The 72,089-nt window shown below is 45.6% G+C and overlaps 1 long non-coding RNA gene across 1 annotated transcript; it reads left to right on the forward strand.

Annotated features, from left to right (window-relative positions):
- The first annotated feature begins 6,314 nt into the window (after nt 1-6,314).
- On the forward strand, nt 6,315-10,955 carry LOC142557971 (uncharacterized). Its single transcript, XR_012822907.1, has 3 exons — nt 6,315-7,926; nt 9,682-9,737; nt 10,945-10,955. It is a non-coding gene; the product is annotated as an uncharacterized LOC142557971 (long non-coding RNA).
- The last annotated feature ends 61,134 nt before the right edge of the window (nt 10,956-72,089 follow it).

The following is a 72,089-nucleotide window of genomic DNA, read 5'->3' on the forward strand; positions in this document are numbered from 1 at the left end:
CTGAAGCTGAACTACTAGAGGGTTGGAACGATCAGAACGTGATCAATGTTAAGAGAATTAAAATAAGACGTGACGGAAAAGAAATCAATACCATGCATCTAATACTTACATTTGGCTCAAGCAACCTACCCGACGCTATCGAGACAGGGTATGTGAAAATCCGAGTGAGACCGTACATTCCAAATCCCCTACGATGCTTTAAGTGCCAGCGATTCGGCCACAGCTCACAGAACTGCCGAGGCCGCCAGACATGTGCAAAATGTAGTTCCCGTGACCATGCCTCTGAAACGTGCGAAAACGCTCCACACTGCGTGAACTGTGATGGCGAGCATGCCGCATACTCGCGGTCATGCCCGTCTTGGAAGAAAGAAAAAGAAATAATCACTATCAAAGTAAAAGAAAACATATCATTCAAAGAGGCACGCACGCGGGTTGCATACCTTCCTAAGGCTAGTTTTGCCGAAGTGGCGCGTCAGGGAGCAGCGCCACAACGGTCTCCGGCGGCTGTCCGACCCACACCGAGTGAGGCGGCAGTGACGCCATCCGCCCCCCCGGCGGCCGCAGCTGACGCTGCTACGCCAACACAGCAGTCGGGGCCATCGACCTCGAAGGTGGGCGCAGCCGAGGCTGTCCCAACCTCCCCGGCCCCTTCCAGCGCTGGCAACAGCCGGCGCAGCCAAATCCCTCAGGGAGCCCCATCGACCTCCGGGCTGGTGGGCGCAGGGGTCTTGCCCTCCAAGGTGGGACCCTCGCTGGTAACTTCTCGCTCGCAAGAGCACGTGTCCGGCGCCTCACTAGAGGCAATAGACACTACACCTACCCTCAAGGCGCAACAAGCGCCTAAGGAGCGGCGAGGCTCCCTCGAGCGCTTCAGAAAAAGCAAAACCCCGGTTACAGGGCCTCGAAAGAGCTCTGTAATCTAAGGCATAACTTCTATTTCCGTACACACAGCACCAAATTAACTTCATTATGGACACGCTAATTATGCAGTGGAACGTCAGAGGTCTCCTCAGAAACCTTGATGATGTTCAAGAACTTCTCTACGAACTCAGTCCAAAAGTGCTGTGTGTACAGGAAACCCATCTTAAATCTAAACACACTAACTTTCTTCGTCATTATGTTATTTTTCGTAAAGATCGTGATGATGTCATCGCATCATCTGGCGGTGTAGCCATTATAATCGACAAAGGTATAGCGTGCCAACATCTACAACTACAAACGCCCCTAGAGGCAGTGGCCGTTCGAGCCATACTTCTAAACAAACTTATTACCGTCTGCTCTCTGTATATACCTCCGCATTATCAGCTCCATAAACATGAATTCCATAAATTAATAGAGCAATTACCCCAACCCTATTTGATTCTAGGAGATTTAAATGCACACAGCAACCTATGGGGCGACTCTCATTGCGATGTGCGAGGTCGACTGATTGAACAGTTTCTCTTTTCATCTGGTGCATGCCTTTTGAATAGTAAGGCACCTACATATTATAATACTGCATATAAAACCTATTCCTCTATAGACCTCAGTATTGCATCTCCCACCCTTTTGCCTGATCTTAAATGGAATGTTATTGGAAATCCATACGGTAGCGACCATTTCCCGATAATTCTGTCTACACCGAAGATGAATGAATGTCCCCCACAGTTTCCTCGGTGGAAAACTGATTCAGCCGACTGGGAACAGCTCTCAAAAATTACTCTCATATCGTGGACTGACATCTGTGCTCTAAGCCTAGAAGCTGCGGTTCGATACTTCACCTTTTTTCTGATTGATGCCGCAACCAAATGTATCCCAGAAACAAAGGGATCATCTAACAAGCGCCGTGTTCCGTGGTGGAACGAGGAGTGTCGTAACGCGCGTAAAAAGCAGAACAAAGCATGGGGGTTGCTCCGCGATTCTCCAACTGCAGAAAACCTTGTTAATTTCAAGCATGTCAAATCTCAGGGAAGGAGAACGCGCCGACAAGCTAGAAGAGAGAGTTGGCAAAAATATATATCAGGAATTAACTCTTACACGGATGAGACAAAAGTCTGGAATAGAGTGCACAGAATCAAAGGCCGACAACCTTACTCGCTACCCTTAGTAAATACACTGGGAGATAGTATGGAAGACCAGGCGAACTATCTAGGCGCACATTTTGAACGCATATCCAGTTCGTCACACTATTCTGACACATTTCAAAGACATAAAACACGAATAGAACGGCAGCCATTAGTACGAAAAACTGCAAAATGTGAGGTATATAATAGACCATTTGGCATAGCAGAACTTCAAGCAGCACTAAACGGCTGCAACAAATCTGCCCCAGGCTCTGAACGCATAATATATAAAATGTTGAAACACTTGCCATCTGAAACACTAAAAACTCTTCTTTTTCTTTACAATGGTATATGGTCTTCTGGCCAGATTCCCTCTGTCTGGAAAGAGGCCATTGTAATTCCCATTTTGAAACAGGGTAAGGACCCTTCCTTGGCAAACAGTTATAGACCGATAGCGTTGACAAGCTGCCTATGCAAACTCTTTGAAAAGATGGTGAATAAACGCTTGCTCCACTATCTTGAAACCAACAAAATATTAGACCCATACCAATGCGGTTTCAGGGAAGGCAGGTCGACGACAGACCAGCTTGTCCGCATGGAAATGTACATCCGTGAAGCCTTTATCCACAAACAGCTTGCCGTTTCTGTGTTCCTTGATATGGAAAAGGCGTATGACACCACGTGGCGCTTTGGGATCCTTCGGGATCTTTCTGGAATGGGTATACGTGGCAACCTGCTGACCATTATTGAAAGCTACCTGTCTGACAGAACGTTTCGTGTTAGAGTTGGCAATGTGGAGTCACGATCATTCGTACAGGAGACAGGTGTACCGCAGGGTGGATTGCTGAGCTGTACACTCTTTATTGTGAAAATGAACTCCTTACACACCGTCATACCTCGCACACTCTTTTACTCGGTTTATGTAGACGATGTACAGATAGCTTTTAGATCGTGCAATCTTAGCATCTGCGAGAGACAGCTACAGCTCGGCCTAAACAAACTCTTAAAGTGTTCAGAAGAAAATGGTTTTAAATTTAACCCTCAAAAAAGCACATGTGTTCTCTCCTCAAACAAGAGAGGCATATCACCAGGACCCACTATTCACCTTAATGGACAACGACTGTCGGTCAGCCTTGAACACAAATTTTTAGGTATTATCTTGGACTCAAAACTTAATTTTATTCCACATTTGAAATATCTCAAAGCGAAGTGCCTGAAGACAATGAACCTGCTGAAGCTACTTTCTCGAACAAACTGGGGCAGTGACAGGAGGTGTTTGCTTAGCCTATATAGGAGCCTTGTACGATCACGCCTCGACTATGGAGCCGTGGTGTACCAATCCGCATCGGATAGTGCTCTCAGAATCCTCGACCCAGTCCACAATCTAGGCGTACGGCTGGCAACAGGCGCATTTAGGACAAGCCCTGTGGAAAGTCTGTATGTGGAGGCGAACGAATGCTCGTTACATCTGCGCAGAACGTATCTAAGCTTCTCCTACTTTTTAAAATGTAAATCGAATAACGAACATCCGTGTTACTCAACTGTCCTTGACTTGTCTTCTGCAAGACTTCACCATAACCGCCCATCTGTTCGAGCTCCTCTGGCTGTGCGCTTGGAACAACTAGCTCATGAAACTGGTATTCAACATCGAAAAACAGTCCTAATGACTCCCACTAACATTGCACCACCTTGGGAATGGCAGAATATCCAGTGTGATATGTCTTTCGTCGCATTAAGAAAACATGCGCCTGAGGTACACATACATTCACACTTCCTCGAACTCCAGGCTAAGTACTCCTGCGCGGAGTTTTATACAGACGCTTCAAAGTCAACTTATGGTGTAGCTTATGCAGCTCTCGGACCGTCATTCTCAACGTCCGGTGCATTAAATCCAAACACCAGCATTTTCACAGCGGAGGCATACGCGATCCTCTCTGCTGTGAAACATATAAAACAAACAGGTATAATAAAGGCTGTCATATTCACAGATTCATTAAGCGTTGTTAATGGCATATCAAGTCTGCGAAAACACAAAAACCCTATCCTTAATGAAGTCTACAACCTTCCATGCTCAGCATACATGTGGAACCAAATAATTGTTCTTTGTTGGGTGCCTGGCCATAGAGGCATAGAGGGCAACGCAGCTGCTGACGAAAGGGCTACATCTGTAGCTTTTTGTAACGCAAACTTCAATATACCTGTACCCTACACAGACCTTAAGCCTTTTTTACAATATAAACTACGGAAATATTGGCAAAGGCAATGGGACACTCAGGTATCCAACAAACTGCATTTAATCAAACCAAAGATAGGGAACTGGATTTCTGAGAAAACAACAAGATATCAGGAAGTACTGCTCTGTAGATTAAGAATTGGGCATACCTATAGCACTCACTCGTACATTCTAACTGGAACTAACCCACCAACATGCGCTAGGTGTGGCAGTAGACTTGCAGTCCTTCATGTTCTCGTTCAGTGCCCATTATTAGAAAGGGAGAGAAAAAAGTTCTTCCCATTCTTATACCGTCATAATGTGCCTTTACACCCAGTCTTCTTTTTAGGCAATGACCCTCTATTTAATTTTAAATTAGTACTGAACTTCTTAGAAGAAACAAATACAATAGACATTATTTGGCCAGGCTATTTGTAGCACAGCCTCTGCCTAGAGGCTGTAGCTGCAATGGAATCACTCACAAAGCACATGCCTCGCAGCCCTTGCGCTGAAGGGCTCCGCAGAGGCACTGGTGCTGCTATAAATTAACACGTTTTAGTATCTACTCATTCACAACGTACTTTTACAACCATAGAGCTCACTTTTCATTGGCATTATTTTAATAGATACAGATTTTACTCCATCTATAGCGAATATTTTAGGCCAATATACAGCCACTCGTTTCACGCCACATTCAACGATACTCATTGCCATTTATAATCAAATGTCATGGCGCTCTTTGGCCATTTCTGGCCCTTGCGCCAAGAAACAATATCCATCAATCAATCCCCAATTCTTCCCAATCCAGATCTCTGAATACCTCCTGTAAGCACGCTGTGAATAGCATCGGAGAGATCGTATCTCCCTGCCTGACGCCTTTCTTTATTGGCCCCGCAGGGGCGTCTGCGTCAGCAGGCGTTTGGTGTGTTGCGACACCACGTACCAGAGCACATGGGGTTTGGACCCTCCCGCGTGTAGCCGTGCGCGGCTTAGCCGTGTCCGGGGAAAAGGGGATCCTGAGGGTTGAGCCAATGCCGGGTATTTGGACCTTTACGGCCCCTCGGCGGCGGCAACACACCCCTTTGGCCTCGGCTTCACGTAGACGGCACCCCCGGACTGACCCACCCGGGGGAAATCCGCAGTCGCCTTTTCCTGTCTCTCTCTACTCAAATCTTTGTCTTTCTCTTTCACTTTTGACCTTTCCTGTCTCCTATTTACTTCATTTCATTTCCAAGTTTCCGGGCGGCTAGGGTTAACCATGTGGGCGTGGCCTTCCTTGGTCATGGTTATATGGTTATAGCAGTTATTATGGCTAGTGGTTTTAAAGCACTCCCGTGTTGGGCTCCATGGTTTGCGGCCAGCTTAGCTGCGGAACTTATATGTAATTTCATGGACAGGACCCCATCTTCAACAAAACCTGATTTGAGGCCGAAAAGGCACCGGACCGAGGTAATGAATTTCAATAAACCTAGTGATTGCTTCACAAAATTTTTTGTCATCACGTCTGAAACTGAACAAAAAATTCAAGACATGTCCCCCTTCCTCATCGCCAAAGCAATTAACGAGTGTATTGGTGAGACCTACAAAGCCAAAAAAATGAATTCTGGAGACCTCTTGCTCGAAGTTATGACGGCTGAGCATAGCAGGCAGATTAAGAAACTTGAGAAGATCGGTGAGAACAGTGTGTCTGTCTCACCACATCGGACACTGAACTACGCGAAGGGTGTGATTTCAGATACAGAACTCCTTAAGTGCACAGACGAGGAAATCGAAGAAGCCTTGAGAGATCAGGGTGTTCTATGTGCAAGACGAATTAAATTTAGAAAAAATAACATTGAAACTCCGACCAAACACATTGTGCTGACCTTCAACTCCTTAACACTTCCAAGTGCCGTTAAGGCTGCTTACCTGTACCTTAGAGTAAGGGCATATTTGCCCAATCCCCGCCGTTGCTTTCGGTGTCAGAAATATGGGCGCGGCTCCCAGTCATGTCGCGGAAGAGCAACCTGTGCTAAATGCGGTCAACCAGACCACGGTGATGAAACGTGCACAAACGAGCTGTGCTGCGCAAATTGCGCGGGTCAGCACGCGGCATTTTCCAGATCTTGTCCTCAGTGGAAAAAAGAAAAAGAAGTGATTGCATTGAAGGTACGGGAGAACGTATCATACATTGAAGCCAAAAAGAGAGTCGCGTTTGCCGATAGAGGTACTTACGCACAGGCTGTGCACAGAGGGCGTGCGCCGCCGATGGTGTCAATTGGAACCCAGGTGGAGCTGCTGGACAAGGTTTCAGCTCTCCGGCCCTCCTCACCCAGTGAAATAACAGACGCTCGTCGCAACCCTCTCCCAAGAGGCCCAGAGGCTTCTGCTGAGGCTGACGGCAGTCAGCACGTGGTAGAGGCCACGAAGGTCTCAACGCCGGTGCTGAAGGACCGCTTTCTTTCCAAGAAGACGGCACCTTCTCCAAGCACCATCAACGATGAACGCCCAAAGGGCGATGATATGATGGAAGTGTGTCCGCCGGACACGAATCAAACAAAAGAGCCTACATCCGGTAGGCAAACCAAAAAGACGGGTATTCCCCCTGGAAAACACAAAGGGGGTAGACTTCCGGTCATTCCTCCTGCCAAGGAGAAGTGACCTACAAAGCATTTTAGCAAGTTTCTTGCTCATTCACATAAGTCATCTTTGTGACCTCTTACATAGAATCTCTTCGTGAAGTACTTGATAATCCACAACATCAAATATGGCTACTATTGTGCAGTGGAACTGCCGTGGTTTAAGAACCAATATTGATGACATTTACGATCTTTTCGAGGATGCTGAGGCTTCTGTTATGTGTTTGCAAGAAACTCATTTGAAAGGTTGCCATAAACAACCTCTGCGTCGATATAGCATCTTTCGCAAAGATAGGGAACAGGCGTCAGTCGCATCTGGAGGAGTCGCTATAGTGGTCGCTCAAGGAGTCCCAGTACGCGAAGTCAAGCTTCACACCAACTTAGAAGGTGTTGCAGTAAAGGTTCAGATAGGGAAAACAATAACAGTATGCTCCCTGTACTTACCACCAGGTAAGAATATCACAATAAATGAATTAGAAAATCTCGTGAAATAACTTCCAGAACCTTTCCTTTTATTGGGTGATTTTAATGCTCATAATAACATCTGGGGCAGTAACCACACTGACGCAAGGGGGAAAATGGTAGAAGAATTTTTAGACAACTGCAATCTGTACCTTTTTAATGATGGAAAGCCAACATATTTTATTGCTAAATCACAATCTACTTCAAGCATTGACCTCTCCTGTGGCACGCCGTCACTTGCTGGATTTTTTATTTGGGACGTGAGGGAAAACCCACGTGGCAGCGACCACTACCCTATAATACTCAAGCCGATCGACGCGCCTCCAACAATGCCAGTACGAAGACAGAGATGGTAGCTGGGTAAAGCAGACTGGTCAGTTTTTTTGGAAAGCTCCGAAATAAGGATTGATGATGTCATCGCACTCAATATTGACGACTTATGTGATGCGATAACGAAACAAATTTTAGATGCAGCTGAAAACTCCATACCACTTTCACAAGGGAAACTGCCACGTACACCAAAACCGTGGTGGAATGAAGCATGTGATAAAGCTCGTAGGAAACAAAACTGTGCATGGTCTCGACTTAACAGGTACCCAAATTTCGAAAATTTATTGTTTTTTAAACAAAAGCGCAGTGAGGCTAGAAGAGAAAGACGGATAGCAAAACGAACATCATGGGTGAAATATGTGAGCTCTATAAACAGTCAAACAACAAGTAAATTAGTCTGGGAGAAAGTGAGAAAAATAGACGGTGTTCATACAGAATACACACTCCCTATATTCGACGAGGAAACGGATCCTAAAGGGCAAGCAAATATACTTGGCGAGCACTTTGCTGGAATTTCGAGTTACGCTCACTACACGCCCGAGTTTCTTAAGATAAAGGCCACGGCAGAAAAGAAAGATCTTCGGATATCACTGAATAGTACTGAGCCATATAACTGTCCTTTTACAAAAACTGAACTCTTCGATGCAATATATTTAGGGAAGAGCCATTCAGCAGGCCCGGACAACGTACACTACGAAATGCTGCGACACTTACACATGAACACGTACGACACAATCCTTCACCTCTTCAACAGGTTGTGGGCAGAAGGCTATTTTCCAAAAGCATGGAAGAAAGCGATAGTTCTACCACTTCTAAAACCTGGAAAGGCACGCTCTGATCCTAACAGTTATCGCTCCATTGCCTTAACCAGTTGTTTAGGAAAAACATTCGAAAGAATGGTTAACAAACGGCTTGTACACCTTTTGGAAAGTAACGGGTTACTTGATCAGTACCAGTGTGGCTTTAGAGCCAATCGCAGCACAATCGACCAATTAGTCCGGTTATAAACAAAAATCCGTGAATCTTTCGTCCAAAGGCAGCATTGCGTCTCCGTTTTCTTTGACCTATCAAAAGCGTATGATACGACGTGGAGACATGGCATTTTAATGGACTTGCACAGGCACGGAATAAAAGGGCACATGCTTTGTATAATCAAAAGCTATCTGGAGGACCGAACTTTTCAGGTGATGTTTGGACCAACTTTCTCCAACTGTTTTATACAGAAGAATGGAGTGCCGCAAGGTGGAGTATTGAGCGTTACACTATTTCTAGTGAAGCTCAATTCGATAACTACAGTTATTCCTTCTTCCTTAATGTATTCTTTATATGTCGATGACATTCAACTTTGTTTCTCCTCTTGTAATATGGCTACTTGCGAACGCCAACTCCAGTTGGGTGTAAACTCTATAGTGCGATGGGCAAACGAAAATGGTTTTAAATTTTGCGCAGAAAAAACAATATGCGTACCTTTCAGTCAATACCGAAGGCTCACACCGGACCCAACATTACATATTAAAGGACAGCAAATCACAGTAAAGAACGAACACAAATTTCTTGGTATGATCGTTGACAAAAAACTCAACTTCAAAGCGCACATCGCTTATGCAAAACAGAAATCTCTGAAATCCATAAATTTAATAAAGCTCCTATCACGCCGATCATGGGGTTCAGATAGAATATGTCTGCTTCGCATATACAATGCAGTTGTCCGATCACAATTAGACTACGGATGTTTTGTGTACGGCTCAGCTCGAAAGTCAGCATTAGAGGTTCTTGATCCGGTGCATCACCTCGGACTACGTCTGTGCTCCGGCGCGTTTCGTACGTCTCCCGTACAAAGCTTGTATGCAGAAACCAACCAGCTGTCTTTGGAACACAGAAGACTATTTCTTGGAAACATGTACATAATGAGAGTACTGTCCTGTTCAACGCATCCTTGTAGACGACTATTTACAAGGCCGCGCTTTGAAATACATTTTAGCAACAAACCGGCAATCATTCCTTCCTTTTTCATCAGGTACCAAAAGCTGAATGCGGACCTATGTTTCGACGTAAGAAATAAATTCTTGCAAGGTGAACCTTCTTTTGCTCCTTGGGAGATGAAACATGCGCAATGCGACTTTAGGTTAACAAAAAACAGAAAACAATTTTCACCAAGAGAGGCGTTACTAAGCGAATATTTAGAAATAGAATCAGAATATAATTTCTGCGTGAAATACTTTACGGATGGATCAAAAAGCAATGGCAATGTAGGCGCTGCAGTGACATCAAATCAATTTGAAAAACAAATGAGACTTCCAAGTCAGGCTGCTGTCTTTACTGCAGAACTTCATGCCATTTCGTTAGCTCTTGAAGACATCCTGAAAAGAGGAAATAACCAATCTGTTATATTTAGCGACTCCTTGAGCTCTCTTCAAGCTCTCGCATCTAAGTTACCATCTATAAATAATCTACTGAAGAAAATAAAAAAACAATTCACAACATGTCACAAGAGAGCGTTAAATGTCATTTTCAGCTGGATTCCTAGTCATGTAGGAATTCCCGGTAATGAAAGAGCAGATTTTATGGCAGTCAGTACCAAAGATTTGGAGCTATATGATGTTGGCCTAGCTTGGCAAGATTATAAAGCCACTTTAAAAATAGCAGTTAAGAAACACCGGCAGAAAGTGTGGGATCAAGAAAAACTCAACAAGCTTCATTGCATAAAACCTATTCTACGAGAATGGCAGAGTTGTCGCCACAGACAAACATTTTACGAGGTTATTTTATGTCGCTTAAGAATTGGTCACACAAGGCTGACACATAGTTACTTAATTAATAACAAACCACAACCAACATGCCAACACTGCGGTGAAATTTTAACCGTGCTACATATTTTAATAACATGTCCTGGTTTAGAAAAATGGAGGCAAAGATATTTTAAGATTTTTTACGAAAAAAGAATCCCTATCCATCCTATGTTGTTATTGAGCGATGAACCACTGGTCCCATATGAAGGTACTTTTCACTTTTTAAAAGCCACAGGAATCCTACAAGAACTGTAGCACATTTCATGTTTTATATTTTTACTTGGCCATTTACACCATTTTACAGCATTTAAACAAATAAGCTAATACGACAATCATGTTCTTGGCGCATTATAGTCTGCACGGCTGCTGCGCCATAAAAATTCCAAATCATCATCATCAACTTTCTTTATTGGGATTTTGTTGCTTTCTTTATGAAGGACCTTATGGAGGTAACAAAATGTTACCAAAGTCCAAAGAATTTTCATCCGCAGGAACGACCAAGAAATCCCCACAAGACATGTAATACTCACCTTCGGAACAAGTGTAATGCCTACCTCCCTGGATGCAGGTTATGTAAAGGTAAATGTTAGACCATATATCCCGAACCCTAGACGATGTATCAAATGCCAAAGGTTTGGACATACTTCGCATGCATGTCGAGGACGAACTACTTGTGCTAAGTGCAGCTCCAACGATCATCAAACTGACAATTGCACCTCTTCCCCACTTTGTGTTAACTGCAAGGGAGATCACCCAGCTTACTCGCGGTCCTGCCCTTGCTGGAAAAAAGAAAAAGAAGTAATTGCTCTAACTTTCAAAGAAAAAATTTCGTTCTATGAAGCCAGAAAGCGGCTATCGTACCTTCCGCGAAGAAGTTACGCCGATGTGACGCAGATGGGGGCAGCGTCACAGAGGTCTGAGGAGTCCTCCGAGCCCACGCGCAGTGGTGCCGCAGTGACTCCTCCCGCCCCCGTGATGGAAGTAGCCGACGCTGCTCCATCCTCTTCCAAGGCGCTGCAAACACCAGTCCCGAGACACGTGTCTCGGCGCCAAACTCTCGGTCCTCCAGCGCCTCAGAGAGAGCGATGGAGGTCCAAACAAAATCCCCGGTGTCATCGACACCGAAGGACAAGCGCTCTCTCAAGCGTTCCTGCGTTCAAGCGTTCCTCAAGTGTACCTGCGTTCTTCAGATCCATGTCACCTAACATATTTCTTATCTTCCACTCACTCGTTAATATCATTTATTATCCTTCAATTTTATAATGGCTTTTATGATCCATTGGAATTGTGGAGGTCTCTTACATAACTTAGGTGACATAAAATACTTTTCATTTAATTTCTCTCCCGTAGCATTATGCTTACAGGAAACAAACCTAGGTGAAAAGCACAAAAACATTTTAAAAGGCTTCACTGTTGTACGGCGCGATCGTACTCAGGCGAACTGGCTTTCGGGTGGCGTAGCTATAGTTCTACAGAGCAGCATTGCAGCTAGAGAAGTTGCCATTAATACTCAGAAGCCGTTGCTGTCACCGTTATAGCACATAAAACCATTACCATTTGTTCAATGTACATTCCGCCCCATTCACATTTTACTGTAAGAGATTTGGAGTTAGTTTTAAATCAGCGACCTAAACCTTTTTTTAATAGCAGGTGATTTTAACGCTCATAACATATTATGGGGTAGCAAAACAATTGACACCAGGGGACAAACACTTGAAGATTTTATCCTGACTAACGAAATATGCCTTTTAAACACTGGTGCACCAACCTACTGCTCCCCAAGCACAGGAAATATGATTTGTCTAGATCTGGCGCTGTGCACTCCATCTCTGTTGACAGATCTTAAATGGAGTGTTATTAACAATCCTTGTGGTAGTGATCGTATGCCCGGCATTATTAAAAACACATCTCCTTTCCCTACAGTACCATTAAGACCACCACTTTGGAAAATCCATCTAGCAGGCTGGCCTCTGTTCAGCGTGAAGGCCAGTCTTGATCACATATCAGATGATCAAACAATAGACGAAATGAATGAAAAGATTATTGCCTCCATACTTGCTGCAGCAGAACAGACGATCCCGCAATCCTCCGACTTCTTGAGGAAAAAACTAAAGCCCTGGCGGACGAATGAATGTACTCAAACTAAAAAAGCACAAAACAAAGCGTGGGGTATCTTTCGGCGATATCCAACACAAGATAACCTCCTGTATTTCAATAAAGCAAAGGCGAAAGCCAGGTACACGCGTAGGCAAGCCGAAAGACAATCTTGGCAAACATATGTATCCTTCATCAATAGCTCAATAACATCCAAAAGAATGTGGGATCAGCTTCGTAAGTTTAGAAGCGAGTACGCTCCTTATACGATCGCCATACTTTCACCTCCAGGTACACAAACGAATTTAAAAGAACAAGCAGACATATTAGGGCAGCATTTCCATAACATATCAAGCTCACTACACTACTCCACTGAATTTCAAAAGTATAAACAATCAGCAGAAAAACAAGAGCTTCCGAAAACAGGAAGTTCCGAGAAACCATATAATGCCCCCTTAACACTTCGTGAAATCAACAGAGTACTCACTACTGGCAAAAAACAGCGCCAGGTCCGGACAGAATACATTACACAATGCTCGTACACCTTTCTTCAAAAGCAGTTAAGACATTGCTCCGCTTTTTTAACATAATCTGGGAAACAGGAAAAATGCCAAATGAGTGGAAAAAAGCCATTATAATCCCTTTCTTGAAAGCTGGGAAACATCCTACAACAGCTACCAGCTACCGACCTATAGCACTCACAAGCTGTCTTGCCAAGTCCTATGAATCCATTGTAAACATCAGATTGGCATACGTCCTCGAAACTGAGAACCTGCTCGATAATCATCAGTGTGGGTACAAGAAAGGCTGGGTACAAGAAAGGCTGCTCTACATTAGATCATCTAGTTCGGTTAGAACACGAGATACGTGCGGCCTTTCTACACAAACAATACTGTCTCACTGTTTTCTTTGATTTAGAAAAGGCGTGCGACACAACATGGAGGTATGGTATTTTAAGGAATTTAGCGGATTTGGGGATCCGCGGTAGAATGCCTAAATGTCTTGCTGATTTCATGTCCGATCGAAAATTTCAAGTGCATTTAGGAACGGTGCTGTCCCGCGTATTTATTCAAGAAAACGGTGTACCTCAGGGATGCGTATTAAGCGCAACATTGTTTTGTCGTGAAAATGAACTCGCTCAATAATGCAATTCCATCCTCCGTAATGCATTCCTTATATGTGGATGATCTACAAATTGCGTGTCGTGCATCGAACATGGCAACCTGCGAACGACAAATTCAAATTACATTAAACAAACTAACGCAATGGGCATCTGAAAACGGCTTTCGCTTCTCACGTGAAAAAACTATCAGTGTTGCTTTACACAAAAAAGAGGCCTACAACCAGATCCCATCCTTATACTACACGATGGCACACTACCCGTAAACAAGAACACAAGTTTCTGGGTGTTCTGTTTGATAAAAAGTTGAACTTTATCGCACACATCAATGATGATGATGATGTGTGGTGTTTTATGGCGCAAGGGTCAGGTTTGGCCAAAGAGCGCCATGACAAGTGGTAATGTTGACGATGTATTTCGGATGGCGTGCACAATGAATTCCTCATGGTAGATGTCACATGGCTGTAAAAGGGCCTAAAATCTGTAGCTGTAAGTGGCGGAGAATATATAGTTGCTAAAATAATGACGGTGACTAGGCAGTGATGTGGGCTATGGCAATGAGCTATCGTTAAAACATTATGCAATAAAACGACACTGACACCAGAGTTTCAAAAGAGCCCTTGATTGCAGGGATGTTAGTCACGTGCTAAATATTGCCTGGCCAAATGATTTTCAGAATGTCGGTTTCGGCTAAAATATCTAAGACTGTTTGCAGTCTAAAAAGCGATTCGTCACTAAGAAAAAATGCAGGATGGAGAGGTATATTTTCCCGATATGCAGAAGGGAAATACTTTTTCCTCTCCGTTTCTATTGCAGGGCATTGCATAAGAACATGGAGGACTGTGAGGCCTACTACAAGTAGGAGGATCCCCGCCAGTCAAGAGGTAGGAGTGAGTACTGTAAGTGTGTCCTATCCTTAATCGGCAAAGAAGTACTTCCTTGTACCGTGCTGTTTTGTCATTTATCCAATTCCGCAACCTTGGTTTTCTTATATGTAACTTATTCAATGTTTGTGTATCCCACTCTGCTTGCCAATGTTTCCTCAATTTACGGCGCATAAGGGCTTTAGGTCTGTGGCAGGAATGGGGATATTTCCATCTCTGTCCCTAAAACTCACTGACGGAGCGTTTTCGTCAGCAGCTACGTTGCCTTTTATACCTTTATGGCCAGGTACCCAGCATAGAATAATCGTTTGGTTGCAGATATATGCGGAGCACAACAAACTATACAGCTCATTCAAAACGGGATTCTTATGCTTTCGTAAGTTAATTAGGGCTCTCACGACACTTAGTGAGTCTGTAAAGACAACAGCCTTAGCGACATTTCTGCGCCTTATGTGTTTAATAGCCGAAAGTATACCGTATGCTTTTGCCGTAAAGATACCGGTGTGTGGGTTTAGTGGCCCTGATGTTGAAAATGAGGGTCCGAGAGCTGCGTAAGCAACACCAGCAGGAGACTTCGAAGCATCTGTGTAATATTCGTCACAGGAATACTTCTCTTTAAGTTCAAGAAAATGTGATTGTATGTGAGCCTCAGGTGCTTGTTTCGATATTTCTAAGAAGGACATGTCACATTTGATAGTCTGCCACTCCCAAGGCGGTGAAAGCCCTGTAGGAGCCATTAGGACATTGTGTAAAAGAGGGACCCCTGTATTTCCTGAGAGAGCTTCCAACCGGAGGGACAGAGGAGGCCTAGTGGCCGGGCGGTTACGAAACAGCCTAGCAGTGGACAAGTCGCATATAGTAGCATGACTAGGATGTTTAACAGCTGAGCCAACTTTCAGGGCGTACGAGAAAGTTAAATATGTCCTTTGATAGTGTAATGACCATTCGTTGGATTCGATGTAGAGGCTTTTCACAGGGCTAGTCCTAAAGTCGCCTGTAACAAGGCGGATACCTAAGTGGTGAATAGGATCTAGCATTTTCAAAGCGCTAGGTGCAGCAGAATTATAGACTATTGCTTCATAGTCAAGCCGTGTTAATATTAGACTTTTGTAAAGTTTTAAAAGGCACCGTCTGTCGCTTCCCCAAGAGGTACGTGACAAGAGCTTCAAGAGATTCATAGTCTTGAGGCACTTTGATTTCAGATACTTCAGGTGTGGTACAAAAGTCAGCTTACTGTCTAAAAGGATTCCTAGAAATTTGTGTTCATGGCTCACAGACAGCTGTTCTCCATTTAGATCTATTGCGGGGTCCGCAAGTATGCCTCTCTTGTTAGAAAACAGGACGCATGTGCTTTTTTGTGGGTTTAGCTTGAAACCGTTTTTGTCCGCCCACATACATAATTTATTTATGCAAAGCTGTACTTGCCGCTCGCAGATACTTAGGTTACATGATTTGAAACCTATCTGGATGTCATCCACATATACAGAATAAAACATGCTACGTGGTATGGCAGTCTGGATTGAGTTCATTTTGACAATGAAAAGAGTGCAGCTCAGCACACCACCTTGTGGAACACCAGCCTCTTGCGTAAATGGACGAGACAGAGCGTTACCAACTCTAAAACGGAACGCGCGATTGGAGAGGTAACTCTGAATCACGTTCAGCAAGTTGCCTCGAACTCCCATTTCAGACAGGTCACGGAGGATTCCATAGCGCCAGGTTGTGTCGTATGCCTTTTCCATATCTAAAAATACTGATAGAAAAAACTGTTTGTGGACAAAGGCATCTCGGATATTTGTCTCGATGCGGACAAGGTGATCTGTTGTGGATCTACCCTTTCTAAAACCGCATTGAAAGGGATCGAGTATCTTGTTGCTTTCAAGAAAATGGATGAGGCGACGGTTAATCATTTTCTCAAATAATTTGCATAGACAACTTGTCAGAGCTATAGGCCTATAACTGTTGGGTGAGGAGGGGTCCTTGCCCTGTTTGAGAATGGGGATTACGATAGCTTCTTTCCAGGCAGAAGGAATGCAGCCAGCAGAGAACATGGAATTGAAGAGTGACAGTAGTGTTTTTTTGGGTTTCAGGGTGTAAGTGTCTGATCATCTCATACAATATTCTGTCACTTCCTGGAGCGGACTTGTTGCAACAGTTCAGTGAGGCCTGGAACTCAGCCATACTAAATGGACGATTGTATGCTTCATTTGATGTGCTTTTCCGACCCAAATGCAGCTGTTCTGCTAGTCGCTGGTATTTTAGGAATGTTTCTGTGTAATGAGGTGTACTGGAAATGTGCTCGAAATGTGCTCCTAGACAATCAGCTTGGTCCTCAAGAGTGTCTGCTTGTGTGTTTACTAATGGTAGAGGATAAGTTTCGCGGCCTTTTAATTTGTTTACCCTGTTCCAGGCTTTTCTTTCGTCTGTATAAGAGTTAATTCCGGTAATGTATTTTTGCCAGCTATTCCTTTTGGCACGGCGGAGCGTTCTTCTGCCTTCTGATTTGATTTTCTTAAAGCTGATAAGGTTTTCGATAGTCGGAGAGTCACGGAGCTGATTCCAAGCCTTATTCTGTTTCTTTCTTGCTTCCTTACATTCGTCGTTCCACCAGGGAACACGTCGTTTATTAGGCGATGCATTTGTTTGAGGGATACATATTGACGCTATGTCGAGAATAAATCCGGTTAAATATGACACTGCATCGTCAATACTGAGTGCACGAATATCATCCCAGGTCATATATGTTAGCTCTCAGTATCGCTGCCAGTTCGCTGAGTCAACTTTCCACTGGGGTACATGCGGAGAACATTCGTCCCGTTTCCTTATATTAAAAAAAATCGGGAAATGATCACTCCTGTATGGGTCCTTATGTACATTCCACTCCAAGTACGGCGCGACTGTACTTGAAACAATGGATAAATCTATAGATGAAAATGTCTTGTGCGCAACGCTGTAAAAAGTTGGCTCCTTCTTATTTAGCAAGCATGCACCCGTACTAAAGAGGAAGTTTTCAATCAGACGCCCTCTGGCATCACACCTAGAGTCGCCCCACAAGGTGTGATGGGCATTTAAGTCTCCAACGACAATGTAGGGTTCCGGAAGTTCCGCAATAAAGCTTTCAAATTCAGTTTTCGAGAGTTGACAGTTGGGAGGAATGTATAAGGATGCTATTATCAGCAGCTTACTAAAAAGCACTGCTCTGACTGCAACGGCCTCTAGAGGCGTTTGAAGCCGTAACTGCCGGCAAGCAACACTCTTATCTACTATTACTGCCACACCGCCCGACGAGGCAAGGGCCTCGTTGCGGTCTTTTCGGAAAATGGCATACATACGAAGGAAGTTTGTTTGCGAAGGTTTAAGATGTGTTTCTTGGACACACAGCACCTTTGGGGTGTACTTATGTAAAAGTTCCTTAATGTCGTCTAGGTTGTGGAGTAATTCCCCTCACATACCATTGTATTATCCGTGTATCCATAATGTATGTGTTTTGTGCTGTGTGTCTAAGAAATATAGATTAGATTATCTCACGGGACTTTTCCAGGCCCCGTGAAACGAGATCTCTCTATCTTCCGGACGCGCTCGAAAAAGCTGCGCCGTTCCTTGGGCGTCTGAGACGCCGGATTTGTGTTCGTATCCATCACCTCGTCTGAGGCGATGGATAGTGCCTGCGCAGCGGGCACGTTCGCGGGGGTGGTGGGCCTATCTGCACGCGCAGTGGCCCTGGGTTCAACAGGCCCGAGGCTCTGCTGTTCCTCCTTTGAGGGGGCCCGAACAGCGCTGGCTGTTCCGGCCGGGGGGGCTGGTGGCGTGACCGCCGTCACACTCCGTGTGACTTGGGCGGCTGCCGAATGATGTAGCGCTGCCCCCGGCGCGCCACATCGGTGTAAGACGGACTAGATTGGTTCATCGAGAAGCGCTTGCGCGCCTCTTGGAAGGAAAGGTTCAGTTTGATTTTGATTTCGATGATTTGTTTTTCTTTCTTCCAGGATGGGCAAGAATGGGAGTATGCTGGGTGATCCCCGTCACAGTTAGCACAATGGGTGGTGGAAGTGCAAGTGTCAGATGAGTGCCCGTTTGATGCACATTTTGCACAAGTAGTGCGCCCTCGGCAGCTTTGTGAACCGTGCCCGAACCGCTGACACTTGAAGCATCGGCGTGGGTTAGGAATGTATGGCCTTACGCGGAGTTTGCAGTATCCTGTTTCTATTGAGTCTGGTAAGTTGCTAGTTCCAAAAGTTAAGATTATGTGTTTTGTGGGGATTTCCTTACCGTCACGCCTAATCGTTATTCTCTGGACCTTTACCACATTTTGATCTTGCCATCCCTCAAGTAGCTAACTTTCACTAAGATCGAGCAGGTCATCTTCAGAGACGACGCCGCGGACATTGTTCAAAGATCTGTGTGGGTCTACTGAAACTGGAATGTCCCCAAAAGCAATTAGTTTTGACAATTTACTGTACTGTGTTTTGTCACGAAGTTCAAGAAGAAGATCGACGCTTCCCATTTTAGTTACTTTGGAACCTGGGCCGATGGAGTTTGCCAATGATTTTGCCACAACAAAAGGACATATTGTTCGGACTGTCTTGCTTTCATGTTGACTGTGAATAACATGGTATTTTGGGAATGTTTCTTTGTGACTCATGAAGAAGTTGAAGGAATCTTCGGTGCGTCCCCTCTTGAAGGAGCGATCAGGGAGTGGAGGGAAATTTGATTCCATAAGTAATAATAACATTCGGCAGGGATGGCCGCCACCCACCATGGAGCCCAACCAGGGGACGACACAGGACGGGACGTATCCAGTTCTGCGCACGCCAGCGGTAAATCCCCACTATAACCAAATACCTATACCCGAGGCTGGGCATAATGCACAAGGTTAACCCTTGCCGCCAGGAAATACGGAAGTAATAAGAAGTGAACAGAAGACAGGAAAGATAGAAAAGTGGGAGAGAAAGACGAAGAATGGAGAGGAGGACAGGAAAAGGCGACTGCCGATTTCCTCCAGGTGGGTCAGTCTGGAGGTGCCGTCTATGTGAAGCAGAGGCCAAAGAGGTGTGTTGCCTCCGCCGGGGGGCCTTAAAGGTCCAAACACCCAGCATCGGCTCAACCCCCAGGATCCCCCTTTCCCCAGACACGGCTAAGCCGCGCACGGCTACACGCGGGAGGGTCCGACCCTCGTGTGCTCGGGTACGTCGTGTCGCAACACACCAAACGCCTGCTGACGCAGACGCCCCTGCGGGGCGCACACATCAATAGTATTAAAATCAAAGCGAACAATGCACTTAACATTCTAAAAATCCTCTCCCGGAAACGGTGGGGCTCTGACCGTAAATGCCTGCTACACAGCTACCGCACTTTGGTGCGTAGCATTTAGACTACGGTAGCATTACATATGGTTCACCCAAACTATCCTACGTACGACGACTTGACCCAGTCCATAACCTAGGACTAAGACTGGTATGCGGTGCTTACAGAACATCACCTATACAGAGCTTACATGTTGAATGTGTTGAGCCTCCTTTACGGCATCGCAGAGCGCTACTATCTTTTTCCTACATACTCAGAATCCGATCCTCACCACAACGCATATACTACAACATCGTCACACAGTGCAGCTCACGCTTACATTATACAAATAAACCAAACATGATTAGGCCGCTTATCTTGCGATACGGGGTATACTGTCGGGATTATGACATCCCTTGGGAAGTCCTCCAGGTTGCCAGAAAGCCAGAACGTTTACCCCCGTGGTGTGATTTCATAGCGTATTTAAAGAAAACACATTTAAAGAAAAGAGACACACCACATCAACACATTATACAAGAATTCCGCGCTCTTCAAGACAAGTGTATAAACTACATAGAATTTTATACTGATGGCTCTAAAACGAAAAAACACGTGGGTGTAGGGGCCGTAACAGAAAATTGGGAAACAAGTATTCGATTACCTCAGCATGCCTCTGTCTACACAGCCGAAGTGTGCGCACTATGGAAGGTAGTTCAAAAGATCATTGCTGGCAAACTTGAAAACACAGTCATATGCACAGATTCATTAAGCGTACTGAAGGCTGTACACACGAAATCCCAAAGTGAACCCTTGTTAGGCAATATTTTGAATGCATTATCGTCAACAAATATGGCAGATCAATTAAGTTTTGCTGGGTACCAAGCCATGTTGGAATATTGGGTAACGAAGCAGCGGATAGATGCGCATCAATGGCAGCGTACAAAAACATTCAAAATACAGCACTTCCATATAAACACAGTGTCAATGCGATTCGGAAGGCCTTGACGTCAAAATGGCAACGCGATTGGTACAATTGTTTAAGCAACAAGCTTCATCTGATTAAACCTGTAATTGGCGAGTGGAAATCATGTAGTCACCAGCAACGATTCTACAAGGTGATCTTGTGTCGACTTCAAATTGGACACACACATCTGACGCACAATTTCCTTCTCCGAAAAGAAAACCCGCCAACTTGCGAAAAATGCAATGAAGCTCCTACAGTCATGCGCATCTTAATAACATGTCCACATATCGATACACTGAGACGGAGGCTTTTACACAGCCTGTATAATTTGCACATTCCATTAAACCCTGCCCTATTACTAGCAGATGACCCCCTAGTGCCGTTTCCTAACCCCTTCGATTTTTAGAAAAAAAAACTGGTTATTTACACCGACTATAATGTAATGCAGGTTTACCTGCCATAAAGTTCCGTTTTATTTTGTCTTGTGACAGGCGCAGCATGGCCTTAGTTGCCTTTGTGCCATTAAACCCAAACTAACTAACTAACCATCATTTTCTACTCACTGGAAATGTACCTGCAACCTGTGGTAGATGTGATGAGAGGCTGACCGAGCTTTATGTCCTCTTGGAGTGTCGGGATGCCGAAGCTGTAAGAAATAAATATTTGCCTCTGGCATACCGGTATTACATCCCTCTTCACTCGGCAATGTTTCTTGCACAGGAACCGCTGTTTAACACTAAAGCAGTCCTCGGTTTCTTAAATGATGTTATCTTACATGTTACAAGTCCATTAAATTCGTAGAGCATCATCGTTCCAGAGGATGCCGCTGCGATATCTGTTTTGCGTAGCACATGCCTCCAGGCCTTTGTGTTTCAAGGGCTCTAAGGAGGCACTAGTGCTCTAGCAAATTTTAGAATCAGATATATTCTATACATGGTATAATTCTTTTCAAATGCATCCTAATCTTCATAGTAGACGTCACATGTCACGGCAATAATGTTATCATACAGATCTTACGTAATTTAGAGCAACTATTTTTAAGGCATGTCGGCTATTTTGAGTGGGCAACTATTTTGAGTGGGCATGTCGGCTGGCCATCTGTCAACATCATGACAAACCCCCTTGCGTTTTTCACGCAGATCCTGCCGCTAGGAACGGCAGTACCAGCTGCAGCACCTGACAGATTGTCGCACATAGTCGCACCAAAGCCATCCCCCGGAGCCTGCGCGATCAAGTTGCACTTCGGAGCGTGCGCGCTGGTGTCGTCGGACCACGTCACTGCCAGGATAACTGACGGGTCGCCACCGCCCCCCTCGACCTCGGCCTACATAAGAAGACCAGCGAGCCATCAACACTTTAGTGGGCATGTCGGCTGGCCATCTGTCAACATCATGACAAACCCCCTTGCGTTTTTCACGCAGGTTAGTTATACGTATTCATCTATCCAATCTAGCAACCGATTTTTGGTCCAGTTGACGTGCCCCAACTGTATTTGTTGCTGTCTGTTGTGTGTACGAAACATTGCACTGTCCTTACTTATGCTCTGTGGAGACATAGAATTTAATCCTGGTCCGAGCACTGAACAGCTTCTACAACAGCTACTTGACGGTCAAAAAAGCATGCAGCAAAGGTTTGACGCGATAGAGAGAAAACTTAAGGACGTCGAGACGTCTATGGCTGTAGTGAAAGAATTTCGCGAGAAAATGACAGATATGAAAAGAACAATCCAAAATTTGGAAAGAAAGTTAGTTGACATCGAGGACCGAGTAGAAGGAATAATCTAATCATATTTGGTATTCCTGAAACCACTCGGGAAACGCCTGAACTTCTCGCAGAAAGCGTGGTTGACAATATATTCCAGAACAAACTGGGCTTGCAAGTACTATCTGTCGAAAGAATTCACAGATTGGGAACGAAGAAATCGAATAGACCACGGCCTACGATACTGAAGTTGTTCGACCATCGTGAAACAATGATGGTGCTCAAAAATTGCTTTACGCTAAAAGGAAGCAGTGTATCGATTTCTGAAGATTTTTCAGCCGCAACCAGACAGCTTAGAAAACACCTTTGGGATAACACTGCTGACGCGAGACGTAATGGCAGAAAAGTGAGGTTGGTTCACGATAAAGTTAAAAATTGACAACGAATTGTTTGAATGGAACACTGCCGAAATGAAAATCGTCCCTCTTCATAAACACAGAAAAGCGAGTGCACAGCCAAAATGACAAGGACGCTGCACGGAAAGAATACTTTGTTGTGTGAATATAAATGCCCGCAGCATTGTCAATAAAACGGTGGACCTTGAAACTATCGTGTTCACTCATAACCTGGATATATTAGTTATCACTGTAACTTGGCTGCACTGCGACATTAACGACTCGGAAATTACACCAGTCGGGTATAGAATTTACAGGAAAGATAGGGGCTCTCGCGGCGGTGGTGTAGCAGTTATGTTTCGCGAATCTCATCATGATTCGAATCTCATCAATCTCATCATCAATCATGATCATGAATGATCATGATCATTGTGCATGGAAGCACAATGAAGATGCGGGACTCACGTTTCTTCTTGTTCCTTGTGCAGTATATCGGCGTGTTCTTGGACTGCGGTGGGATGCACGCTACGCCCTTCTTCAGCGCCAGCATCACATCTGCGCATGCGGCACAAGATTGCAGCGGTGGAGCGCAGCTGACACCTACGGCTATCAACGGATCCACTATTGCCGGCAGTGGCGCTCCGTACTGCTTCCTTGGGCTTCACAGGGCAGCTGCAGTGACATCGTCAGCGGAGCACTTAAAAGGCAGCTTAGTGGCCTTCCCCTTCAGTGGGCATGGAAGCACAATGAAGATGCGGGACTCACGATTCTTCTTGTTCCTTGTGCAGTATATCGGCGTGTTCTTGGACTGCGGTGGGATGCACACTACGGCCTTCTTCAGCGCCAGCATCACATCTGCGCATGCGGCACAAGATTGCAGCGGTGGAGCGCAGCTGACACCTACGGCTATCAACGGATCCACTATTGCCGGCATTGGCGCTCCGTACTGCTTCCTTGGGCTTCACAGGGCAGCTGCAGTGACATCGTCAGCGGAGCACTTAAAAGGCAGCTTAGTGGCCTTCCCCTTCAGTGGGCATGGAAGCACAATGAAGATGCGGTACTCACGATTCTTCTTGTTCCTTGTGCAGTATATCGGCGTGTTCTTGGACTGCGGTGGGATGCACACTACGCCCTTCTGCAGCGCCAGCATCACATCTGCGCATGCGGCACAAGATTGCAGTGGTGGAGCGCAGCTGACACCTACGGCTATCAACGGATCCACTATTGCCGGCAGTGGCGCTCCGTACTGCTTCCTTGGGCTTCACAGGGCAGCTGCAGTGACATCGTCAGCGGAGCACTTAAAACGCAGCTTAGTGGCCTTCCCCTTCAGTGGGCATGGAAGCACAATGAAGATGCGGGACTCACGATTCTTCTTGTTCCTTGTGCAGTATATCGGCGTGTTCTTGGACTGCGGTGGGATGCACACTACGGCCTTCTTCAGCGCCAGCATCACATCTGCGCATGCGGCACAAGATTGCAGCGGTGGAGCGCAGCTGACACCTACGGCTATCAACGGATCCACTATTGCCGGCAGTGGCGCTCCGTACTGCTTCCTTGGGCTTCACAGGGCAGCTGCAGTGACATCGTCAGCGGAGCACTTAAAAGGCAGCTTAGTGGCCTTCCCTTCAGTGGGCATGGAAGCACAATGAAGATGCGGGACTCACGTTTCTTCTTGTTCCTTGTGCAGGTTGGTCACATTTCCCTACTGCCCAGAAAATGTTACAAATCAGATGACACTTTTGTAATTGTGCTTCCATGCCCAGAAGCCTTGCTTGAACCTTTTTGTGCATTGTTCTTAGCTATGTGTGGTGACGTTGAACAAAATCCAGGCCCGCCTATGGATGAGATACTTCGTATGGTGAAAGAAACCAATGAACGATGTATACGCATAGAAGCCAATCAAACTAGCATGGCGCAGGCAATTGCTGAGCTTAAGACAGCGCAGGAGTCGTTTTCTGGTGCAATTGTGGAAATAAAGGAGCGTCTAGATGCAGTCGAAGAGCAAACTGCTGTGTTTGAAAACTGGGAGCAAGAAATGACAGCCACGCGCCGGGAACTTCGGCGTGTGCAAGATGACTCCTTCGCGGCCCATTCACGATTAGACGATGCAGAAGATCGATCGCGACGTGGTAATTTAATATTCTTTGGAATAGCCGATGACGCGTCGGAGACATGGAGTCAGTCCGAAGAAAAAATTGTTGCGTTTGCTTCTGACAAACTGTAGATGTGCTTATCAGCAGACCAAATAGCGCGTGTCCACTGAATCGGTCGTTTTACACGGGAAAAAAATAGACCAATAATTGTCAAGCTCTGTGCATCCAAAACCAAGGAGGTTGTTCTTTCTAAACGAACCTTGCTCAAAGATGACGAGGTTAGCATAAGTGAAGACTTTTCACCTGCGACGCGATTGGCTCATAAAAAACTACTGGAATTCGGCAAGGCACTTAACACGAAGTTCAAACTGCGCCACAACAAACTTCTCATTGATAATAAATGTTACATATATAACTCTGTCGAAGACAAGGTGCATGAACAGAGTTCTAGTCCTAATGCACGCAGGGCTGAAAAGCCGTCCTTAAAAACTACTCGGTCGGGTTAGGTGTACTCTGGCAATGGCTAGGACAGGATGAGGGGAGGTGACCCGACAGTTGGTGCGTCTGTACTATTTACTAATATACGTAGTTCCTACCCCAAAAAAGATAACTTAAATGCGTTAATTAATGACTGTAATGCTCATCTTGTCGTACTAACGGAAACCTGGCTTTCTAGCCGTATATCTGATTCCGAGTTATTTCAGTGTAACAAAAAATTTTATGTTTATCGTCGTGATCGCACTGATAGAATGGGTGGAGGCGTTCTCATTGCCATTATTGAAAACGTTGAATCTTATCCTATCCATATTAGTAGCAATCTAGAAATAGTGTGGTGTTGCATTACTCTTAATTTTAAATAACTGATCTTCGGTGCTTGGTACCGTCCCCCTACCTCGGGTCACACTTTTTGTGCAGATTTTCCTGATTGTTTAAACCAGATTGTTGTGCGCTTCCCTGGTGTACCACATTTTATTCTAGGTGACTAACTTTCCCGCGATCAGATGTTCCCAGTTGTGTCCCTTTTCAGAACCAACATGCGTGGACGCGGTCACATTTCTTAACACATGTACTGATTTTCACCTATCACAGATTGTTCAGTTACCGACGCGTGTAACACCCACTACTTCGTCCTTACTCGATCTCGTCCTTACATCTGCTCCTGATATGACGTCACTCGTTACTCATGTGCCTGGATTAAGTGACCATGATGTTCTTCATTTTACATTGTCTATTCCATCTACACGTGCACAAAAACGGCTCAAACAAATACGGGACTACAACTGTGGCAATTAGGATGCTATTAACATTGAACTTTCCTCCTTCCTTGACAACTTAATTTCAACCTACAATGAGCAGTCCGTCGAAGACCTTTGGAATTCCTTTACGAGCTGTTTACGACAACACTAACGCTCCCTGGTATAACAGATATCTGAAGCGGTTATCGAACAAAAAAAGCAGGCTGTTTCGTAGTGCGAAAAAATCGCCTAACCCAGAGAGATGGGCTGTATACAAAGCCGCTTCTACGGCATATTCAGAGGCACTGAAAACGGCGAAATTTACCTTTTTCCATTCAACACTTCCGTCCTTACTCAAAACTAACCCTAAACGCTTTTGGAATACAATGAAAAGCAGCAATAACAACGACGTATCTCTCAATAACAATCGTGAACCAGTTCCGAAGCATCTTTGCGCTTCAATCTTTAATGACACCTTTACAAACTTGTTCTGGGACCCAATATTCACTCTTCCTTCGTATCCAAGAGCACATCTTACAGCAATGGATCCCATCATGCTTGACGCAGCCGGCATTCGTGCTATTATTAACAGACTAAAACGATCATCTACATGTGGTTCCTTCGTATCCAAGAGCACATCTTACAGCAATGGATCCCATCATGCTTGACCCAGCCGGCATTCGTGCTATTATTAACAGACTAAAACGATCATCTACATGTGGTCGGGATGGCATCAACGCTAAATTCTTGCAAAACACTAATGAGTACAGCTCTATCATTCTGAATTACATTTTCACCAAATCGCTCAACGATGGATGCTTGCCCAAGGATTGGAAAGTAGCCAAAGTCGTGCCTTTCTACAAGTCTGGTGACGCACACAACTCAAGGAATTATCGTGCGATATCACTAACATCTGTTCCCTGCAAAATATTAGAACATGTCATATGTACTCACTTAGTTAACTTCTTGGAGTCGAATAACTTTTTTCATCCATCCCAGCATGGTTTTCGTAAACATTTTTCTTGTGAAACACAGCTACTAACATTTACTAATGACCTTCACGCGTTCCTTGACGTCGGCCTCATCACTGATTGCATATACTTGGATTTTGCGAAAGCCTTTGATAGTGCAAACCATGAGCTCCCTATACTAAAACTAACCAGCCTATACATTGACCCTTTAGTACTGCACTGGATACGCGACTTTCTTTCTAACCGGACTCAATTCGTCACGGTGAATGGAACCGATTCCCTGGAGGCACCTGTTTCCTCCGGAGTGCCACAGGGTTCAGTTTTAGGCCCATTACTATTTTTGATTTATATTAATGATTTACCTACTAGCATCGCTTCTTCTGTCTGTCTTTTTGCTGAAGATTGTGTTATCTACCGCAACACTTCTAATTACACTGACACAATAATCCTTCAAAGTGACCTAAATAATATGTCTGCTTGGTGTCAAACGTGGAAAATGAAGCTTAACATTCTTAAATGTAAATCAATGAGAGTATCGCGTAATAACATGCCTTGCCCAAACTACCTTCTTCACAGCACGGCGTTAGAATCCGTAACTACCTATAAATACCTCGGTGTACATATTACTAATGACCTTTCATGGAAGTACCACATCGAGCACGTAACATCAAAGGCCAATCGTACGCTTGGTTACCTAAAAAGGAACTTCTCTCTCGCACCTTCATCACTCAAGCGACAGTTATATATCACTTATGTCCGATCTAATCTCGAATATGCATCGTCAATCTGGGACCCTGGCCTTGCAACTGTTACCAATAACTTGGAGGCAATGCAGATTCGCTCAGCACGTTTTATCCTAAGGAACTATCATGGAACTTCCAGCGTAACTAACATGAAATCGATACTTAATCTGCCTCCCCTTGCAAATAGACGGAAACTATCTCGACTTGCATTGTTTAATAAGATCTATCATCATAATCATGTTCTTAGGACCCGTCTGATTAAACCGCCTAATTTTGTTTCATCTCCACTTGATCACAACCATAAAGTCCATGTCCCTCACCAAAACACTTCAACATACTCGCACTCTTTCCTGCCCAAAACCAGCCTCGACTGGAACAATCTTCCCGCCTCATTAGTTAACATTACCAACTGTGACCATTTTCGTGAAGCTCTTTCCAGCGGAATTTAACGCATTCCAACATTTTTTTTTTCTTCTCTATGTTGGTTGGAAACTTCATCTTTTAGTGTCTCAATCGGTTGCAATGGTATGTTCTTGCCGTAATCATTGTACAAGCCTTGCATGACAGTGTGAATTTTCGTTACTAGAAATTACATTCGTTCCCATTTTCTCAATTTTTTTAATTGTGTATGCGCAAACAACTGTATTTATGTTGTATGATTGACCCCCTCCCCTCTATAATGCTTGTATGCCTTGAGGGTGCAATAAATAAATAAATAAATAAATAAATAAATAAATAAAATGACTTGTCTCACAGTCCCAGTTAACGTCGTGCCTGAAAAACAGAGAAAATATAGGCTAATTCCCTTGTTTAACCAAGCAAGCGACGTCGACATGCTAGATACATTGGATTCTTCATTTTCTATTTTTTTGTCCCGGTACGAATCAAGCAACATATCTGTCGACAGCCTGTGGTGTTTTTTCAAATAAACTGTCTGGCAATGCATGAACAATTTTGTACCGTGGAAGCGGACACAGCGACGTACTACGAATCCTTAGATAACAAAAGATATTGTTCTACTGGGAAGAAAAGTGAAAAAAGCAAGTAGGCAGCACCGGCGACGCCCCTCTACTGATAGTGTCCATAATCTATCTGAACTGCGAGCTCGACTAAAGCACGACATCAAGAGGGCAAGGGACTACTATCAAAATGTGTCCTTAAAAAGATTTCTTTCTACATCCCCGAAAAAATTCTGGCGACACCTATCTCCGAAAGAAAAGAAACCTATCGCGAGTCTCCTCATTAACGGTACGGCTAGAACTGATAAGAAGGAAATGGCTGATGCACTTAACAACTACTTCGGCTCGGTGTTCACTGACGACGATGGTATCGTTCCACATTTTTTGACGTTTGAAGCAGTACCACCAATTGATGACATCACTATCAGTGAGGAGGGAATACTATCAATTTTACTTAAACTAGACGTCAAAAAATCATCTGGAATAGACGGAATCCCTAACGCTTTCCTACACCGATATGCTGAGTGGTGCGCAAAATTCTTATGTTTCATATTTAGGAAGTCGCTATCACACGCCGAAATTCCCAGTGATTGGAAATGCGCCAGAATAACTCCAATACCCAAAAAAGGTGATCCATCCATTGTTACCTGTTATAGGCCGATTTCTATCTCTGCACTTGTGCTAAAGTATTCGAACACATTATTTTTAAACATACTTCCAGCTTCATTGAAGGTAACAAAATAATCGATAGTCGCCAGCATGGTTTCCGACGAGGAGTTTCTACAAAAACGCAACTACTAGAGAGCATTCACAACTTTGCCGCAGCGTTGGACAAACATGGTCAGGTTGACATCATATTCCTTGACTTCGAGAAAGCTTTTGATCGTGTGTCGCATCCTAAACTTCTTTTGAAACTAAGACCTCTACTCAAAAACGATTCCCTCCTTGCATGGATCGCAGCATACTTGTCTTTCAGGCAGCAATCAGTGTCCATCGACGATGTCAGTTCAGATTCTGCCTACGTTCATTCAGGTATCCCGCAAGGTTCTGTTCTTGGGCCGTTATTCTTTTTAATCTTCATAAACGACATTGCTCAAGATATACCGGTAAAAACCCGCTTATTTGCGGACGATTGCATCCTATATAACGAAATCCACAGTTCTGATGACCAGGTTTCTCTTAACAAATCTTTAGCCCAGATTACAAATTGGTGTACTTCGTGGCAGGTGCAAATAAACCACAGCAAAACGGTAGCGATGAGACTTACGCGTAAGATAAATCCACTCACTTTCACTTATAGCATCAGCGGTAACAATCTGTATGTAGTTTCAAGTTACAAATATTTAGGGGTAACTATTAAATCTGATCTTCGATGGGATGATCACATCACATACATACACAAGAAAGCCATGAGACAAATAGGCTACTTACGGCGAACACATCCCAAAGGTTCAAGAGATGTAAAACTTTTGGCCTACAAAACGTATATAAGGCTAACACTCGAATACGCTGCTGCAGTGTGGGATCCGCACACAAATACAAATATAAGGAAACTAGAAAGCATTCAGCGAAAGGCAGCTAGATTCATTTTTAATTCGTACAGCAGCAAAACATCGCCAACTGCTCTATTAATTTCTGCAAATCTAGAATCCCTACAAACAAGACGGTACCGCGAAAGGCTAAAAACATTCTACATGATATACAATGATAACCTTGGAATCGACAAAAACATGTACTTGAAACCTCTTAAGCAGCGTTCCACTCGTTCTTTCCATTCAAAAAAAGTCATCGAAATTTATTGTAGAACCAACACTTACATGAATTCTTTCTTTCCCCGTACCATCCGTGATTGGAATCGTTTGCCCATAGGAGTAATCGAGAGCTCTTCTGTTGCCGCTTTCACTGCCGCACTTCAAAATGTGAAATGATAGTGTCTTATCACCAATGATCTAGCAACGTTCTATGAAAGCGTCGCACTTATATCCTGCTTTTCTTTATTTTGATGTTTTTACAGTTACATTTTCTTTATATTGTGCATCGCATTGACATGTATAACGCATTGACCCAATTACTTTTTGTCGCTTATTTCCTTCACATTGTCAATTGTTGAGCAACGCACTTGTCTAATATGTCTTGATGTGTGTTCATATATCTACTATTGCGATATGCCCCGCAGGAGCGTCTGCGCAAGCAGGCGTTTGGTGTGTTGCGACACCACGTACCCGAGCGCACGAGGGTTGGACCCTCCCGTGTTTAACCGTGCGCGGCTTAGCCGTGTCCGGGGAAAGGGGGATCCTGGGGGTTGAGCCGATGCCGGGTGTTCGGACCTTTAAGGCCCCCCGGCGGAGGCAACACACCTCTTTGGCCTCTGCTTCACGTAGACGGCACCCCCGGACTGACCCACCCGGGGGAAATCGGTAGTTGCCTTTTCCTGTCTCTCTCTCCCTCCAGCCTTCGTCTTTCTCTGACTTTTCATCTTTGCTGTCTCCTCATTTCTTTATTACTTCCGATCTTCCTGGCAGCAAGGGTTAACCTTGTGTGAGTAGCCAACCTGGGTTACGTTATATTTGGTTATAGTGGTACCGTACAGCTGGCGTTTGTAGGCCCTGTTTTACAGGCCCTGCAGCGCCCCCTTGTTGGGCTCCATGGTGGGTGGCTGGCGCTACTACCGAAAAATACACTCCCACTTATGGTTAGTTCTTTCCCTCCACTATCTGATCGCTCCCTGAAAAGGGGGCGCACCGAAGAAATCTTTGAATTTTTTGGACGCCCAAAAGAAACTTTCCCGCGATTTCATGTAATCCACTCTGAAAAACAAGGAAAACAAGCACGAACAATCTCACCTTTTGTTGCTTCAAGAACCCTAACTCAGGCATTTGGACCAGGTTATTAAGCATCGAAGATGGCTAGCGGTGATCTCCTTTTGGAGCTCCGCCACAAAAAAACAACACGAGAAACTGCTTAACCTTCTATCATTTGGAGATGTCCCAGTCACAGTTATCCCGCACCGCACGATGAACACCACCCGTGGTGTAGTTTCGGATGATGACCTGATGGAGCTTACGGACGTTGAACTATTAGAAGGCTAGAGCGATCAAAACGTAATCAATGTTAAGAGAATTCTGCTAAGGCGCGATGGAAAAGAGATCAAAACAAAACATCTAATTCTTACCTTTGGTTCTAGTGTGCTCCCTGAGAGTATTGAGACAGGATATGTGAAGCTCCGGGTCAGACCATATGTCCCAAACCCTCTGAGATGTTTTAAAGGCCAGCGATTTGGCCACAGCTCATCGAACTGCCGCGGCCGCCAAACCTGTGCAAAATGCAGGGCTCATGAGCACTCCGCTGAATCGTGTGAAAACACTCTCCACTGTGTGAACTGTGATGGGGAGCACGCCGCGTTCTCGCGGTCGTCCCCATCTTGGAAAAAAGAGAAAGAGATCGTAACGATAAAAGTAAAGGAAAATATAAGTTTTAAGGAAGCACGCAGGCGGGTGTCCTTCCTGCCAAAGAACACCTTTGCTGAAGTGGCGCGTCAGGGGGCAGCGCCACAACGGTCTCCGGCGGCTGTCCGACCCACAGGCAGTGAGTCCGCAGTTACGCCATCTGCCCCCACGGTGGTTGCAGCTAGCGCTGCTCCGCCTACTCAGAAAACGGGGCCATCGACCCCGAAGGTGGGCGCAGCCGAGGCTGCCCCAACCTCCCCGACCCCTTCCAGGGGTGGCAACAGCCCGCGCAGCCAAATCACGCAGGGTGCCCCATCGACCTGCGGGCTGGTGGGCGCAGGGGTCTTGCCCTCCAAGGCAGGACTCTCCCTTGTAACTTCTCGCTCGCAAGAGCACGTGTCCGGCGCCTCACAAGAGGCAATGAACACTACACCTGTCCTCAAGGCGCACCAAACGCCTAAGGAGCGTCGAGGCTCCCTCGAACGCTCCAGAAAGGGCAGAACCCCCGTAACAGGGCCTCGAAAGAGCTCTGTAACCGAAAGCATCACCTCCCTTTCCGTACACACAGCACTTATTTACATTAAATATGGATACACAAATTATTCAATGGAACATCAGAGGTCTCCTTAGAAACCTTGACGATTTGCAAGAACTCATCCACAAACATAATCCAAAAGTGCTGTGTTTACAGGAAACTCACTTAAAATTCAGACACACAAACTTTCTCCGTACGTATGTTACGTTTCGCAAAGACCGCGACGATGCCGTCGCATCATCGGGAGGTGTTGCGATTCTCACTCATAAAAGTATAGCATGTCAACCTTTACAGCTACGAACGCCCCATGAAGCAGTGGTGGTGCGAGTTGTTCTGCTAAACAAACTCATCACTATTTGCTCGCTTTCTATACCCCCACATTACAAATTAACTAAATACGAATTTCAGTCCTTTATAGATGAATTGCCAGAACCTTATGTTGTTCTTGGTGACTTCAATGCACACAACTACCTGTGGGGCGACCCTCGTATAGATGCGCGAGGACGTCTTGTTGAACAGTTCCTTTTCTCTTCTGGTGCTTGTCTTCTGAATAAGGAGGAAGCGACATACTATTCTCTTGCAAACAGAAAATTTTCTTCAATAGATCTTAGCCTAGTCTCCCCGGCACTACTGTCTGAACTTGAATGGGAAGTTGACGACAATCCTTACGGGAGCGACCACTTCCCTATACTACTAAGATCATATAAAGAAAACGAATGTCTACCACAGGCTCCTAGGTGGAAAATCGATACAACCGACTGGGAGAAACTCTTACCAGGATCTCATGGAATGACGTGTCCTCTTTAGGAATTGATGCTGCCGTTCAGTATTTTACAGCCTTCATTATAGATGCCGCATCTAAATGCATATCTGAAGTAAGTGGTTTGGCATGCAAACGGCGCGTCCCGTGGTCGAACGACGAATGTAGGATCGCTCGTAAGAAACAGAACAAAGCGTGGGGGCTGCTACGCGCTTCGCCCACTGCAGAGAATCTTATCAATACTAAGATAGTAAAGTCCCAAGGCAGGAGAACCCGCAGACAGGCCAGAAGAGAGAGTTGGCAGAAGTTTTTATCGGGTATCAACTCTTATACAGAGGAGGGGAAAGTCTGGAACAGGGTAAATAGAATTAGAGGACGACCAACGTATTCACTCCCTCCGGTAAATACACAGGGCGATACACTGCAAGATCAGGCAAACTCACTTGGGGAACACTTTGAGAGTGTTTCAAGTTCCACCAATTATTCAAAATCCTTTCTCAAACATAAACAAATAGAAGAATGCAAGCCACTCATAAGAAAGTGCCAGCAGAACGAACCGTTCAACCGTCCTTTTAGTATTGCAGAGTTGAGAGCTGCCTTCAGCGCATGCAAGAGCTCTGCACAGGGATCTGATAGAATCATGTATGAAATGCTCAAAAACTTACACAGTGACACGCAAGATACACTACTTACACTTTTCAACACTATCTGGGGCGCAGGGTACTTTCCAACGGCATGGAAAGAAGCCATTTTGGTCCCTGTTTTGAAACAAGGGAAAGACCCTTCCTCAGTGGCAAGTTACCGCCCGATAACCCTCACAAGTTGCATGTGTAAGGTATTTGAAAAAATGATAAACCGGCGACTCATCCATTTCCTTGAACAAAACAAAATGCTTGATCCCTATCAGTGTGGCTTCCGAGAAGGGCGCTCCACAACCGACCATCTTGTACGTATTGAAGGACATATTCGTGACGCGTTTGTACACAAACAGTTTTTCTTATCGATAGTCCTTGATATGGAGAAGGCGTACGAAACAGCATGGCGCTACGGAATCTTGAGTGATTTGTCAGAAATGGGCATTCACGGTAACATGCTAAACATAATAAAAAGCTACTTGTCCAATCGTACCTTCCGGGTAAAAGTCGGTAATGTGCTGTCACGTCCTTTTACACAAGAAACTGGTGTACCCCAGGGAGGCATGCTCAGTTGCACACTTCTTTTTTGTTAAGATGACAACGCTTCATGCTTCCTTACCACCTGCCATTTTTACTCTATGTGGACGGCATTCAAATAGGCTTCAAATCCTGTAACCTCGCAGTATGCGAGAGACAGGTACAGCATGGTTTGAACAATGTGTCAGGGTGGGCAGAGAAAAATGGTTTTAAAATCAATTCTCAAAAGAGTTCTCTTGTTCTGTTTTCAAGAAAGAGAGGCCTGGTTCCGGATCCTTGCTTAGAAATGTTTGGACAACAGATACCTCTAAACAAACAGCACAAATTTCTAGGTGTTATACTCGACAATAGACTCACTTTCGTCCCACATATTAAACATCTTAAAGAAAAATGTCTGAAAACAATGAACTTAATGAAACTCCTATCGCAGACTACGTGGGGTAGTGACAGGACGTGCTTAATGAATCTCTATAAGAGCCTGATTCGGTCACGATTAGATTATGGTGCCGTGATCTATCATTCTGCCGCCCCGAGCGCGCTAGAGATGCTAGACCCTGTTCACCATCAAGGTATCCGTTTAGCCACGGGCGCTTTCAGAACAAGCCCGATTGAAAGCTTATATGCCGAATCGAATGAATGGTCTCTCCACCTACAGAGATCATACATCAGCTTTACATATCTCCTTAATGTACGCTCTAATCCTGAACATCCATGTTTTGATACCGTTATCGATATGACGTGCGCTACACTTTTCAGTAATCGTCCCTCCATAAGACAGCCTTTCTCGTTGCGTGTGAGGGAGCCTAGTGATGAAATGCGTGTCCCAATCCTCGAGCTTTGCCCAATGCATCCAGCCAAGCTGCTACCTCCTTTGGAGTGGCAGCTGATACAATGCGATATATCATTCATGCAAGTTACAAAACACGCTCCAGAGATTGAAATCCAAATGCATTTCCGAGAACTCCAGCACAAATACTGCTGCATGGAGTTCTACACAGACGCATCGAAGTCACACGACGGGGTGTCCTATGCAGCCGTCGGTCCATCCTTCTCGGAAACCGATTTACTGCATCCGCAAACTAGTATCCTTACGGGTGAGGCTGACGCACTGCTGTCGGTCGTAAAGCATATAAATAAATCAAAACTCGAGAAATCAATTATATATACGGACTCCCTAAGTGCTGTGAAGGCCTTAATGTCACCTTCTAAGCACAAAAGTCCAGTAATCAATGAACTATATTCCGTCCTATGTAAAACGTATATATGTAACCAGCATGTCATCATATGCTGGGTGCCGGGTCATAGGGGCATCGAAGGCAATGTTCTGGCGGACCAGATGGCCACATCAATTGCATCGCATTCTGTAAATCCTACCGCTGCAGTCCCTGTCACAGATCTGAGGCCCTTCTTGCGCAGACGACTGCGAAACTACTGGCAGCGCTCGTGAGACATGGAAACAAATAATAAACTGCACGTAATAAAGCCACAATTAGGGTTCTGGCCTTCTGCGACAAAATCACGCCGCACAGATGTCCTATTCTGCCGTCTAAGAATAGGACACACATTTGGTACCCACAATTTTTTACTCACTGGAAATGAGCCCCCAACCTGTGAGAGATGCGGGGAGAGGCTGACCATCCTCCATGTCCTCCTGGAGTGTCGGAAAGCCAAATCTGACAGAAAGAAACATTTTGCGTTATTATACCGGCAGCACATTCCCCTTCATCCTTGTAATGTTACTCGGCCCAGAACCACTCTTTGACACTAACGCAGTCCTAGACTTCCTGAAAGATGTTGTGTTACATGTAATTAGCCCTATACGTTCATAGCGTCTCCTCTCTCCAGAGGATGCCGCTGTGATAGCTATTTCGTATAGCACATGCCTCTTGGCCCTTGCGTTTCAAGGGCTTGGTGAGGCAGTAGTGCTGTTAGACAATTTCAGCATCTCGCATATTTTATATAATGCATCATTCTTTTTTAATGCATTTTAGTGATCATAGTACATGTCATTAATCATTGCCATAATTTTATTACGTGAAATTTTTATGCAATTTATACAAACTCTTTTAGGCCTCTTTACAGCCACGTCACATTAAATTCACAGAGCCCATCAGACCACGACATATTCATTACCACTAGCATGGCGCTCTTTGGCCATACTTGGCCCTTGCGCCGTTAAACCTCAAACATCATCATCATGCTAACAACACACTAGCCGGAACAAGCCAAGCAGGAGGTCGAGCCCGATTCTCGACAGAAAGAAACAGTGTGTTTGGAACTGATGCATCGGGTAGTGATGATGAACAGGTGAGGTAGTATATTTCAGATTTTAAGTGTGTGATATAATGAGCTATTTCATCGCAGGAGGCTACAAACAAAATTTGGAGCGCAACGGCCAGCAGCACGACAGCTACCGTGGTTCAAAACGCTGCTTCAGAACTGCAAGCAATCGGCGATATGTTGCAGCATGCCAGCCCAATGACTTCCCATGACACATCGCTGAATGATGAACATGTACGTATAATAAAGGGAAAATCAGACATCCACCCGTTCGTAGCAATTGCTACAAAGGAAAGCCATACGGGTTCCTCAAAAGTGTCGCAGTTGTATATATATATATATATATATATATATATATATATATATATATATATATATATATATATATATATATTGCAATACCACGCTCGAGACGACGCTTTATTCCAAAAAGGAAAAATGGGGCCGATGCAAAAACGAACACGATCCGATGATTGATGATGACTTTGTACAGATGGATATGACGTCCGCATAAATACTTGCACTAATTTCCTCCGTAGACGGAAGCAGCCAGCCTGGCCGCACATTAGACAGTGGAACGGAGATGAAAGGGCAGCGTCGGTCGGTTGAGGCCTCAACAGGTGTAACGCGGTAGTTCACCGGCGAGGTCTGCTCAATGACTTTGTAGGGGCCAATATATAGAGACTCAAGCTTCTCACATAAACCGGGTGTTCGTGCAGGTGTTTATAGGAGCACATCGTCACCAGGGCGGTAGGAAACGACGCGGTGAGAGGCATCGTACCGTTGTTTGCGATCGTCTTGGCTGGCTGCAGTGTTCATACAGGCGCGACGACGACATTGGGCAAGACGAGACACAAACTGGTCGCAAATGAATGGTGAAGCGTTGACAGGGCCAGAGAAGAAAGAAACGTCGAGTGATGAGGTTGGGTGGCGGCCGTATACTAAGAAAAACGGAGAGTATCCGGTGGTCCGTTGAACAGACGTGTTGTACGCAAATGTTACAAATGGGAGAATCGCATCCCAGTTACGATGATCAGGTTGAATATACATGGATAGCATGTGGCACAGCGTGCGATGAAATCGCTCTGTTAGGCCGTTGGTTTGAGGGTGGTCGCTAGACGTTGTCTTGTGCACGGTGTTGGACGCTTGCAGAACTTGATTAAGAGTGCTTGGAAGAAATGCCTTGCGTCGGTCGCTCAAAAGAACGTGAGGCGCCCCGTGACGTAAGTAGACAGCCTGCTAGAAGAAGGCCTCTACTTCTGAAACAGCTACTGAGCGTATTGAGGCTGTTTCAGCGTACCGGGTCAAATGGTCCACAGGAGTGACGATGCTTCTGTTGCCGTCTGCAGTAGGTGGAAGTGGCCCGAAAAGGTCAATGCCAACGACAGAGAAGGGTTCTGCTGGACAAGGAAGTGGTTGTAGCGTCCCGACCGGAGCAGTAGTAGGTCGCTTACAGTGTTGGCTAAGCGTGCACGAGGCAACATATCTAGCTATGCTCGTGGAAAGGCCTGGCCAATAGAATCGGCTGCGTATGCGCTCGTGTGTTTTGTGGTAACCCAATGACGTAGGGTCATCGTGTGAGGCCTGCAGAACTGCAGCGTGAAGACAGCGCGATAGAACGGGAACCCATCGATGGCCTTCCGGGTGAAAAATGTACCGGTAGAGCACGCCGTTTTCAAACTTGAACAGTTTGGGCTGTTTCCGTAGCCTACCATTGGGTGGAGGTGAAACACCGCTAAGCCGATTGATGATACCATGGCAATAGGAATCGGCGCGCTGGTGAGTGGAAAGCACTGAAGGGCGGTTTGATGGAGCCAAGGAAGAAATCGGTGTAATAGACGAAGCGTCCTCCGTGCGGCCAACTTGACAAGGTGATGTGATGTGCTCCGATGATCGTAATGGGCATCGTGAAAGAGCATCGGCATCTTGGTGCTTCCTTCCGGACTTATATATGACATCGAAATCACATGCTTGTAATCGGAGTATCCAGCGGCCAAGGCGCCCAGACAAGTTTTTGATCGTCGACAACCAACATAGGGCATAGTGGTCGGTCACAACCGTAAAATGTCGACCGTGGAGATATGGACGAAATTTCTGAATGGACCAAACAACAGCCAAACACTCTTGTTCGGTTATCGAGTACTTCTTTTCCGCGGAAGTGATAGTGGGGCTTGCATATGCAACAACCTTTTCGCAAAATTCGTGGTCCAGCTGCAGCAGTACGGCATCAATTCCTTGACCGTTTGCGTCAGTATGCAGTAATATGGGCGCCTTGTCATCAAAATGACAAAGAACAGTCGGGGATGTTAGTGCGCGCTTGAGTTCTTGGAACGCGGCTTCACTGTGATCGTTCCAATCAAAGGAACTGGAACTAGCAAGGAGCTTGTGGAGGGGCGCGGCAATGCTGGCAAAGTTCCGGATAAAACGTCGAAAGTATGAAGCGAGTCCAATGAACCTGCGCAGTTCTTTTGCACGAAGTAGGCGTGGAAAGCTGAGCACCGCGGAAATTTTATCCGGATCGGGCTGGATGCCGTCTTTGCTAACGAGATGACCCAGGACTTTAACCGTTGTGCTAGCGAAACGGCACTTCCTCGTGTTTAGTTGAAGTCCGGCATTAGAAAGGCATGTGAGCACTTCATCTAAGCGTTGCCGATGATCAGTTAAAGTCGAGGAAAACACGACGATGTCGTCGAGGTAACATAGACAAGTTTTCCACTTGAGGCTGCGAAGAACAGTGTCGATCATTCTTTCAAATGTGGCGGGAGCATTGCATAGACCGAAAGGCATTACATTAAACTCGTAAAGAGCATCTGGAGTAGAAAAGGCGGTATTTTCTTTGTCCGCTTCGTGCATAGGAACTTGCCAATATCCGGAGCGAAGACCAAGGCTGGAAAAGTATTGCGCGCATTGCCACGAATCAAGGGCGTCATCGATACAGGGCATCGGATATACATCCTTACGGCTGATCTTGTTTAGCGCACGGTAGTCAACACAAAATTGTACCGATGCATCCTTCTTCTGCACTAAAACGACGGGTTATGACCAAGAACTGGAGGAGGGACGTATGAAGTTTCTTTTCAGCATATCGGCAACGTTCTCCTCGATTATTTTGCGTTTGGCCAAAGAGACTCGGTAGGGACGACGGCGTACAATAGTCTGGCCATCGGTATCGATAAGATGGAAGGCAACGGAAGTCTATCCGAGTGACGGAGTATCCATATCAAAGGAGGCCTGGTGCTTCGTGAGCAATTTTAGCAACGCTTCACTTTGAGCAGCGGTAAGGTGAGGACTTATCACGGAAGCAAGGTCAGATGAAGCAGATTTGTCCTATTGAGGAAGAGCTTGCGAGGCGGCAAGAGGAAGCAGGGAGACTGGCTGGGTATTTATTTATTTATATTTATTTATTTATACAATACTGCAGGCCTCATTGAGGCCCAGGCAGGAGGGGCATACAAAATACAGAATAATTGCATTTGCAGACGTAAGAACAAAAGGACCAAATTAGTGTGCACAATAGCAATGGAGTCCACCAGCTGCGAGAACCAAATGGGTAAAAAGAACACTCGGTCTTGTAACCAAACAATTCCCAAAACAAAAGTGAAGAGTAAATGTACAAATGAACCGTCAGTACAATTTTAAGCAATGAGAAGGAAAAAAATGAAATCAGTAGTTCAAACGGTCAATGGAATCAGTACTGTTTAGTAGCGACTGAGGTAAATTATTCCAATCGGTTATAGTGCGTGGGAAAAAAGAATATTTAAAAATGTTAGTTCTGGCATTATAGGGAGTTAGAGAGTCAGCATGACGATGACGTGTTCGGCGTGCTGCCATTGGCGTTACATAAGGCTCAGGAGTGAGGGCGAGGAGATTATTTTTAAGAAGAAAAAGAAATTTCAGCCGTTGTATTTTTCTTCGTATTTCCAATGTCTGAATGCCATGTTGTCTCATTATTGCTGTCGGGGAATCAGTCATACGGTATTTCGAAAAAATAAATCTGATTGCTTTACGCTGTACTCTTTCTAGTGCACCAATGTTCGTTTTTGTGTAAGGGTCCCACACTATGCAGGCATACTCCAGTTTTGGCCTTATTATTGATGTGTAGGCTAAAAGTTTAGTTTCAGCAGGAGCTTGTTTTAGTTTATGACGTAGAAGACAGAGTTTACGAAAGGCTGAGTCACATACGTTAGAAATGTGAATGTTCCAGTGCAGGTTATGAGTTATTGTGACGCCAAGATATTTGTATTCCCTAACCTCGGTTAATGGTTCAGATCCGAGAGCGTAAGGAAAAGATAGGCTATTTATTTTTTTAGTTATCTTCATGTAAACTGTTTTGTTAGCATTTACCTCCATGTTCCAACGATTGCACCAAGAAAGGAGGTTTTGAAGATTATTGTTCAGGGTTATCTGATCATCGCAACCGGTTACCTCACTGAACAGAACACAATCGTCAGCGAACAGTTTTATTTGAACTGGTGCTGTGACAACGCTGGCAATGTCATTAATATAAATTAAGAATAATAAAGGCCCTAAAACACTACCCTGAGGGACGCCTGAGGTAACTGGAAGTTCATGGGAATGGTAAGTATCGATACTAACAAACTGTTTTCGGTTAGTCAGGTATGCTGAAACCCAATTAACAATGAAACAAGGAATGTTAATTAATCGAAGTTTTTCAATTAACTTGGAGTGTGAAACAAGGTCAAATGCTTTCCTGAAATCTAAAAATATTACATCTACCTGGCTGGATTTGTCTAGAATATTCGCAAAATAATGAATAACCGATGTTAATTGGGTGACAGTAGAAAAACCTTTTCGAAAACCATGTTGCTCAGGTGAGAGTACACTGTTATCACTTAAGAATTTAGTAATGTAGTTAGCTATGATGTGTTCTAGCATCTCACAGCATGATGACGTTAGCGATATTGGGCGATAGTTACTTATCAGCGTTAGGTCCCCTTTTTTCGGTACAGGTACTACGCGTGCAGTTAGCCAGTCAATAGGAAGAGTTGCTGTGGATAATGAAGCACGAAAAACGATCACAAGAAACTTGGACACCATTTCTGCGTATCGGCGCAGAAAAACATTCGATATATTGTCAGGACCAGGGGTTGATTTGGTTTTTAAGTTAAGAAGCATAGAAACTACGCCAGGTACAGATACAAGGTCCGAGTTTTCAACGGACAAAGAAAAAATGGGAATCGATATATCACTTGTATTTGCAAAGACACTATGGAAGTATGTGTTGAAATGCTCTGCAATACTTTGCTTTTCGACGATAAGAATGCCGCCATCCACTATTTGTTCAATTGGTTTGTTTTTTTTACTCAAATATGTCCAAAATTTTTGTGGCGCGGTACGAATAAAATTGGGCAGAGTGTGGTTAAAATATCGCCGTTTAGCATGCCCAATAGACGAGCTTAATTTAGCTCTTGCGGTTTGAATTTGCGTTATAGGGGTGTTCTTTCGTCTCCAGCGTTTAATCTTTCTTTTCAAGTGAATGACTTCCCGCGTAACCCAAGGGTTAACTTTCGCTGTTTTCTTTGTCTTGTTTGGTACAAAATTTTGAACACAATATGTGCAAAGTTCTTTAAACCGGTCCCAAAGTTCTATAACATTGTTTCCTTTAAAGTTGCTGAGGTGAAAATCTAGATAATCTAAAATAGTTTCGTCCCTGGCACGTGAAAAGTCCTTCACTACAACACTTTTTGCATTACTGCGATTGCATTGTTCCAAGCAGCATGAAAAACATACCATTTCATGATCAGATATGCCGCGTTCAACAGACACTGATAACTTTTCGACATTTCTATTCACAAACACAAGGTCAAGTATTGACGACGAAGATCCGTATACTCGCGTGGGTAAATTTACAACTTGATGTAAATTGTGGCATAGAATTATATCACGCATATAATTGACATGGGGAGTAAGTTCAGTGCAAGAAGTATTATCCTCCCAATTAACTCCTCGAAGATTGAAGTCTACTAACAGAAATATTTTTTTATTGTGTGTGAACGAAGTGATATGCGTACGCAAATCACTCATGAATTGAAGCGGTGAACCGGGTTCTCGATAAACGGCAAACAACAGGAAAGATTGTCCCCAACAAGAAATTTTTAGGCTAATAGTTTCTATATCGTCAGCCTGACGCAAAAGAGTGGACGGCATATTTTTCTTTACCAGTACAGCTACCCCACCTCCTCTCGTTGGTCTGTCGCGTCGAAAAACACGATAAGAAGGCGGGAACACGACTTCATCTTCTATTCCGCTGTGTAGCCATGTTTCAGTTAGAACAACTATATGCGGACTATAACCTATAATAATAGCCTCAAGTTGATCACATTTATTAGCGATACTACGGGCATTGATGTTTATAATACGGAGTTCTTTATTATCTGCATAGTGAAGTCAGTCTTTCTTAGAATTGTATTTTCCAATTTTTACTCGAGCGTTTTCCGTATCATCCCAAACAAAGACGTTATTATCAATGCGTAGTTTTTCGTGAATTAAGTTTACTTTCCTTTTTTGTTGTCTTTCCTCTGAAGCACTGTGCCACAGAAGTTTACGCTTCCTGAGCGTATCTCGCGAGTAGTCATTTTGTACAGATGTATTGGAACCTTTTAGTTTGTAAGCATTTTTCATAATCTGGTTTTTTTCCTCGTAATCGTGAAAGTACAAGATGACTGGTCTGGAACTGCCAGACCGACCAAGACGGTGAATTCTGCCAACTGATTTACATGTGACTTCAAGTTTAGTAGAAAAAATTTCAGTTAGAATTTTGTTCCGCAAATCAGCCTCTGTTTCATTTTCGTCCTCAGGCACGCCAAAGACCACTAGATTTGAGCGTCTACTCCTGTCCTCTAAGTCAGTAATCTTGGCCACCAAGGATTTTACCGTTCGTTCAAGGCTGTCCACGCGCTCAGTTTGCTTTTCTATTTCTAGGAAGCGGGAATCCCACTCCGCAAGACGTTTTTCCATATTTGTTTGCTGTGTTCGGAGGGCTGCCACATCCTCAGCTAGCTTATTCTGACCTAAAAGCAACTTTTCCAGCAACTGGCGAGTGCTAGAGTCCTCTGGATTAGGGCCTGGATTTACTTCAACGTCTCCGCACAAGAGAAGCAAGCACATACAGTACACATCATAAGCCATTGAGACACAGTGCTGTGGGCACGGTAGGACCAAAAGATAACGGCAGTTAGTTTTTATGGAGCTGTAGTAGGGACTAACCTGCACAAGGCAGAAGAATGGCTTGTTAGGCCACATGCTCGTTCCAAGTCCACCGTGCCCACTGAAGTTGAATGCTTGTAGCTGCTGGTTTATAGCTTGATGCGGTGAAGTCACGTGAGGGCTAGATGGCGCTGTTGGAACGCCACGAGGCAGTGAAGATATGATGCCAGGGAATCGAGGGGCTGAGCACTGCGACGATTGTGACGCAGCTGTAGGCTGGGATTGCGTGGTGGTGATAAGCTCGATGAACTTTTCGTCTTCTTTCGCTGATCCGGCAAGCCCAAGAACAAGTACCTGCACAAGGCAGAAGAATGGCTTGTTAGGCCACATGCTCGTTCCAAGTCCACCGTGCCCACTAACATCCACATAACATAACTGCGGAGCCACCATAACATAACAAGGCTCCGCAGTGACCTGTATCCACATAACAGGTCACTGCGGAGCCTTGAGGTACGAGGATTGTCTCATTGGTCGCGTTTAAAGCGATGATTAACGCACAGCTTTCTTTGAACCGCACCAGGCAGGAAGCGAGGACAATCCCACGGGCAAGACAGCGACCGTAAGGAGTGATGAACACGTCGCCATTGGTGATGTCCGTAGAAGAGAGACTTATGACTTGCTCGTGACCGGGGGAGGCAGTAGAGAATCGGCAGTAGTGAGAAAACGCAGTCGTGGCTCATCGGCACTCCCGCTGCAATGAACTGTCTCGATCATATGGACTAGACGCTGACGGCAAGAGATTAAAGCGGACGCTGATGAGAGAAAGTCCCAACCTAAAATTAGTTCGTGAGCGCACGGGAATAAAATCGCGAACTTAATGTGACGACGGATACCATCAATAAAGACGCTTGCTGTACATTGGGCTGATGGTCGAATCATTGCTCCATTAGCCCCAATCAGGGATGATCCAATATAAGGCGTCTTCACTTTCCGCAGACGAGAGCACAAGTCCGCACGCATAACAGATATAGTAGCTCCCGTGTCAATCAGAGCTAACAAAGGCACACCCTCCACAGACACCAATAACATGTTCGAAGGATGTTCAGGAGAACGTGGAGCACTTCGCGGCGATGCAGTTTTCCCTCCAAAAACTGCACTGGTTAGTTTTCCGGTCGCTGGACATGGAGTTGGGAGACAGGTCGTAGTGGCGAAACAGAACGTCGGAGCGGCGATGGAGAGCGGCGTCTTGAGGCACGTGTGTTGTGTGCGGTGTTGGAGAAGTCGGCCGGAGATGGAGATCGGCGAAAGGGAGGATTATCGTCATAAGTGCGGCAGACGTAAGGAGGTGGCTCATCTCGTTCAAAGGCCGCGTAACCACGACGTTCGTCTTGCTGGCGGCGTCAGCAAAACCGGGAGATATGTCCTCGAAAGCCGCAGTAGTAGCCGATAGGCCTCGACGAACGCCAGGGAGAGTAGTAAGGCGGGTTCGGAGCTCGTGCGACTAAAGGTGCCAGGTGATCGTGAACAGGTGCAGGTGGTGTAATTGGAGACGGCGCGGCTGGCATTGCAGCAACCTGGGCGTAAGAAGCCGGTTGTGGGCAAGGAGAAGTGTTGGTATGCTGGGCGTTCTGCAGGGAGGCCAATTCCTCCTTATTAATACCGCGCAGGTCAGTAGAAGCAGGTTGGACGTGAGCGCTGCTGCAAGGGGGTGAATCATGCGCTTGCAAATCCTCACGAATTAGGGCTCGAATGATAGACCGGAGCTCAATACTGTTTGCCACGGGGTTGCCGGAAAAGTCCGGTTGCAAGCGGATTAATTGCAGGGCGTCGAGGCGCTGACAGACGGAGACGACGTCCGACACCGTCGAAGGGTTTTGAGCGGCGAGTGCGTTGAAGGCAGTAGATCCGATACCCTTAAGAAGGTGGAGCACGCGATCAGGTTCTGGCACGGCACTGTCGACACGACGGAAAAGCGCGAGCGTGTCCTCAATGTACGAGGTATACGACTCGCCATAATGTTGGAGGCGCTCAGACAGCCCCTTTTTCGCAACTTCCGAACGAACCGTGGGTGTGCCGAAAATCCGCCGTAGTTGCTCCCTGAAAGACGACCAATCACGGAAGTCTCTCTCATGATTCAGGAACTATGGCTTGGCTACTTGAGAGACGTAAAATGGCACGTTGTTTAACCTCGATGTCTCGTTCCAGTTGTTGTATTCGCTGACACGATCGTAGTTGTCGAGCCAGTCTTCAATGTCCTCACCAGGCAAGCCAGAGAAAATTTCAGGATCGCGATACCGGTTGTTGGCAGGGCTGGGAGTGGGAGTGGCTGGCACTTGAACCGAGATGGTGGACGCCGTGGTCTGGTCTTGCGACATGGCGGCCTCTTGGCGTAAGCGACGTCCCGAACGTAGCTCCAGGAGAGATCTTGAGGTGGATTGAAGTCGAAGGGATGTTAAAGCGCCTCCACCACTTGAAATACCACGGTCAAGACGACGCTTTATTCCAAGAAGGAAAAATGGCGCTGATGCAAAAACGAATACGAGCCGATGATTGATGATGACTTTGTACAGATTTATTTATTTATTTATTTACAATACCCCTAAAGGCCCTCGAAGGAGGGTATAAAGTCCGCATAAATGCTTACTATATATATATATATATATATGCTGCCTTATACAGTATATACCATGCAATATAATCTTGACCAAACTCTTTCTGATACTGTGTTAGTGCTGGCTAATTCGTAATGCATATGTTTGGTTTTTTGGTGCAGAATTTACGATGGCAAGACACGAAACATGAAAGCACTTGACTTTCTTTTCACTGTGTGTGCTGGCATTGTAGATTCTGCACTAAAATAAAACAATATTTTCATCTTGCATGCCACTGAGTATCTAAACAGGTGGTTCTGATCTCTGTTTAGTTCCCCTTTTCTCTTTCACTATTTATTTTTCTTGCAAGTGTTCCTGTGTGACGACGACGCTTCATAGCAACATGTTCCTGGAGAGCTGACTTCAGAAGAGGACATGGTAGGTCCATCAGAGCTTACTAGAACTACACCAACACGTTTGAGGTCAATAACAGTCGGTAGGCCACTCGCCACGTTTAGACATCGCAAATAGCTCAGTGTAGATAACATAACGATCTTTGCTGATATTACCCCCGCAGGGGCGTCTGCGTCAGCAGGCGTTTGGTGTGTTGCGACACCACGTACCCGAGCACACGAGGGTTGGACCCTCCCGCGTGTAGCCGTGCGCGGCTTAGCCGTGTCCGGGGAAAGGGGGATCCTGGGGGTTGAGCCGATGCCGGGTGTTTGGACCTTAAGGCCCCCCGGCGGAGGCAACACACCTCTTTGGCCTCTGCTTCACGTAGACGGCACCCCCGGACTGACCCACCCGGGGGACATCGGCAGTCGCCTTTTCCTGTCCTCCTCTCCAATCTTCGTCTTTCTCTCTCGCCTTTTTCATCTTTCCTGTCTTCTTCTCTCTTCCATTTACTTCCTTTCTTCACGGCGGCAAGGGTTAACCTAGTGTATGTGCCCTCCCTTGGGTATAATATATTAGGTTATAGTGGCAGTGTACGGTTGGCGCCTGCAGCCTTACCCGTTAAGTCCTGCAGCATCCCCAAGTTGGGCTCCATGGTGGGTGGCCGCCATTGCTGCTGAAAACATATCAAATTACTATGGGAACACCCGCATTTCCCCGCCTACTTGATCGTCACCCTCAGAAGAGGGGAAGCACCGAAGACTTAAGCACTTGTTTCAACCGCACGAAAGAGACCTATCCAAAATACCACATAGTACACAGTAAGAATCCTGAAAAACAAGCTCGATTTATTTCTCCATTCACAGTAGCAAAATCTTTGACCGAAGCCTTAGGGTCAGGTTATAAGGTAACGAAAATGGCAAGCGGAGATCTTCTTCTTGAGATCCCACAGAAAAATCAATACGAAAAGCTAGGCAGTCTGGTGACCTTTGGTAACATACCAATTTCTGTTACAGAACACCGAACAATGAATAGCTCACGGGGAGTCGTGTCAGAGGCACACCTCCTAGACTTGACAGAAACTGAACTCCTGGAAGGCTGGAAAGAACGAAATGGTACTGACGTAAAACGTATTATAATTAGACGAGACAACAAGGAAATCCCCACTAAGCATCTTATCCCCACATTCTCATCCAGCGTACTGCCAGAAACCATCGAAACAGGATACATAAGGTTAAATGTTCGACCATTCATCCCCAACCCTAGACGATGTTTCAAATGTCAGAGGTTCGGCCATGGCTCGCAGAGCTGCCGTGGTCAAATAACTTGTGCAAAGTGTGGAGTCCAGGGCCACCCCTCAGACAACTGCAGTGGCACACCTCGCTGTGTGAACTGCAGTGGTGACCATCCAGCCTACTCACGCTCCTGTCCGAACTGGAAGAAAGAAAAAGAAATAGTTACCCTCAAAGTCAAAGAAAACATTTCATTTAAGGAAGCCCGTAAAAGGTGCTCTCCATTCCACAACACACCTTATGCTGATGCGGCGCGTCGAGGGGCAGCGTCTCAGCGGCAATCGCCGAGTGCCCTGCCCGCGCGCAGCGAGCAGGCACGTTTGGCTCCTGCCCCCAGGGTGGAAGTAGGTAAGCCTACTCCATCAAACCAGCAACCAGGCCCGGCTACCCTTGGGTTGCCGGCCCCACAAAAGTTATCTGCGGCAACCTGCGCTGCACCCAGCGATCCCGCAGGACCGCTAGCGGCCACGAAGGTAGGCGCAGCCGAGGCTGCCTCGATCTCCCCGGCTCCTCCCAGCGCTGGCAACAGCCGGCGCAGCCTAATTCCACAGGGAGCCCCATCGACCTCCGGGCTCGTGGGCGCAGGGGTCTCGCCTTCCGAGGTGAGACTCTCTCGGAAAACTTCTCGCTCTCAAGAGCGCGTGTCCGGCGCCTCACAAGAGGCAATGGACACTACACCTATCCACAAGGCGCACCAGGCGCCTAAGGAGCGGCGAGGTTCCCTCGAACGCTTCAAAAAGAGCAAAACCCCGGTTACAGGGCCTCGCAAGAGCTCTGTAATCTAATTCATCATTTCTGTTTCCGTATACACAGCACCAATTCACATTAAATATGGATACACAAATCATACAATGGAATGTCAGAGGTCTTCTGAGAAACCTTGATGATGTACAAGAACTCATACACCAACACAATCCAAAAGTGCTCTGTTTACAGGAAACACACCTACAATCAAAACACACAAACTTTCTCCGACAGTATATAACCTTTCGTAAAGATCGCGATGATGGTGTCGCATCGTCGGGCGGTGTTGCCATTGTCATTCATAAAAGCGTTGCGTGTCAACATTTACAGCTACAAACGCCTCTTGAAGCAGTGGCGGTTCGGGCGGTTCTCCTACACAGACTCATTACCATTTGTTCACTTTACATACCCCCACAATATAACTTAAACAAACATGAATTTCAGTCCTTTATAGACGAATTGCCTGAACCTTACGTTGTTCTTGGCGACATCAATGCGCACAGTTGCCTGTGGGGCGAGGTCGTCTTGTTGAACAGTTCCTTTTCTCTTCTGGTGCGTGCCTTCTAAATAAGAAGGAAGCCACATATTACTGTCTTGCAAACAAAACCTTCTCTTCAATTGATCTCAGCATAGTTTCTCCATCCATACTGCCCGAACTCGAATGGGAAGTTACAAACAATCCTTACGGAAGTGACCACTTCCCCATACTGATAAGAACATGTAAAGAAAACGAATATCCTCCACAAACTCCTAGGTGGAAGATAGACACAGCCGACTGGGAGAAATTCCGAACTCTCACCAGCATCTCATGGGCGGACATTCCATCTTTAGAAATTGATGCTGCCATGGATTATCTTACATCATTCATAATAGATGCCGCAGCAAAATGCATATCCGAAGTAAGTGGTCTGGCATGCAAACGACATGTACCGTGGTGGAACAGCGAATGTAGGATCGCCCGTAAGAATCAGAACAAGGCGTAGGGGTTGCTACGCGCTTCTCCCACAGCAGAGAATCTTATGAACTTTAAAAAAGTAAAGTCCCAAGGCAGGCGAACCCGCCGACAGGCCAAAAGAGAAAGTTAGCACAAGTTTTTATCCAGTATTAACTCGTTCAGAGATGAGGCCGAAGCCTGGAACAGGGTGAATAGGATTAGAGGGCGGCAAACACATTCACTCCCCCTGGTAAACACAAAGGGCGATACACTGCAAGACCAGGCAGACTCAATTGGGGAGTATTTTGAGAACGTGTCAAGTTCAGCAAATTATTCACAATCCTTCCTCAAATACAAACAAATAGAAGAAGGTAAGCCTTTCAACAGAAAATGTCGTCAAAATCAACCATACAACCGTCCTTTTAGTATTGCAGAGTTTAGAGCTGCCTTGAGCGCATGCAAGAGCTCCGCACCGGGATCTGACAGAATCATGTATGAAATGCTGAAAAACTTACACAATGACACGCAAGTTACACTACTTACACTTTTCAACACTATCTGGGACGCCGGGTACCTTCCCAGCGCATGGAAATAAGCCATTGTGGTCCCTGTTTTAAAACAAGGCAAAGATCCTTCCTCAGTGGCAAGCTACCGCCCGATAGCCCTCACAGGTTGCATGTGTAAGGTATTTGAAAAAATGATAAATCGACGCCTCATCCATTTCCTTGAACAGAACAAAATACTTGATCCCTATCAGTGTGGCTTCAGGGAAGGGCGCCCCACAACTGATCACCTTGTACGTATTGAAGCAAACATCCGTGACGCATTTGTACACAAACAGTTTTTCCTATCCATATTCCTCGATATGGAGAAGGCATACGACACAACGTGGCGATACGGGATCTTAAGAGACTTGGCAGAAATGGGCATTCACGGTAATATGCTAAGCCTCATAGAAAGCTATTTGTCCAATCGCACATTCCGTGTAAAAGTCGGCAATGTACTGTCACGTCCTTTTACACAAGAAACTGGTGTACCCCAGGGAGGCGTGCTTAGCTGCACGCTCTCTATAGTGAAGATGAACACGCTTCGTGCTTCATTACCTCCGGCCATTTTTTACTCTATCTATGTGGACGACATTCAAATAGCTTTTAAATCCTGTAACCTCGCAGTGTGCGAGAGGCAGGTACAGCATGGTTTGAACAAAGTATCAAAATGGGCAGAGAAAAACGGATTTAAAATCAATCCTCGCAAAAGTTCTTGTGTTCTTTTTAAACGAAAGAGAGGCGTGGTCCCGGATCCTTGCTTAGAACTGTGTGGACAACAAATTCCTATCAACAAAGAGCACAAATTCCTAGGTATTATACTTGACGATAGACTCACTTTCATTCCACACATCAAATATCTCAAAGAAAAATGTCTAAAAACAATGAACTTAACGAAACTTCTATCCAAGACTACGTGGGGTAGTGACAGAAAGTGTCTAATGAACCTCTACAAGAGCCTAATACGGTCACGATTGGATTATGGGGCCGTAGTGTATAACTCTGCCGCCCCGAGCGCGCTAAGGATGCTGGATCCTGTCCATCATCTAGGTATCCGCCTAGCCACTGGTGCTTTCAGAACAAGCCCGATCGAAATCCTATATGCCGAATCGAATGAGTGGCCGCTCCACTTACAGAGATCATACGTCAGCTTTACTTATTTCCTTAAAGTGCATTTCATTCCTGAACACCCATGTTTTAATACCATTACCGATATGACGTATGCTACACTTTTCCGCAACCGTCCGTCCATAAGACAGCCTTTCTCGCTGCGTGTGAAGGAGCTTAGCGATGAAATGCATGTCCCACTCCTGGAGCACCGCTTAATGCGCCCACCCAAGCTATTACCTCCTTGGGACTGGCAGGTCATAGAATGCGACGTATCCTTTGTAAAAGTTTCAAAGCATGCTCCAGAGGTTGAAATTCGAATGCATTTCCTAGAACTTCAGTACAAACATTCATGCACAGAGTTCTACACAGACGCTTCCAAGTCACATGGCGGAGTATCATATGCAGCCGTTGGTCCTTCTTTTTCGGAATCCGATGTACTACATCCAGAAACAAGTATCTTTACGGCAGAGGCCTACGCTGTATGGTCGGCTGTAAAGCATATAAAGAAAGCAAAACTCCAAAAAGCCGTTATATATACAGACTCCCTAAGTGTGGTGAAAGCCTTAATGTCACCCTACAAACATAAAAATCCTGTACTTAGTGAGGTCTATTCCGACATGTGCAAAGCTTATCTATCTAACCAGCAAATCATCATATGCTGGGTACCCGGCCACAGGGGAATCGAAGGTAACGCTTTGGCAGACCAGATGGCTACGTCACTTGCACTCCCTGCCGTTAATAATACTGTTTTGGTGCCCTTCACAGATCTGAAACCTTGCATACGAAACCACTGGCAACGCATGTGGGGCGCAGAGATAGATAATAAACTGCACGTTATAAAGCCACAGTTAGGTTTTTGGCCCTCCCCAACAAAATCTCGGCGAACAGATGTCCTATTCTGTCGCCTCAGAATAGGACACACATTTGGCACCCATAATTATCTGCTTATTGGAAGTGAACCTCCAATCTGTGGTAGATGCGGTGAGAGGCTTACCGTCCTCCACGTGCTCCTGGAGTGTCGGGAAGCCGAAACGGAGAGAAAGAAACATTTTCCGCTTGCTTACCATTACAACATCCCTCTACACCCGGCTATGTTTCTCGGCAAGCAACCGCTTTTTGACACCAAGGCAATCCTCAACTATTTAAATGATGTCGTACTGCACGTTATATGCCCATTAAATTCGTAGAGCATCCTCGCTCCAGAGGATGCCACTGCGATAACAGTTTTGCATAGCACATGCCTCCAGGCCCTTGTTCTTTAAGGGCTCTAAGGAGGCAGCAGTGCTCTAGCATATCTTATAACCTTATATATTTTTACGCATCGTATCATTCTATTTAAATGCATCTTACTGTTCATGGTACACGTCATAAGTCATCGCCATAATCTTATTATATAGATTTTGCGCACTTTAGCGCGACCATATTTTAAGGCCCCTCTACAGCCACGTCACACCAACTTCATCGAACTCATGATTTCACTACAAACTCATCAACACGGACATGGCGCTCTTTGGCCATACTTGGCCCTTGCGCCATAAAACATCAAACATTCATTCGTTCTGCTGATATTACACCAATATTTGCCATAAAAGGATGTTGAAATATTGCTTGGATTGACTAAGCGATGCAATCGAAATTATACTAAAGGCACGAGAACTTTCCGAGACGTACGGCACCTCGTCATTTGCTCTATAATGAAGGGCCTGCTTAAACACAGGAGGATAGTCTCGCGTAGCTGCTCATAGACTTCAGTTGCCGGCTATTTTTAATTTTGACGCTTAGTAATGTAATTTGGTGGGCAGCTTGGTTCATATTTGTTTGCAAAAAATTTTCAGAATATTGTGCACATTTGATCACCTCTTAACTAATTTTAAATTTTTTTGCATAGGTTCTTTGCAAAAATATTCTGGTTTGCTTTCATTGAGAGGGATGCCTACATACGCTGATAAAGTGCGGGAGATAATTCTTGCAAGGGGGTAACATTGCTTGAAACGTCAGAATTTCATTTACCTGTATATCTGCATGGGGAGACCGCTCCACCAAAATTTTAAGGGAGCTGGCTTTCTCAACACTGTATTACAATTGTGTATGAATAATATATATGATGGAGACTGGGTGAGCCATCTTGTAAAGCGGGAAACTAAACATGACAACTGGTGTCATTTAGAATGAAGGTTGTGGTGCTAAGTTTATTACAACATGCGTGTGAAATTTTTGGTAACGGTGTCAGTCATGTTGTCCACGCAGTAGGTTATAAAATATTTTGCAGTAAGTTACCTGCTTATTATTCAGTAAAGGCATCTAACACAGCAGCTTCTAGCTCCTTTTGGGGTCCAGTGCTTGATGACAAGCTTTAAAGCCAACAGTACATGTTGACATCTGTGCACTTGCTCCATCTTGGGTGGTTATTTCTTTTCTACTTTCAGCAGCAAATACCTGACAGCTCCATGGGGCCTGGTTATGGTGGCAAGCCGTATTTGAGGGATTTACTTAATGATGTTGTCCCTGAAAGAGTGGTTCTGTCCAAAGGTGATATTCTCCTCATGGTGCTGAAGCGCGCTGTAAAAATAATTTATCATTTAGAGGGCTGACCAGCATCTTAGACCTTATCAACAGAATTTTTCAATGTTCAATATTGCCACATTCACGGTACCAGCTTTCTAAACTGTTTAGCAAAGCGGGCACAACAATGTAATATTTTGGTTTTTCCCTAAATTCTACACACATATAGAAAATACTGAAATAAATTCCTCTTTTTGACGCACAAAGTGCGGGCAGAAAACAGGTGTTTCCAGTTTTGCCTTTTTTCCAGATTTGCCTTTTTTGTGACTCTCGATGTGGAGTCGCAGTTGCAAAGATTGTTAAAAGAGTACACTTCTTGACCTGACAAAGCCACTTCTCCATGATAGTTTACTTGCTTATATATGGAATGGTGAAATGCACCGAAAATTTGCCGCTGCAACGCAACACTGTGGGCCTAGAATCAGCTTTACATTAAATGCTTATGGAACACCAGTTTTCGACTCGAGTGGCACGGCCATTTGGCCCGTTCAGTTGATGGTGAATGAGGTTCCTACTCAGCAAAGGATGTCCAAACGTGTTCTTGCAGCCTTGTTCTGAAAAGAGAAGTCAAACATGGAGCTTTTTCAAAGCATATTTGTCAAGCAAATGAGCCAGCTAAGTGAAAATAGCTTTGTCTTGGAGTGACATGGGCAACTTCAGACATTTAATGCTTATTTCATTTGTTTTGCAGTTGATTCTGTTGTCAGGGCACCCATGCATGGTGTGACTTAATTCAATGGGTATTTTGGTTGCAATTCGTGCCTACAGAAAGGTGAACGAGCTGGTGGATCAACAAAGTACCCAGTAGAGTCAGTTAATTCCAATTAGAGAACAGAAGGCCAGATGCTTGAAAACATGCAAAAAGCAGTTACGGAAGGGGTGACCGTTCGTGGTATGAAATCAATGTCTCCGTTGATAAGTCTGGAACATTTTAACATAGTGTGGGGCTTTGTTCCCGACTACATGCATTGCATTTTACTGGGAATTGGACAGTTCTTAGCTTTATTGTTCGAGTCTTCTGGTGGTGCATACTCGTTAAGTCGTGAGCAACACAAAATTGATCAGAGGTTTATGGCTATCAGGTCACTGAGGGATCTAAAAAGATTCCGAAGACCAACGAAAGAGCGAAAGTGGTGGAGTGCAAAGGAGCTGGAAAATAGGATATTGTATTACAGCACTCCACTGCTTGATGGCATTCATGACAAGAATTACCTTTAACACTGGGCATGCTTAGTTCAAGCTTTGCATATCATGCTGCAGTACAAAACAGAAACTTGTGAGTTCCCTCGCAAAAATTCTAATACAAAAACTAATAGCCTATGAGGTTATTGACACTAATATAGTGTATTGGTATTAGACTAATAGCTAGTATTAGGCTAATAGGTTGACACTAATAGGACTAGACTAATAGTCTGTATCAGGTTAATAGGTTGACAATAATAGCCGGTATTAGGCTAATAGGTTGACACTAAAAGGACTAGACTAATAGCACGTATCAGTCTAATTGGTTGAAACTAATAGCCTGTGTTAACCTATTAGCATGACTCTAATAGGACTAGACTAATAGCCTGTATTAGGCTAATGGACAAGACCAATAGGGCTAGACTAATAGGTCTATTAGCGCTGGTACTAATAAGTGTATTAGGACATTCTAGTCTACATACAGGCACACTGGGCAGCTAGATCCTCCTCTTAGCTCATCACAGTGGCACGCATGTGCATTGTGAGCAACACTAAGACACCTGTAATACACAAAAGGTTTTTAGTTCACTGCACATACATGTTCTTTGCCTGCTTCTTAAGGTTCTCGAAGATTGCTGGCACTTTCTCCGTCGCTGTCCTGCTGCACTCACTTTCATTATGTCAGCAATCTTGACAGCAAGAATATTGTTCATTATTTTTTTTTCTTTTTTTCCATTTCCTCAATAGGGTAACGTTGTAACAAAACGTTGCTGAAGAAATCTGGGAACCAAACACATAAGTAAATAAATTTCACGACACACACACACACACAAGAAATGCTCACGGCAAGAGAACAATAATTGCAACGAAGTGTTCTTGATCAAGCCGCAATAAAAAATTGGCCAACATTGCCATTCTGAGAGCTGCCAAGCAGCCATCTCGTGTGTTGATTTTCAAGCTATTAAGCACAATATGAGCTGTCAAAAAGGAAAACACATATAATGGTGCAATCTTAGTCTGGGAAAGCAATGCGTATTAGATTACCATAAAAAACAAATATACAACTCTGGTTTGTATGTCCTGATAACTATACCGTGAAGCAAATTGTGTAGGCTAAGCAGACAAGCCAATCGGGAACATACTATAATGGGTATTACCCCATTGATTTAACCATCTGTTTCAGGTAGAGTAGCACCATAGAAGACTTACCTATGAATACTTAAGCATACCACTTAAGATGGATGAGCAAAACATGAACAACCCCGCAGGGGCGTCTGCGTCAGCAGGCGTTTGGTGTGTTGCGGCACCACGTACCCGAGAACACGAGGGTTGGGCCCTCCCGCGTGTAGCCGTGCGCGGCTTAGCCGTGTCTGGGGACAGGAGGATCCTGGGGGTTGAGCTGATGCTGGGTGTTTGGACCTTTAAGGCCCCCCGGCGGAGGCAACACACCCCTTTGGCCTCTGCTTCACGTAGACGGCACCCCCGGACTGACCCACCCGGGGGAAGTCGGTAGTTGCCTTTTCCTGTCTCTCTCTCCCTCTAGCCTTCGTCTTTCTCTCACTTTTCATCTTTCCTGACTTCTCCTAGCTTCCGCTTACTTCCAATTCATCCAGGCAGCAAGGGAATAGCCAACCTAGGTTATCTCATATTTGGTTATAGTGGTAAGGTACAGCTGGCGTTTGCAGGCCGTGTTTCACGGCTCCTGCAGCGTCCCGTTGTAGGACTCCACGGTGGGTGGCTGGCGTTACTGCCGAAATCTCACATATCTTTATGGCTAGCTCCTTCCCCCACTCCCTCATCGCCCTCAGAAAAGAGGGCGCACCGATGAATAATTACAATTTTTTGGTCGGCAAAAACAATCTTTCCCTCGTTTCCACGTCATCCATTCTGAAAAACCAGCTAAAACATTGCGAACAATTTCACCATTCCTTGTATCGAAGTCCCTTACCGAAGTTTTTGGCACAGGTTATAAGGCGTCGAGGATGGCTAGCGGTTACCTCCTCTTGGAGCTCCGCGATCAGAAACAATTTGAGAAACTGCCTAAACTAGTATCATTCGGGGAGACCCAAGTAGTAGTAACACCGCACCGTACGATGAATACCACCCGCGGCGTTTTCTCGGACGATGATTTGCTGGAGCTCACTGAGGCTGAACTCTTGGAGGGCTTCAGTGAACAGAATGTTATAAATGTCAAAATAATCAAGATGAGGCGAGATGGTAAATAAACTGCGACCAAACACCTAATAGTCACCTTCAATTCAAGTGTCCTGCCCGAGTCGATCGAGGCCAGGTACATCAAGCTCCATGTAAGACCGTATGTGCCAAATCCTCTGAGATGTTTCAAATGCCAAAGTTTTGGCCACAGCTCGCAGAGCTGCCGAGGCCGCCAAACATGTGCGAAATGCAGTGCCCATGAACACACGTCTGAAGCTTGCGAGAACTCTTTGCATTGTGTAAACTGCGATGGAGAGCACGCCGCGTACTCGCGGTCGTGCCCGTCTTGGAAAAAAAAATTGCCGACGATTACGTTACTTCCTAATGCGAAATTTGAGCGCAGCAAATAAGCTGTTTCACCTTTTCGATAGATTGAGGCAAAGAAATCGAGCAACACATGTATGCGCTATCACAGAATTTTTTTTTTATTTTTCACACGTATTCCTTTAACAAAGACTCCACTAACAGTTCTTGACAGTCATGAAGGAAGCTTTGTGGTCGGAGAAATAGACTGATATATGTTCGACTTGGTACACCAATGCTTGATTCTCAAAGACGAGATCTATACAAGTGCCTCGCGAGGTTGTCACAGCCGTGGGACGCGTTACGAGCGAGAGGAACGGGATGTTCTCCCGCATAAGTTAGGAAATCGCTGTTTGTCTTTATGTCAAGCCGCCACCGATCTGGCTCTCTGATTGCCACCGCACAGGGCGAACGGCAGCGGCAATTTCGGCTCGGGCGGTGCACATATACAGATCCGCCGCCACCGATCTGGCTCTCTGATTGCCACCGCACAGGGGTTGCATTGGAGGAGGAGCGAAGAAAGGAATTAAGTTCGAGCCGGCGCTTTGACAACCGGAGACTCCCAGGAAGAGGGGGGAGGGGGGAGGCGTGTACACCCAGCGGCAAACGATGGGGGCAGAAGCGCGCGCAGCAAGCGGACAACACGATAAAGGGAGGAGGGAAGAGATAGCAGCGACTGACTGATGCCGCTGACGCCGATAGTGAGTCAACCCCAGCTGCGGAGTTGGTTTCAGGGACAACGAATAACCGGCGCGTCGGCAACTGAAGAGCACCCTATCCGCCACACAAGAACAGGGGGGGGGACCCTTTCCTCCTCTTTCTGCATGGCGGCGACGGTGTTCTATGCAGTCACGTTATCTTGACTCTCTAGCGGCGTCAGCGGCATCCAGCGGTATCAGTCGGTCGCTGCTAGCGCTGGGGGGATGAAAGGGGGGCGGAGCTGGTTACGAGGCCGACGACGACGCCGACGCGAAACCCAGGAACGGACGCCAAAGAGCTGCGCTCTAAAAGAAAAGAAATTGTCACGATGAAAGTGAAAGAAAATATATCGTTTAAGGAGGCACGTAGGCGGGTGGCATACCTGCCTAAGAACACATTTGCCGAAGTGGCGCGTCAGGGGGCAGCGCCACAACGGTCTCCGGCGGCTAACCGCCCCACACCCAGTGAGGCGGCAGTAACGCCATCCGCCCCCCCGGCGGCTGCAGCTAGAGCTGCTACGCCAACCCAGCAGACGGGGCCATCTACCTCCGGGCAGGTGACCTCAAAGGCCTCGTCCAACGTGCCGAGGCCTTCACGCCAAACAAAGCGCTCGGAAGAGCGCGTGCCCAGCGCCTCGCTAGAGGCGATGGACACAACCACCAGCAAGACGGCGCCACCAACGCCTGAGGAGCGGCGAGACAAAACTCCCGTCACGGCGCCTGAAAAAGGCCCGTGAATTAAACCTTATCTCTTAAACACACAGCACCCAACACATTATCATAATGGAAACACAAATATTACAGTGGAATGTACGAGGACTTTTACGTAACCTCGACGGCATTAAAGAACTGTTACACAAAAATAATCCAAGGTTGCTGTGTGTGCAAGAGACACCATCTGAAACCCACACAGACAAACTTTTTACGTCAGTAAATAATGTATCGCAAAGGCCGCAACGAGGCTAATGCCTCCGGCGGTGTTGCAATATTTGCGGAAAAATCTGTACCTTGTCAACAGATTGCCCTCCAGACGCCCCTTGAGGTCGTATCGGTTCGGGCAATCCTTTTTAACAAATTCGTGACTGTGTGTGCTCTTCATACATACCGCCTAACTATCACCTGAAAAAAAAAACGATTTCCATAACCTAATTGATCAGCTTCCTGGACCCTACATACTCATGGGTGATTTTAATGCCCACAACACGATCTGCGGAGATTCGCGATGCGACGCGAGAGGTCGATTAATTGAAAATTTTCTTTGACCTCTAATGCCTGCCTTTTTAACAAGAAGGATCCGACGTATTACAGTGTCGAACACAACACATATTCAGCAATAGATTTATCAATCAGTTCTTCTTCTCTTCTGCCTCACCTAGAATGGTCCGTGATCAATAAATTGTATGGAAGTGACCACTTCGCCGTAATTTTAAACCTGACAACTTTGCATGAGAACCCTCCGCATATTCCTCGATAGAAATTAGCATCGGCGGATTAGGAGCATTTCAAAGAATCATCTTATTTATCACCAGATTTTATAAATAATGTTACTATAGATGATGCCATTGCATATCTTACTGCTTTTATTATTGATTTAGCCGAGAAGTTTATTCCACAGGCGAATGATGGTTCACTAAGAAGACGTGTTCCCTGGTGGAACGAAGACTGTAGAGAGGCGCGAAAGAGACAGAACAAGGCATGAGGCGCATTGCGCAGATCGCCTAATGCCGAAAATCTAATTCACTTTAAACAAATTAAATCACAGGGAAGGCGGACACGACGTCAGGCAAAGAGAGAAAGCTGGGTGAGCTTCCTCTCCGGCATTAATTCTTACACGCAGGAGGCAACAGTGTGGAATGGCTTGAGAAAGCTACAAGGGCAACAAATCCATCCGTTGCCTCTGGTGAATGACCAAGGGAATACCTTGCAAGACTAGGCAGACTCTCTTGGGGAACACTTCGAGCGTGTATCGAGCTCAATACACTATCCTGAATCATTCCTTAAATACAAAGAAATAGAAGAACTCAAGCCATTTGTACGTAAATGCAGACATGACGAAGCGTGTAACCGGCCATTCAGTATTGCCGAATTAAGAGGTGCCTTGATCTCATGCAAGAGCACTGCACCGGGACCTGACCGAGTCATGCATGACATGATCAAAAACTTGCACTCTGACACACATGTTACACTACTCGCACTCCTTTGGGCTGCTGGATACCTTCCACACACATGGAAAGAAGCAATTGTGGTCCCTGTTTAGAAGCAGGGGAAAAACCCATCCCTGGCGGCAAGCTATCGCCCGATAGCTCTTACAAGCTGCATGTGCAAGCTTTTTGAAAAAATGATTAATCGGAGACTCATACATTTTCTTGAACTCAGCAATATACTTGATCCTTATCAGTGTGGCTTCAGACAAGGCAGGTCGACAACAGATCATCTTGTACGCATTGAAGGATATATTCGTGATGCATATATACATAAACAGTTTTTCTTATCAATATTCCTTGACATGGAGAAGGCGTATGACACAGGATGGCGTTACGGCATCTTGCGAGACTTGTCGGGAATGGGTATATTCGGAAATATACTGAAAATAATTGAAAGTTATTTGTTGAATCGCATCTTCCGCGTGAAAATCGGCAACGTATTGTCACGACCTTTCACACAAGAAACAGGTGTACCCCAAGGAGGCGTGCTTAGTTGATGATGTGTAGTGTTTTGTGGCGCAAGGGCCAGGTTTGGCCAAAGAGCGCCATGACAAGTGGTAAAGTTGACGATGTATTATGGAAGATGTGATCTGGCTGTAAAGTGGCCTAAAAATAGTCGCTGTAAAGTGCGTAAAATCTACTTGCTATATAATTATGGCAATTGACTAATGACGTATAATATGAACAATAAAATCCATCGTAAAAGAATGACACAGAATATAAAATATATGAGATAATAAAAATACCTGGAGCACTGTTGCCTCACCGGAGCCCTTGAAACACAAGGGCCTAGAGGCACGTGCTATACAAAAGAGCTATCACAGCGCCATCCTCCGAAGAGAGGAGACGCTACGAACATGTGGGGCTAACAACATGCAACACAACATCTTTCAGGAAACTTAGGACTGCATTGGTGTAAAATTGCGGTTCTGGGCCGAGTAGCATTGCAGGATGAAGGGGGATCTGCTGCCGGTATGCTAAGGGAAAATGTTTCTTTCTGTCGCATTCGGCTTCCCGACACTCCAGGAGGACGTGGAGGACGGTCAGCCTCTCCCCGCATCTACCGCAGGTTGGAGGCCCATTTCCAGTGAGTAAAAAGTTATGCGTGCCAAAAGTGTGTCCTATTCTTAGACGACCGAATAGGACATCTGTCCGGCGTGATTTTGTTACAGGAGGCCAGAAACCTAATTGTGGCTTTATTACATGCAGCTTATTATTTGTTTCCAGGTCCCACAAGCGTTGCCAGTAGTTTCGCAGTTTCCTTCTTAAGAAAGGTTTCAGGTCTGTGACAGGGACTGCAACGGTAGAATTAACAGTGTGTGACGCAGTTGATGTGGCCATCTGGTCCACTAGAACGTCACCCTGGATGCCGCTATGGCCAGGCACCCGGCATATAATCACATGCTGGTTAGATACATATGCTTTACATAAGACGGAATAGAGTTCGATTATTATAGGATTTTTGTGCTTACAGAACGACATCAGACTTCACAACACTGAGGGAGTCCGTATATAAACCTGATTTTCTGAGTTTTGATTTCCTTATATGCTTCACGGTCGACAATATTGCGTAGGCCTCAGCTGTGAAGATACTAGTTTCGGGATGCAGTAAATCGGATTTCGAGAAGGATGGACCGATGGCTGCATATGGCACCCCCTCGCGTGACTTCGATGCGTCTGGTAAAACTCTGCGCAGGAGTGTTTGTATTGCAGTTCCCGGAAATGCATCTGGATTTCAATCTCTGGAGCATGTTTTGTAACCTGCATGAAAGATATATCGTATTTTATCGTCTGCCACTCCCAAGGAGGTAGCAGCATAGCTGGAGGCATTAGGCGGAGCTCGAGGAGTGGGACATGCATTTCATCACTAAGCTCCCTCACACGCAGCGAGAAAGGCTGTCTTATTGAGGGACGATTGCGAAAAAGTGTAGCATATGTCGTGTCATTAACGGTATTAAAACACGGATGTTGAGGATTTGAGTGGACTTTCAGAAAATATGCTTGGCTGATGTATGTTCTCTGCAGATGAAGTGACCACTCATTCGATTCTACATATAAGCTTTGTATGGGACTCGTTCTGAAAGCGCCAGTGGCCAGTCGGATTCCTAGATGGTGCACTGGGTCTAGCATCTTTAGTGCGCTCGGGGCGGCAGAGTGATAAATCACGGCACCATAGTCAAGTCGCGATCGAATGAGGCTTTTATAGAGATTCATTAAACACTTCCTGTCACTACCTCATGTAGTCTGGGATAGAAGTTTCATTATGTTCATTGTTTTCAGACATTTTTCTTTAAGATGTTTAATGTGGGGGACGAAAGTGAGTCTGCAGTCAAGTATAACACCTAGGAACTTGTGCTCTTTGTTTACAGGTATTTGTTGTTCGCCCAGTTCTAAGCAAGGGTCTGGGGTCATTCCTCTCGTTCTTGTAGAAAGGACACAAGAGCTTTTGTTAGGATTGATCTTAAATCCATTCCTGTCTGCCCACATTGACACTTTGTTCAGGCCATGCTGTACCTGTCTCTCGCATACAGCGAGGTTACAGGATTTGAAAGCTATTTGTATGTCGTCCACGTAAACAGAATAAAAGATTGCCGGTGGTAATGAAGCGCGAAGCGTGCTCATCTTCACGATGAAGAGTGTGCAGCTGAGCACGCCTCCTTGGGGTACACCCGTTTCTTGCGTAAAAGGACGCGAAAGTACATTACCGACTTTTACCCGGAAGGTACGACTGGACAGATAGCTTTCTATTAGGTTAAGCATATTTTCATGGATACCCATTTCTAACAAGTCTCTTAGGATTCCGTAACGCCACGTAGTGTCGTACGCCTTCTCCATATCAAGGAATATGGATAAGAAAAACTGTTTGCGAACAAATGCGTCTCGGATATTTGCTTCTACACGTACGAGATGGTCAGTTGTGGAGCGCCCTTCTCGGAAGCCACACTGATAAGGATCAAGCATTTTGCTCTGTTCAAGGAAATGAACGAGTCGCCGATTAATTATTTTTTCGAATACCTTACAAAGGCAACTTGTCAGGGCTATCGGGCGGTAACTTGCCACTGAGGAAGGATCTTTGCCTTGTTTCAAAACCGGGATCACAATGGCTTCCTTCCACGCGGTTGGAAGGTACCCTGCATCCCAAATGGTGTTGGAAAGTGTGAGTAGTGTAACCTGCGTGTCATTGTGTAAGTTTTTGATCATTTCATACATGATTCTGTCAGATCCCGGTGCAGAGCTCTTGCATGCGCTCAAGGCAGCTCTCAACTCGGCAATGCTAAAAGGACAGTTGTATGGTTCATTCTGTTGACATTTTCTCATGAGTGGCTTACTTTCTTCTATTTGTTTATATTTCAGGAAGGATCGCGAGTAATGGTTGGCCCTTGACACGCTCTCAAAGTGCTCCCCAAGTGAGTCCGCCTGATCTTGTAGGGTATCGCCTTCTGTGTTTACCAAATGGAGTGCATGTGCTTGTCGCCCTCTTATCCTATTGACCCTGTTCCAGGCTTTCGCCTCATCTCTGAACGAGTTAATACTCGAGAGAAACTTCTGCCAACTTTCTCGTCTGGCCTGTCGGCGGGTTCTCCTACCTTCGGATTTTACTTTTTTAAAGTTGACTAGATTCTCTGCAGTGGGAGAAGCTCGTAGCAACCCCCACGCCCTGTTCTGTTTTTTTACGAGCGATCCTGCAATCGTCGTTCCACCATGGGACACGCCGTTTGCAGGCCAAGCCTTTTACTTCTGATATGCATTTAAATGCGACATCTATTATGAATGCTGTAAAAACCTCGACTGCAGCGTCAATTCCTAACGAAGACAGGTCAGCCCATGGGATACTAGTTAGAGATCGAAATTTCTCCCATTCAGCTGTCTCAATCTTCCACCTAGGAGCGTGTGGTGGATATTCGTTTTCCTTATGTGATCTTAGCAGTATAGGGAAGTGGTCGCTACCGTAAGGGTTGTCGGTAACTTCCCATTCAAGTTCAGGCAGTACAGACGGGGAGACTATAGTAAGATCCATTGACGAAAAGGATCGGTTTGCAAGAGAGTAATATGTGGGTTCTTTCTTATTGAGAAGGCACGCTCCGGAAGAAAAAAGGAACTGTTCAACAAGACGACCTCGCGCATCTGTACGAGAGTCGCCCCACAGGAAGCTGTGCGCATTGAAATCGCCAAGAACAACATAAGGTTCTGGCAATTCGTCTATAAATGACTGAAATTCATGTTTGTTTAATTTGTAGTGTGGGGCTACGTAAAGCGAGCAAATGGTGACGAGTTTATTAAGGAAAACAGCTCGAACCGCCACTGCCTCAAGGGCCGTTCGTAGTTGTAAACGTTGGCACGCTACGCTTTTTTGAATTATAATTGCGACACCGCCCGATGATGCGACAGCATCATCGCGATCTTTCCGAAAAGTAACATATTGTCGAAGAAAGTTTGTGTATTTTGATTTTAAGTGTGTTTCCTGTAAACACAGCACTTTTGGATTATGTGTGTGGATGAGTTCTTGCAAATCATCAAGGTTTCTAACGAGACCTCTGACGTTCCATTGTATGATTTGTGTATCCATATTTAATGTAAATTAGTGCTGTGTGTACGGAAACGGAAAGATGCCTTAGATTACAGAGCCCTTTCGAGGCCCTGTAATAGGTGTTTTGTTCTTTTTGAAGCGTTCAAGCGATTCTCGACGCTCCTTAGGCGTTTGGTGCGCCTTAGGGACAGGTGTAGTGTCCATTGCCTCGTGTGAGACGCCGGACAAGAGCTCTTGCGAGCGAGAGGTTTTCAGAGGGAGTCCCGCCTTGGAGGGCAAGACCCCTACGCCCACCAGCCCGGAGGTCGATGGGACTCCCTGAGGGATTTGGCTGCGCTGGCCGTTGCCAGCGCTGGAAGGGGCCTCGGAGGTTGGGGCAGCCTCGGCTGCACACACCTTCGGGGTGGATGGTCCCTTCTCCTCGGTTGACGGAGCAGCGCTAGCTGCAACCGCCGCGGGGGCAGATGGCGTGACTGCCGACTCAGTGCTTGTGGGTCCGACAGCCGCCGGAGGCCGTTGTGACGCTGCCCCCTGACGCGCCACTTCGGCAAAGCTGGCCTTAGGAAGGTATGCAACCCGCCTGCGTGCCTCTTTGAATGATATGTTTTCTTTTACTTTGATAGTGACTATTTCCTTTTCTTTTTTCCAAGACGGGCATGAACGAGAGTATGCGGCATGCTCGGCATCACAGTTCACGCAGTGTGGAGCGTTTTCGCACGTTTCAGAGGCATGGTCACGGGAACTACATTTCGCACATGTCTGGCGGCCTCGGCAGTTCTGTGAGCTGTGGCCGAATCGCTGGCACTTAAAGCATCGTAGGGGATTTGGAATGTACGGTCTCACTCGGATTTTCACATAGCCTGTCTCGATAGTGTCTGGTAGGTTGCTTGAGCCAAATGTAAGTATTAGGTGCATGGTATTGATTTCTTTTCCGTCACGTCTTATTTTAATTCTCTTAACATTGATCACGTTCTGATCATTCCAACCCTCTAGAAGTTCAGCTTCAGACAATTCAAGCAGATCAGCATCCGATACAACGCCACGGGTAGTATTCATGGTACGGTGTGGGGTCACTGTGACTGGATCATCCCCAAAAGATACAAGTTTGGACAGTTTTTCAAATTGTTTCTGATCGCGGAGCTCTAGGAGAAGATCACCGCTAGCCATTTTCGATGCTTTGTATCCGGGACCAAAAACTTCTGTCAGAGATTTCGAGACAACGAAAGGTGAGATCATTCTTACAGTCTTCTCAGGCTTATCGGAGTGGATGACATGAAAGCGGGGAAAGTTCTGTGTACGATTGCCAAAAAACTTAGACATCTTCGGTGCGCCCTCGTTTCTGAGGGCGATCAGGAAGTTTGGGGAAACCAGTTTCCATGAAGATATATAAAAATTCGGCAACAGCGCCGACCGCCCACCACGGAGCCCAACGCGGGGACGCGGCAGAGCTTGCATACAAGGCGCCGACCGCCCACCACGGAGCCCAACGCGGGGACGCGGCAGAGCTTGCATACAAGTCTGCACGACGCCAGTCGTACGCCGCCACTATAACCAAATATGGTGTACCCAAGGTTGGATAGCCACACAGGGTTAACCCTTGCCACCAAGAAGAAGGAAGTAAATAGAAGAGAGAAGGAGACAGGAAAGTACTAAATGTGGAAAGGAAAGACGAAGGTTTCAGGAGAGAGAGACAGGAAAAGGCGACTGCCGATTTCCCCCGGGTGGGTCAGTCCGGGGGTGCCGTCTACGTGAAGCAGAGGCCAAAGAGGTGTGTTGCCTCCGCCGGGGGGCCTTAAAGGTCCGAACATCCGGCATCGGCTCAACCTCCGGGATCCCCCTTTCCCCGGACACGGCTAAGCCGCGCACGGCTACACGCGGGAGGGTCCTACCCTCGTGTGCTCGGGTACGTGGTGTCGCAACACACCAAACGCCTGCTGACGCAGACGCCCCTGCGGGGGCGTGCTTAGTTGTACGCTCTTTATCGTGAAGATGAACACGCTTCGTGCTTCATTACCACCTGCCATCTTTAATTCCATCTACGTAGACGACATTCAAATCGGCTTCAAATCATGTAACCTCGCAGTATGCGAGAGACAGGTGCAGCAGGACTTGAACAAGGTTTCCAAGTGTGCAGACACAAATGGATTTAAAATCAAACCCCCAAAAAGTTCTTGTGTTCTTTTTACTAGAAAAAGAGGCCTTGTTCCAGATCCTTGTGTCCAACTGAGTGGACATCAAATAGCTATCAACAAAGAACACAAATTTCTAGGTATTATACTTGACTCCAAGCCTGCTTTTATTCAGCACATTAAATATCTTAAAGAAGAATGTCTAAGGACGATGAATTTACTTAGAATTCTATCCCACACAACATGGGGTAGCGATAGGAAGTGTCTGATAAATATTTATGAGAGTCTAATTCGATCACGATTGGACTATGGTGCCGTTGTATATAACTCTGCCGCTCCGAGCGCACTAAAGATTCTAGATCCTGTTCACTATCTAGGCATCCGCATAGCCACTGGCGCTTTCAGGACAAGCCCTATTGAAAGCTTATACGCAGAATCAAATGAATGGTCACTCCATCTACAGAGATTTTACATCAGCCTTACATATTTCCTGAAAATACATTCAAACCATCAACATCCATGTTTTAACACTGTTAACGATATCACATGTACTACACTTTTCCATAACCGTCCCTCTGTAAGACAGCCTTTCCCGCTTCGTGTGGGGGAGCTTAGTGATGAAATGCGTGTCCCACTCCTCGAGCTTCGCCTAATGCATCCAACCAAGCTCTTACCACCTTGGGAGTGGCAGATGATAGAATGTGACATATCCTTTTTAGAAGTAACAAAACACGCACCAGAGATAGAAATCCGAATGCATTTTTCCAGAACTCCAGCACAAGCACTCCTGCGCAGAGTTCTACACTGACGCTTCAAAGTCAAATGCCGGGGTGTCCTATGCTGCCTTCGGCCCATCCTTCTCAGAACCTGGTGTACTGCATCCGGAAACAAGTATTTTCACGGCCGAGGCCTACGCGGTACTGTCTTCTGTAAATCATATAAGAAAATCAAAACTTCAAAAATCAGCGATATTTCAGGCTCCCTAAGCGCCGTGAAGGCCTTAATGTCACGCTATAGACACAAAAATCCTGTACTTAATGAATTCTACACCGTCTTGTGTAAAGCGTACATATCTAACCAACATATCATTATATGCTGGGTGCCCGGCCATAGGAGCATTGAGGGCAACGTTCTGGCGGCTGAGATGGGCACGTCTATCGCATCGCGAGCCGTTAACCCTACCACTAAGGTGCCTGTCACAGATCTGAGGTCTTTCTTGCGAAAGTGGCTGCAGGACCACTGGAAACGTATGTGGGACGCGGAAACGGATAATAAGCTCCACCTGATAAAGCCACAGTTAGGATTCTGGCCCTCGAATACAAAATCACGCCGTACAGATGTCCTATTCTGTCGTCTCAGAATAGGACACACGTTTGGCACCCATAATTTTCTACTCACCGGAAGTGAGCCTCCAACCTGTGGTAGATGCGGGGAGAGGCTGACCGTACTCCACGTCCTCCTGGAGTGTCGGGAAGCCGTATCTGAGAGAAAGAGATATATTCCTTTAGCATACCGGCAGCACATTCCTCTTCATCCTGCAATGTTTCTCGGTCCGGAACCGATTTTTAATACAGACACAGTCCTAGGTTTCCTCAGAGATGTGGTCTTACACGTAATTAGTCCCATACATTCGTAGCGCTTCCTCTCTTTAGAGGATGGCGCTGGGATAGTTGTACTGTATAGCACATGCCTCCAGGCCCTTGTGTTTCAAGGGCTCTGGTAAGGCAGTTGTGCTGTAGTTAATTTTTGCATATTACATGTTCCTTATATCGTATCATTTTCCCCCATTGCAGTGTAAGGCTCACAGTACTCGTCATAAGACATCGCCATAATTTTATAGTACGTAGATTTTACGCACTTTACAGCCAAGTGACATATTCTTCACAGAACTCATCATTCCACCACGAAATCACTAACAGTCTTGGCGCTCTTTGGCCATACTTGACCCTTGCGCCAGCAAAAACCACACATTCATTCATTCATCCATTCATTCAAAACTTGATGATGTATGCGGTTTTATGGCGCAAGGGCCAGGAATGGCCAAAGAGCGCCATGTCTGTGGTAGTGGGTGTGCAGTGTAACTATGATTACTATGAAATTGGTGTGACGTGGCTGTAAAGGGGCCTTAAAATATACGCTCTACAGTGCGTAAAATCTGTGTAATAAAATTATGGCGATGACATATGACCTGTACTATGAACATTTCGATGCACTTAAAAAGAATGATACAATAGGTAAAATATATCAGATTATAATAAATGCTAGAGCACTACTGCCTCCTTAGAGCCCTTGAAACACAAGGGTCTGGAGGCATGTGCTATACCGTACAACTATCCCAGCGGCATCCTCTAAAGAGAGGAAGCGCTAGGAATGCATGGGGCTAATAACATGTAGGACCACATCTCTCAGAAAACCTAGGAGTGTGTCTGTGTTTAAAAGCGGTTCTGGGCCGAGGAACATTACTGGATGAAGAGGGATGTGCTGTCTGTAAGCTAAGGAAAAATGTTTCATTCTTTCAGATTCGGCTTCCCGACACTCCAGAAGGACGTGGAGCACGGTCAGCCTCTCCCCGCATCTACCACAGGTTGGAGGTTCACTTCCAGTAAGCAGATAATTATGGGTGCCGAACGTGTGTCCTATTCTTAGACGACAGAATAGGACATCTGTTCGGCGCGATTTTGTAGTAGAGGGCCAGAATCCTAACTGTGGTTTTATCAGGTGGAGCTTATTATTCGTTTCCGCGTCCCACATGCGTTGCCAGTGGTCCCGCAATCTCCTTCGCAAGAAACGCCTCAGATCTGTGACAGGCACCGCAGCGGTAGGCTTAACAGTTTGCGATGAGATTGACGTGGCCATCTCGTCCGCCAGAACGTTACCCTCAATGCTCCTGTAGCCAGGCACCCAGCATATAATGATACGCTGATTAGATATGTACGCTTTACACAAGACGGTGTAGAGTTCACTAAGTACAGGATTTTTGTGTGTGTAAACTGACATCAAGGCCTTCACGACGCTTAGGGAGTCTGTATAGATCGCTGCTTTTGGAAGTTTTGATTTTCTTATGTGCTTCACAGCAGAAAGTAATGCGTAGGCCTCAGCCGTAAATATGCTTGTTTCCGGATGCAGTACGTCGGATTCCGAGAAGGATGGGCCGACGGCTGCATAGGATACCCCGGCATTTGACTTCGAAGCGTCTGTGTAGAACTCTGCACAGGAATGCTTGTGCTGGAGTTCTAGGAAATGCATTCTGATTTCGGCCTCAGGAGCGTGCTTTGTAACTTTTATAAAGGATATGTCACATTGTATCACCTTCCACTCCCAAGGAGGTAAGAGCTTGATTGTGTGCATTAAGCGATGTTCGAGGAGTGGGACATGCATTTCATTGCTAAGCTCCTTCACACGCAGCGAAAAAGGCTGTCTTATGGAGGGACGGTTGCTGAAAAGTGTAGCGCACGTCATATCGGTAACGGTATCAAAACATGGGTGTTCAGGATTAGAGCGTACTTTAAGGAAATATGTAAAGCTGTTGTATGATCTCTGTAGGTGGAGAGACCATTCATTCGATTCGGCATATAAGCTTTCAATTGGGCTTGTTCTGAAAGCGCCCGTGGCTAAACGGATGCCTAGATGGTGAACCGGGTCTAGCATCTTTAGCGCGCTTGGGGCGGCAGAGTTATATACCACGGCAGCATAATCTAATCGTGACCGGATGAGGCTCTTATACAGATTTATTAGGCACTTCCTGTCACTACCCCACGTAGTCTGGGATAGAAGTTTCATTAGGTTCATTGTTTTCAGACACTTTTCTTTAAGTTGTTTAATGTGTGGGACGAAAGTGAGTCTATTGTCGAGTATAATACCTAGAAATTTGTGCTCTTTGTTTACAGGAATCTGTTGTCCACACATTTGTAAGCAAGGATCCGGAACTAGGCCTCTCTTCCTTGTAAACAGGACACAAGAACTTTTTTGAGGATTGATTTTAAAACCATTTTTCTCTGCCCACCCTGACACCTTGTTCAAACCATGCTGTACCTGTCTCTCGCATACTGCGAGGTTACAGGATTTGAAGCTTATTTGAATGTCGTCCACATAGACGGAATACAAAATGGCTGGTGGTAAGGACGCACGAAGCGTTGTCATTTTAACAATAAAAAGTGTGCAACTGAGCACGCCTCCCTGGGGCACACCAGTTTCTTGTGTAAAAGGACGTGACAGCACATTGCCGACTTTCACCCGGAAGGTACGATTGGACAAGTAGCTTTTTATTACGTTGAGCATATTATCATGAATGCCCATTTCCGATAAGTCTCGCAAGATGCCGTATCGCCACGTTGTGTCATACGCCTTTTCCATATCGAGAAATATCGAGAGGAAGAACTGTTTATGTATAAATGCGTCCCGGATA

This window comes from Dermacentor variabilis, chromosome 9 (genome assembly GCF_050947875.1).
Source record: "Dermacentor variabilis isolate Ectoservices chromosome 9, ASM5094787v1, whole genome shotgun sequence".
In the NCBI taxonomy this organism is placed as follows: Eukaryota; Metazoa; Arthropoda; class Arachnida; order Ixodida; family Ixodidae; genus Dermacentor; species Dermacentor variabilis.